General features: G+C 39.0%; 3 protein-coding genes across 3 annotated transcripts in view; 2 read left to right on the top strand and 1 right to left on the bottom strand.

Annotated features, from left to right (window-relative positions):
• The window catches only part of GOPC (golgi associated PDZ and coiled-coil motif containing), a 26,329-nt gene extending 1,750 nt beyond the window's left edge, over nucleotides 1-24,579 (bottom strand). The window contains exons 1-9 of the mRNA XM_053973477.1: nucleotides 24,301-24,579; nucleotides 11,530-11,694; nucleotides 9,244-9,267; nucleotides 5,758-5,933; nucleotides 5,321-5,486; nucleotides 3,971-4,066; nucleotides 3,033-3,197; nucleotides 2,184-2,364; nucleotides 1-1,658 (exon numbers count right to left, since the gene is read on the bottom strand). The exon at nucleotides 1-1,658 is cut by the window's left edge and continues 1,750 nt beyond it. Of these exons, the coding sequence (XP_053829452.1) occupies nucleotides 1,540-1,658; nucleotides 2,184-2,364; nucleotides 3,033-3,197; nucleotides 3,971-4,066; nucleotides 5,321-5,486; nucleotides 5,758-5,933; nucleotides 9,244-9,267; nucleotides 11,530-11,694; nucleotides 24,301-24,579 (1,371 nt within the window). The 3' untranslated portion in view covers nucleotides 1-1,539. The remainder of the gene's footprint in view (nucleotides 1,659-2,183; nucleotides 2,365-3,032; nucleotides 3,198-3,970; nucleotides 4,067-5,320; nucleotides 5,487-5,757; nucleotides 5,934-9,243; nucleotides 9,268-11,529; nucleotides 11,695-24,300) is intronic.
• Nucleotides 24,580-34,780: 10,201 nt separating this feature from the next.
• LOC128805127 (nephrocan-like) lies at nucleotides 34,781-44,648 on the top strand. Its single transcript, XM_053973629.1, has 3 exons — nucleotides 34,781-34,966; nucleotides 39,852-40,753; nucleotides 43,873-44,648. The coding sequence occupies exons 1-3, from the start codon at nucleotides 34,781-34,783 to the stop codon at nucleotides 44,318-44,320; spliced, it is 1,536 nt and encodes a 511-aa protein (XP_053829604.1). The 3' UTR covers nucleotides 44,321-44,648.
• Nucleotides 44,649-47,439: 2,791 nt separating this feature from the next.
• NUS1 (NUS1 dehydrodolichyl diphosphate synthase subunit) lies at nucleotides 47,440-64,024 on the top strand. The gene is made up of 5 exons (XM_053973675.1): nucleotides 47,440-47,959; nucleotides 56,480-56,602; nucleotides 58,739-58,891; nucleotides 62,990-63,089; nucleotides 63,791-64,024. The coding sequence occupies exons 1-5, from the start codon at nucleotides 47,578-47,580 to the stop codon at nucleotides 63,879-63,881; spliced, it is 849 nt and encodes a 282-aa protein (XP_053829650.1). The 5' UTR covers nucleotides 47,440-47,577; the 3' UTR covers nucleotides 63,882-64,024.
• Nucleotides 64,025-72,089: the final 8,065 nt, after the last annotated feature.

Raw genomic sequence — 72,089 nt, 5'->3', positions numbered from 1 at the left:
TAAATATATATAGTGCTCCTAGGAGAGACAAGGTAACTGTGTTCTACATCACAACTTAGAACATAAGATTAATTGATGTTACTCTAAAGGCCTTTGATGTTTTCTTCTTATATATTTATACCCTACACAGTTAACACTTGCAAAGATATCTTTTCACATTAGTTCCTCTTTCAATGTACAAAACCATTTTACGTTACAGTTCAACAGCCTGCAGAGCAGTGAAAAGGAAAGATGGCACTGCATGCTGAAATAGTAAGTGCAAAGACAATGTAGAGCTTGTCTGTGGAGTGTGCTGCACTTCAGCAAGAGAGCTACAAATGGAGCATGAGAAACTGCTCAAGACACCATTCTCAACCTCCCCACCTGCAGACACACCAGGGGCCTTTAGATGCACACCAATAAAAAACTAGTTTAAGATACACTGCTCTCACAAAGGGAGTAACATTTGCTTCAACAGTAAGACAATTATAGGTTAATAGGACTGCCATAACATAACATAGATAGGGCCAGGCACTGTATGACTCTGAGAACATCCTGTAAAGTACTGTGCACTCAACTTCTACTTCTTTAAGAATTATTTTAATGTGAAATGAGTATGTTCAGTACCCATCAAAAGCACTCATTATTTCATAAGGTAAAGCTAACGATGACCAATTCAAACAACTCTGCTTTAGCAGTAACCATATCCATTAAAAAACAAATGCTAAATTGATGATGCTCAGAAAAAAATACCAAAGGGCTCACATTAATTGTGAGTAATTTTTCAATTAATTTCACTTTTAAAACCCCATACTATTCTGTTTAACTACTTTTGGAGCAAGTTTCAAATGGAACAAATGGTGGTGAATTTAAACAAAACCAAGAAATCCAAAAACCTCACTCATGAAATTACCATGGGCTGAACAATCATGATTAGCAAGCACTCCACTGCTTACATGGGTTTTGATAGTCTTTGCTCAAATAAAAGCTCTCATCTCTACCATTCTGAGGAAAAAAAAAAAGTGTTTTTTAAACTTACAGTTCAAAAATCCTAAATACAAAATACATGGATGTAATGGAACAAGTGTCCCCCGCATCTGTCCAGGGTTAAAGCATGTTTCACACCAAACTGAACATCAGTTGCCCCTTTAAAACATCCGAGGGTCAAAATTAGGCTAGTCACACATTATTCTTCTTCCTTAGGGACATCTATGAGATTAAAAGTGGAATGTACTGAGGTTATCCACTTTAAAAATCCCACCCTTTGGTGGGACTACTCTTTTTTATTAAAAGAAATTCATTTCACATGCTGTGTGTTCAATAACTACTGTGTGTCACGCAAAAGACAGTTTTCCACATTTAGAATTGCTCACAATGAAGCCCTGAGGTAACCGCCTTTTTTTTCCAGGCAACAGTAATACAGTTCCTTTTGACATTTAATCTTCCATTTACAACCTATACTAGTATATGCAACTTTAAGCAGTCAATATGATTATCAATTGTTCCCAAAGATGGGATCAGTCCAGGTTTTGCTTTTTTTTTTTTTTTTTTTGATAGTTTTTAGGATAAAGATTCAGCAGAACGGGCTAATTTGGGTGCAGTGTCTTCTAATGAAGCTTCAACTGAATTCCCCAGGTCTCCATTTTCATGTCCATCAATACTTGGCTTCTTATCAAACACTGCAAGTTAAAAAGAAAATTGATTTAAGGAAAGAAGCGATCTTGGGAAGGACAGATCAGTGATCCTTGTTTCAAAAGCTGGAATGTTTGCTGAAATGACTACTAAAATTAAAGCTGACAGGTTTTTAGCAGAACAGAGCATGGCATGAAAACAGGAACTGTTTATTTGCTTTTGTCATTTAAAAAATGTATCTGAAGAAGCCACCAACACGAAGTGTTAAGAGGAATCTTAACTGTTAGCTCTGACTCCTAGTCAGAGGTAGGAAAAGATAAGAATAAATTTTAATTTCAACCTTTGGGAAAAGATGGCCAAGAAAAAAGTTCATAAGTTAATTCAGTTGTATCTAAGTAAACCAGGCCAAACAGTGAGGGACCAACCAGATGAACTGACAGTCTATTAGTAGGTTAATTGAATTGACAGCAGATTAATTTTACAATGAATATAAAAAAAAAATTTTCCAGAAATTGGTTTGCATATTGAGACTTCAGAATGAAACTGCACGTAACACATATCAGAAGGTTTACCTTGTGAGGGTTTGACATCCACATTTGCATCTTTCCTATTAGAACTTGAATTCGCACCTTCTTCCAATTCATCAAGATATAAACGGTAACGGTGTCCACTCTCATCCTCATATTCCACATTTTCATCATCCGAATCAACTTCTGGAGCAACGTACACTACTTCAAATTCAATTTCACCTCTCTAAAATGTAGCCAAAAATACAAATTAACTTCCTACTGCACAGCTACCCAGCAGGATTACCAAGACAAGCTAGGTTACTAAAACAAATACGTTTTACTGTTGTAAACACATTTGCAGTAGTGTTGAATATTTTGGATAGGTATCTAAGTTTTTACTGTCTAAAGTAGAACAGCTCTATAGCTAAGCTTTACCAAAACTACCCATATTTCTTATATGCCAGTACATTTCAAACAGTGATTTCTAATGAGGAACTTTTCTGATAAATTAAGCACACCTGTTAATTGTCAGAAAATGGGAAGCAAACCAGGAAGATTCTAGACCACAAAACATATGAAAAACATTGTTTGGCCAGAGCTGTTCAGTCGTAAGAGTAAAGCATCTGTCACTAAATAGTTATTTCCGTGGGGCAATGTAATAAATTGATTTTCATCAGCCTTACTGAATAATGATTAGCCAATACATGTTTAACAGAACCACTACTGACCCAGAATTTTTCTCCTTAAATTGCAAAACATAAGAGGATTAAGTGTAACGTGATAGAGCCTCAAGAATCACTGTAGCTTAGCATTACACTGTACTTAACAGGAAACATTAAAATTCAAGGTAATTCAACAGGAATTACGCAGGAAGCACCTAAATGTGCCTATGGATAACAGATCCAAACTGACCTGTTGGGAAAGAATAGTTACAGCTTCTTTATGCTTGGCGTCTCTTAGATTAACTCCATTTACTGCCAAAATAGCATCACCAACATGCAGTCCTCCACATCGATCAGCAGGCTGCCCAGGATGGATTTCAGAGATCAGTATTGGAACACCATGCTCCTTCCCACCCTATTAAAAAAAAAGGGCAAATGTTAATTAACTGAAATGTCTTTTAGTGTAAAATTGACATTCAGATAGTAGCTCCTAAAGTGCTTATTTCAACTTCTATTTTAGAAAATTAGAAATCATTCTTCAAGCAAAGAATGTTTAAGAATGTGTGAGCTGCTTCCCTTAATTTTTCTCCCCACAGAATGGAAAATTTTGAATATGCACTCAAAGTCAAAGCACGCAATTCTGAATACTAATAAAACTATAAAATCATATACAAACTAATGAAAAGCAGAAAACCTCACTTAAAAAGCATATCAGGCACCATACTGACTTGCAAGAAACAGTATTCATATTTAGAATAAAAGCCTAATAGTCAGAATTTTCCAAATTTGTTGTAAAAAGTTTACACAGCTTTTGTTAGGCGAGAGATGCCAATACAGATACTTTTTAAAAAGTTATAATCACAACAGCTAAGCCTTGGAAGTCAGGTCTCAGATTGTCTCTGCTCTTCTAAATACTTACACCTGGAATCACCACTGGCTAATCTGCTTAAGTATCTATACCCTACACATAAAACGAAATCCTAAATTTAACACAAAGTAGCAATTATCTATTTCCTAATCTATCAAAATGTTCTAATCTATCAAATGAAGTTCTATAACCATAGTTATGGTGTATGCTTTTTTCATTTGTTCTAACCACACATTTACTGATCCATGCATTTTACAGAAGTAGGAATACAAACTTGAATTGCTGCTTCTGCGTCATAGAAAATAAATGCAAATATTTACTGTGATTGAAATTCCTAGTCCTTCATGGTCTTCTTTAACTAGCAAAACTTTTCTGATTGGACCAACACCTTGACTCTTCTTTAAGGCATCAGGATCCTGGTTTGATAAGAAACAAACATAGCACAAACATAAATGTGTGAACCAAAAACTGATGCATTTCAGCATTTTGGGTTTTTGTAATTATATAGTGGCAGTGTTATAAGCAACAGAGTTTCAGACTAGCTTCAGGCAGGATAAACTTACAGTGCCCCTTTACAGAAAGGGAGTGAAATCAGAAAAGATTCCTCATTATGCATCCCTGATAAGAATAGTTGTTTAAATTACTTCACTGCTGATTAGTGCACAACACAGAACTTAACTTCAAAAGAAGGAAATCAGCCACATATTAAAAACACTAAGGGACTACATGAAGATTTGCTGATCACTGCTGAAATGTTATATGATGTAAACTCATCTTAAAAATAACCAAATGACAGAAGATGATGTAATATACTCCCAAGGAAGAGGTTGCTTACTCAAGTTTATTTTTATTGTAATAAAAATAAACCACATCAAAAGCCATTGAACACAAGTCTAAAAGAGAGACTAAATAAATCAAGGTTTTCTTTTTCCTTTTGTTAAGTCACTGATGCCATTATGCATACCTTTAAAATCACAAATACATGTATTTATCCATCAACGTTTTACATGCAATTAGCAACATAAGCAGTAAGATCCATCTGACCAACTAAGGTATTTAGAACAGATCAAAAAAGCACTTAGCTGAAAATGTCTAGTTTTCTGTACTGAACACTGGGGTGATTAACAGGACATGTGCCTTGCTGGGTGAGTTTTACCAAAGATACCCATAGTGACATGCTGTTTAAAGGCTTTGTTTCAGAAAGTATCTTTAGGAGGGAAAAAAAACAACCCACAAATAATTCTTTTACAGAGTGTCAATTTATCTGGCATTTTAAGAAAAGAAATCAAAATCAATTTCAGTTTAATCTAATGCTAAAAATTTTATTCCTGGTTTTTGTAAATAAGTTAGATCCACATTTTGAAATCTAGGTTACAAAATTCTGCTGTTAAAGTTGTATTTATACACATAAATATATATATTTATATCAGAGGCTCAGTTTTCAGTAGGACTGAGCGTTCCTAGGTAAGTCAAAGGAATTGTATCATCTTCCATGGTCATTTATAGGGATATGTTATTCAACACGGAACTGTGCTTCAGCATACAAAAGGAAAACATATTTACAGGTAACATTTGAAAAAAACACAACACTGAAGTGAAAACAATCACAAGGATGAAGAGGTAACTCATGTCTGGAAATCAAGGAGGAATGGCTCATCTTTTCAACATACATGTCCTGGTGGTGCTTGCATTGGTCGTTTGAGATCATTCCGACCTCGACAAGCTCTAATGACAGTTTTGTGGCGGTGAAGGTGTATTTCTGCTTCCAGCTGGTTCCACAGCTTGTCATGAGCAGGTCCTTTCATATCCCGACCCAGTAACTGAATCTGCTGGACCCTACACAGTGACAAAGAGAGTAAAACAATGCTGCATTACAACTGGAAAAGCAATGCACAGTAGGACTCATACACCTCATCTGGCTGCAGCACATGATCATGCTGCAACTGGTGCAAGAACCCTGGGGATTTTTGCTCTTCCTTTTGTTAATTAACTGGAAACGTGAGGCTTTTCCTCCTTACTCTTAACCTTGAACCTGCCTCTGGGGATGCAAAGGAAGGAAACAACAACAAACATCTTATGCTAGGGGACATGGATTGACTTCACATACCTTCCAGCTAGTTCCTTATCTAAATACTTGGCTGCCAATCTTGCTCCATAAACCTCAGCCTGAAGCACAGCTATGTGTCTACGGAGGGCTTCATTCTCCTTCCTCAGCAACTTCACCTCAGCTTCCAGTTGAGCTTCTTTGACTTTTTCCTTCTTGTTAGCTTCAAGTTCTCTCTCCTTTACAATGACCAAAAAAAAAAAAAAACCCCACAAAAAATAAACAAGAAAAGAATGTTAAAAAGCTTTTATCCAAGTTAATAAAGAAAGAACACTTACTATTTCTGCATACACAATCTGAAATTATTTTCCTGTGTACAAGACATGCATGCAGGAAAAGAAATTAAAAAAAAAAAAAAAAAGAAAGCAGGGACTCTTGACAATACAGCTTGTGGTTTGCATACTATCCTACAAAAAGGTGGCAAAATTTAAACAACCTGAATATCATCCTTTCAGTTTCTTGTCTTGCAAATAGGAGATTGAAAGTTAAGCAATACTATTTTCAAAATTAAAGAGTAACCATGAAGCTACTAAATATCTCAATTTAACTAAATTCTTTAACTATTATGATGATGACATGGAAACATAAGTCCATATGTCCTTAAAATAACAATTATTTTCTTGCAAACAACCAAGAAATGTCCAGCCAGAGACATTTCCAGATTAGAGTCTGGAGACAACATAAATAAAGCCAAGGATTCTACACATGAAGATGCCTATCCTGACAAAACTAGAAGAAAATTAGTGCAAAATAGCTCTGTTAAAAAAAAATCCCAAACAAAACAAAAACAAAACCCACATTAAAACCACACTTTGAGCAAGCTATCGCGTTGTGCTTCACCCCCTGAAAAACGAATTATGGAAATATAAATTAGTCCTACACTGCTCCATCCCAAATGTACACAAATTGCACAGTCACTACTTTTTCTAATACCCAGCGTACTGGTGCAAAAGGAATTAGATTGCTAATCTACAAAATCTACTTTAAGGAGAGCATGCTTGATAACTTGTATCTTTTATATCTTGCTCTGCATCCCTTTTACAAAGTGGAGGAAAACCTCCACCACAAACCAAGAAAATAGTGAAGACACAGGTCTAAATACTGTTTTTCCTTTCAAAAATGGCTGTAAATTGAAACAGCAATAAAAACTAAGTTCATCATAATGCATTTTTGAAGACACCTGGAGTACCCAAAAACCCCATCCTCTGTACCTGTACCAATTACATTGTTAAACAAATAAAACCAGGAAGTGCTACTAAAGAAGCAACAGGACAGATACAAAATTTTACAGAACTGGCAAGACAAATCTGTTATCAAACTGTGCATATGCTATTTACTATTCCAAGCCTGGATATAAAACCATTAGTATGGTCGATATCACCACATTTGAGAAACTACACAAAGTTGGTCCTTCCAAATGGAATTATTTCACAACAGATATATGGAAGCATTTATTGACTTTGCCAGAAAGTTACCTCTGAATTTGGTAAGACTCTACTGCCTTCCTCATCTGTTAAATACTTTTATCAGTTTAGAAGAACAGAGTACACACCTATGTACATGTTGGTCAAGAATTGCCCAGCACAGTGCTCAGGAGAAGCAGCTCAAAGAGTCCTTGAAATCACTGGCATTTCACTTCCTGCAATTCCCATGATGACCTACCTTCAGATCAAGTTTGGCTCCATAGGGCATATTAGAAAAGATGCCACACAAAGCCACTTCTGGTCTCTGGCTTTTAGGTTGGGGTTGTTTTGTGTGAATGACCCTGCAGCAAATCTCTTTCTGAACTGCAGGATCACACCTAAGCCAAGAATTTTGACTAATCTACATTTCAAACCAGGAGTTTCTAAGATTACACCAGTCTATTTCTATTATTATTTTGGTCTTGGACTATTTTCATTACAAGAATTCAAGAGTGCCACCATGCTGTGTCATCTCTGCCAAACACCTGAGGAATAAGAAGGGTCACAGTTCAGACTTAACACCTGTTTTACAGTAGCTACAAAATCCATATATAAAAACAGTGTTCCTGTTTAGCTCTGTTCCTATTGTCAATATTGCATTAAGGTGATCTAAATAGTAGTATAGGCTCCCTGTTTGTCCACTTTTAGAACATCTATTATTTGACAAATACAGAAAGACAAAGACTAGAATTTAAGATAGGCATATTCCAACCTCCCTCAGAAAAGTGAATTGCTGAAGGAATCAAATATTCTTGATTACACCAGCGAATTTCATGCAGCACATTTTACAGTATTTATACAGAGTAGCCAGCCTAAACACCCTCATCCAGACTCAGATTTTCCATTGATTTTCTCTGAATTTGGTCTGTCATTTAAATTAAACAGGAAGCCAAACATTACAATTCTGTGTAGAATCACTTTTAGTCATGCATTTTAAATGTTACACCTAAAATATAAGGCAAATGCAATCCCATAGAAGTGTTCTCTTCCTATTTTCTCCATTATTATGACTACTGTTTTGTGACAGAGGTGCAAAATTACACCCAGAAGCCAATCTTCTATGGACTGTCTCCAACTGATCACCACATGAAATAAAAAAAAAAAGACAAATTAAAAGGTTTGCAATACAGAATCTCTGAAGATGTCCTAAAAGAGCATGTCCTGTTTTGAGTGACTGTTAAAAGATTTGACAAAAGACTCAAAAGTTTAAAGAAATCAAGGAAGTTAAGTTACAGAATATAACAGATATTCTGTAATATAACAAATACATTTGTTTCATGCTTTCTAGTGTACATAGTATGGCATAGGTTCTGATAAAAGAAAATGTATTTTCTGTTGGTAATATAAAAAAATAAATGTTACAGCAAGGTTGAAGACTAAAGCTTACAGTTACCAATTATTATGCAGTTTTTCAAAAAACCAAACACTGAGTAATGATAATGAAGCATGTAACATAATAAAAGTAGAAAAGCTGTTTAAAAAACTTTCAAGTCTAAGTGAAAAGATAAAAGTCAAGTTTGCCTCACTTTTAATTTATATCTATGTATTATTGACTGCATACACTTTTGGCTGTTACATCAGCCGGTAAACCATATTAAATCATACCCATGACAAAAATAAGGGGAAAAAAGGAGAATTGGCAGGAATTTTTAAAATACAACATGCAGAATACTTCATATTACACTCATAGATGTGTACAGTGTTTATGCTTTAGCAATGGTATAACACCTTAACTTTTTTGAGATACTGCCAGAACAATCCTTCAGAATGTCAAGTTGCCAGATATCACCCCAAACTAGCTGTAGCAATAATAAACAGAATGCATGCAGAATTAGGAAAGAGGGCACCACGTCTAGAGAAGAAAAATTAAAATGCAAAGGAAATTCTTTACACAGCACCTTGCCAACTGTTGGGAAGAAGGAACAAGCCAGATCTGTTTTGCCAGTTTCTGAGGCCAACATATATATAAGTTGCACAAAACAAAAGCACTGCTTAAACATAAAAAAATGGCAATCAGCATACTTACCATTTCATCCACAGAAAGGACAGACTTAAGACAGAAGAAAAGAGTTCCATAATTAGAGAAACAGGCAATAGGAACTTCAAGAAAATGCAACAACATAAATTACTTAGTCCAAAAGGACTTCACCAGCAGACTATGTATTTCATTAGATGGTGTAAAGAACAAGCACACTGCTACAATTCTATTTAGCAATAATTCTGGTATTTTACAGTGAAATTTATTAAAAACCTTACTAAAAACTTTAGTATAGTATTGAAAACAATACCTTCTCCTAAAACACCAAGAATCTCTGTAAATAGCAAAATAATACAATATACATGAAAAAATCACAGAAAATCCATTCTGTAATATAACGTTATACAGGTAATAGATTTTTTTTTTCCTTTCAGAAAGAACAACATGAGTTACAAGAGGAACATAAAGGACAGGTAGAAGTATCAGAAAAGGCATCAAGTGCAAAAACAAAAAATATTCAACTAGCTATCTTCCTACTCTCACAAAGAGTTATTATGATTGCACTAAGAAAATTCCTAAAAAATGGACTTGGCCTAAACTACACAATTATCAATTGCTTAGCAATCTAAACATTTTAAAATGTCCTAGTTCACCACTGTGTACAGTTTTACAGATTACAGAGTATACATTTATGCTAAGAGTCTAAAGAGTCTAAATACAAAATAAGAGTGTCTGTCCCTCAAGAAAGCAGGAAGTCAATTAATAGAGCTTTATTTCCCTATTGCACATTCTGTTGACACAGTTCTTCTTTGCCCTTGGAGACCTTCTGACTGCCAGAGGTCAACACAACAGTTTCATTTACCCAAACATCAGAGGTCCCATTTTATTGTCATTTAGGCAGCCTCAGTTTTGCTTGTTCTAGCGTTGCAAACTTTCATAGCTTTCCTTATCTAGAAGAGTTTAAAGTAGAGCTTCTGTCCATTAAAGCTATGAATTCCCTAAAGGCAAAGTAAAACAAACACAAAACACTAGTCCTCGTATTTATAAAAAGGAAAAACTAAAGGAAAATAAGCAGAGAATATCAGTCTAAGCTGAAGTTCAATTAATAAAGTTCAACTTCAACATAGATAAAACTGAACCAATGTATGTAAAATGTATTTATTGCCACCTGTGGGAAGAAGACTGTAGTCAATAGCATGGATATTTAATGTATCTTTAGGAATCATTTACAAGGTTAACAAGGTAACAAGAAACAAAAAGGTTTAAAGTACTAGTCTGTGAATTAGTCAGAAGTTAAGACGAACTAAGAAAATTTGGGGATCAAAACCATTCACAGTGATGTGTTAACTTAAATTTTCTACATGTAAACCTGCAGTCTAACACTTTAAAAATGCTGGTTATATTTTAAAAATGCTTATTTAAAAGCCATGAGAATTATTTAGAGCTCTAAATAAACTTCACTATACTGTAGCCATAATTTAGTACAGAATAAATTATGTGTGGACAATCCAGAAAATGTTGCTTTTATACTGCATGTACAACTATATAGCCCTAGGATGACAGCTCTAATCAATTACCGCTTTTGAAACTGAAACACAAAGAATTTGTTACTCCTGTTGTTCAGTGATTACCCTACACACCCTTTAAAACTTATAGTCTACTACTGTGTTTTATTGTACATAAATTAACAGCACAAAATAGCTAAATAGTTCCACATATATTGGGAGTAGGTATTTGCAACCAAACTGTGAAGCAATTTTAGAAAGTCAGAGATAGACTTTGATTCATACCAACAGTTAGAAACCACATGTATACAGCATAACTCTACTGTATTTTTTAATTTACAAAGTCATAGTATTAGAGCCTGAATTTGTGGAGTGGCTAGTAACAAGGCAGTCTATGCCCAGGCGATCAGTCAGTGCTAACTAACTGCACAGATTAATTGTTGTTAACTTTTGGTGGGCTTTGTAAAGGTCTGAGTTTTAAAAAAACATGCAGCCTACTGAGTGCTTCTATTACAGCCTTCTTCTATTATCTTTTGCAACTTCAGTCTTCAGAAAAGCTTAACATTTTCTTTTTTTTTTTATTTTCAAAAACCACTAAAAATGGTTTATTTACAAAAAACTTCTTAAATCCTTACTCTTTATTCTGACATTATTCAACTTATTTTTAATGGTTGCTAACAACCAACTATAAACGTTATTAAAAGCAAAAAAGCTAATATTTTTAACATGAGAATTTGTAATCAGCTTATTCACACCTTCTAAGGAAGAACTTCAGCCAAAAGAGGAAGAAGAATTATATATAACCTCACATTCAAGTTGCCATACTCACCAGTTTTGCCTTAATAGCCCCAGAGTCAACATTCTGACCAGTCTTGGCATGTAGTTGAAGCTGAACAGCGTGGAGCTGCAAAAGCTGATCGTGCACTTCCTTTTCCAATACTGCTTTCTCTGCCTGTGTTTCTGTCAGTTCAGACTTCAGATCAACCAACTGTGCCTGTGAAGATACAATCCATCATAGTAATGAGAGCAAGGATTAAATGGGGTCACCAGAACTGTGACACCTAACAGCATTTGCTGGTACATGGATGCTGTACCTGCTGGAATACAGGTTAAGAATACCTGCTATCACACATTCCTCTGTAGCCCAGCTTTAACACTGGATCATTTTCTCCACAGCTTGCCACCAAATTCATGCAGCCACAGAGCCAGCATCAAATGACTATATTGCCAAGAGTAACAACAGCTGAGCTTTCCTTCATGCAGACAATGGCATGTGATGCTGATGTTCACTCCAAAAAAAGGCAATGACATTAAACCTATTTTAGAATAGGTTTACACTAGAATTTACACTTGTAGCAATGTAAACACAATTTTAAATTGTAAAATTATTAAATCTTACTGAAAAAAAATTGCTCAAAGTAAAATGACAGTTATTTATCTAATGCTGAAGTCAAATAATCCTATTCACAGATGTTCTATTTTCAACAGTTTAACTGAAACACCAAATTAGTTGGGTAAACCAGAAGTCATGAAATGCCCCTAAAATGCATATGTAGAAAACAAGAAATAGTTATTAACTCTTGGAAAAAAAGTGGTTTTGAAACATTTTAAGAACAGTTTTCAGGTAGAGTTTATGTTACAAAGCAGAAATCTGTAATGGAAAAAATAGTGACATGTTTACAAAGTTACTTTTTATCTAAGTTCAAGTAGGATTTTATAAGATAAGTTACATTTAGATAAGCTTTAGAGTTACTATTTGCAAAAAAAAACACATACTATGATTTCAGGAGATTTTTAGGTAAATTCCCAAAGTATGTTTTTCATCCAAAATAACTAAAGACCAAAATGAAAAAGTGACTCAAAAATGCCTTCTCATATTAAAGCAGGGTGTTTTGGGTATTTTAACAACAACATTATACTAACATTCAAATTAACAGCGAAACTCAAGTTGCAAGGCAACTTGGTACAAAACGTCTGTATCTGATAATGAAAAAAAAGCAGGAAGGATTTGACTATCAGTGGGGAAGATTTACTGCGTCTAACTTCAGGCAAATAGTTTAGATGGATAGCCTCCTCAAGCTTCCAGAGTAATTCAGAGACAAGGAGGCACTTCCAGAGGTGATTCAGAGCACCCAGAGTGCAACTGATGAGACGGATCAAACCAACCTCCAAGTGTGCAGTTGCCAAGAACACTCTCCCTTCCTGCCTCTTGGCTATGCCCTTTAGCCCCACATCTCTGGGACTGAACAGAGCAGAACTACCTCCCCCTGTCCCTTGAGGCAGAGCCTCAGCAGATCAGGCCAGCACTTATTTTTTGCCAAGAAAATGGAGCTGCATGCATTTTCACTTTCAAACTGCCAGAAAAGCAGAAATAACTTGAAAAATTTGCAAACCCTTGCAAGAACTCTATAGCAGGAATTGCCTTTTATAGTAAGATGATATTTAAAATACTACAAAGCCAAACAATTTCAGAGAAATTAGTTACTTACAAAGCTGCATTGCTGTCCCAGTGACCAGCCACAATTAAAGTCTCTCTGCTGTGGTTTACCCATCGTCTAACAAAAGCAGACACACACCTGAACTAACACAGCAAATGAAAATATCACCAGCATAAAAGCTGATGATACAGTACAGAGCAGATAACAAAGACCTTAATAATGAAGACACAGTCACAATTTCACATAATAATAATATTTTGTTATTATTACATACTATATATATTAAGCCTACTTTAAAGAAAATAAGACCACTTCTGTCTTACTCCTTTATAACAGCTAATATGCTGACTTTCATTGCTTTTTTATCCACACACACATGGTCTCTCATCTACTCTAATTCAAAAGACCTGTAGAATGGCGAAGTGGCAGACTAGCTAAATTAGACCAATTTAATATTGTCTTCACCTAATAGAAAATGGCAATTGGAGTTCTGGTGGGGAAAAAAACCCCAAATTTATTTCCCTGTGCAAATAACAAAGCAGCAAGAATGATGGCCATTTGCAGGGTGAATGATGCCCCAAACGTATCAAAAAAAGACTGTCAAACGTGTAATAAAAATTAAAAATAGTACTCGTCATATAACCTGACATTTAAATTCATACCCTGCTGTTTTAATCATAGAATGGCCTGGGTTAAGAGGGACCTTAAAGACCTGGTTCCAATCCCCCTGCTATGGACAGGGACACCTTGCACTAGACCAGGTTGCTCAGAGCTCCATCCAACATGGCCTTGAACACTTCCAGGAATGGGGCACTCCAGACAACCTATTCCAGTGCATCACTGCCCTCACAATAAAGAATTTTTTTCTATTATCTAATCTAAAGGTACTCTCAGTTTGAAACCACTCCCCCTCGCTCTGTCACTACATGCTCTTGTAAAAAGTCCCTCTCCTATCTTTCTTGTCACCTCCCTCCAGTTACCATAAGGCCTGAATAAATAAAGAGCACAAAATAGGAAAAAAAAAAAAGCAAAATGAGAAATGGCAAGAGCATATATAATGGAATTAATCTGTTTACATATTATGAAAAGTCATAAATCTATCCCCAGGAACCGATGCAGGCACAAGAGTCACATCAAAATGCAAACACAACAAGCTACTTTCATATCTACTTCTATGAAGGCTGACAAATCTTTACATTACCTCACAGAAGTCCTGCCATCCTCAGCTTGGCCAGCTCACTTAATTTTCTTTTATGTTACTCTTAGTAGCATCACTTTTTTATCCAAATTCCCTCAATTAGTTATAAAGCAAACATATGAAAAGACTGTTGGAAATTCAACCTCTCTATCTTCAATTTTGGAAGCTGCTCAGTAAAAACCAGGGATGGGGCAGAGACAGCAGATGAAATCATGAGCACAAACAAGGACTATTAGTAAAGCCATTCCTTCCCAGAGCATCATTCACTGCATCAGGCAAGGGCTCTGTAGTAAAAGATGGTGCCAGATAATATTATATTTCAATTTCTATAAACATAATAGGACAAACACAAGGATAAACTAATGCTGCACAAGGAACTGTATTAATTCTTTAATTTGAATGCACTCTCCAACAAGACCGTCAAAGAGCAATGCCATGTATTTTGGTGGTCACCTGCAACTACCATAGAAAATTTGCAGAGAAGTCAGCTGGAGGCTGAAGTTACAAACATCCAGCCACAGGAGACCATTGAGCTTCATGGTTAGGTGAGTTCAGGAAGAGCCACCAAACAACAAAAACAGAACAGAAACTTTGAACAGGGAACAATGAGGGGCAGAGGTTGAAGAGAAGGTATTGTACTCACTTTCATAACCTCCTCTTAACTGTAACTTGCTGACTCAGGCAAAAAAGGAACCCTTCTGGGCAGAAAACAACTGTGCAGATCAGCAATGACCACTCATCAGCAAGCACAACACTGCAAGGTTACACCTTAGTTTCTCTCTGCTCCCTTCTTTGTGTCTCTGCTCCAGACAACACACAGCGAACAGCACCACCAGGCTGTGGTCATGGAAGTAGGATTTAATCATGAAAACCTACATCTACACAAATCAAGCAGGCAAGACATGAAATTACAGCTTCAGATTACAACCACAGGCTATTTCTAAATTCTAAATAAAAGTCTACAATTCAAGTAAACAGGAGATCTTGGACAAATTCATCAAATAGCAAAACTCAGCATTTATCTTCCATACAATCTAACATCCAGATGATACCAAAAAATAGTTTTAAAAGGCTAACTAAACATTTAGTCAATTTTGAGACATATTTTGCCATTTACTAGGTGTTTTGTATTTCTAAAAGGTCTTACAGCTATGAAAATTAAATGCCAATTTCAATGGAAATAACTCAAGAATTTATAAACTACTCTTTTTATTCCCACAGGAGATAAAAGAAATTGTGGCATTAAGCAATTAATATTTCTTCCACAGAACATGTAAAAAAAAATCTCTAGGCAAAAGAACCCATACCATGTCCTATTTTTAATCAACAATTTTTATTTCCTGTTCAAGGAGTTACAAATTATCAAAAAACTGAGTTTGTTACATTATCTTACACTGAATATGTATTTTAAGCTGGAAATAAAATAAATGCCATCTTAAATGCTGGAGTTAATTGCATTTATAGTAATAAGAGTTCTTAAAGTCTTAACTAGTGTTTTTCATCAGGAGTGTCAGAACAAAATATTAGCATTTAAACCTCTTCCAATCAATTTATATAATATTTTTCATATGATGGTCTGAACTCTCATCGATACATTTTTCACAGAAAAGTGACCATTAGTTATTCTAACAGAATAGTTAGAATATATATTATAAAATAGAATATACATTGTAAAAAACAAGAACATAGATCTTTCCCTGAACAGCTTACAATGTAAATACATCAAGGAAAGGATGAATAAATGTAACAGAGAAGTACAATTACAGAGGTATTTTTGTATAGAAGTGCCCAACAGGAAGCAGACAGATGCTAAAACCACAAGTTCTGTATGAGTGCTCAGAAGCATCACTGCTTGAGTGAGGCACTAGGAGATGACAATATTGCAACCTCTGAAGATCTAAAGCATGAGGAGGAACACACAGAAACTGAGAAAAATTCACAAAGTGGGATGATGGTGATTTATACACCATGCTAACAGGAAACCTCCACTACTGATAGTGAAAGCAGCTGCAGGGGGGTGAGGGGCAAACTGAGAGATGGCATCATTAGATAAAGTAACAACAACGGGTTTAGCTTTGGGAAAAGCTTTTTCATTTTCTGATCTATCACTGCAGCAACTTCTGCAATATGGACAAGAGTTGCATTTGAGCAAACAGATACAAAATATCTATGACTTACACATTGCCCAAAGTGGAGCCTAGCTGAATTGGCAAGCTGGGTCATAGGCCTGCATACTACTAGGGCAAGACAGTGGCATTATTCAACACAGCAAATAAAAATAAGAGGAAGACCTGAATCAACTCAAACTGTAATGACTGCACATCTTGGTATATGAATTTCTAGCTCAAAAAAAGTCTAGGCATAATTCAAACATAGTAGAAAACTCAGATTTTTTCAGCCAAGGGAAGGTAGATACATACAAAAGGATCTATTAGCAGCCTTAAGTGACTAGAAGTCATAGGCCAAGCATTCATCAAATGCCTTTAGTTTTTGTTTAATTTCAGGCCTTTAGTGTACACCTTATTCATTCTTATGCCAGGCCTTTAAAATTCATAAAGGTCTGAAAACTGTCTGTCTAAAGATTTTTTTTCCACCATATAATCTCTGATTGCCAGAAGATAGGAGTTAATTTCAGAATTTTTTAGTTACCTAAATAAGGCCATCTAGTGCCATCTTTTTATCTGTATGTCTACATTTCTCCCTATTTCACCCTCCTTCCCTGTTGATTGAACTGAATTAATTTTCAAAATACAAATGAATCTATTAAAGGGGTACAGGTGTGTATGATTTTAGTTCCTACAACATACAACTTTTACACTAAACAGCTGCTAGTAGGAAAGAGTAACAAATTAGTGCCCTTTCAGAGGGAGATGTGGGAAGAGTCAGATCTTTAGCTAATTTGTTTAATCCACACAGAGACAGAAGCTGACAGCCTGGTGTACAGGCAGCACATCAGCTCTGCAGTTCTGAGCTAAAGACTGAGCTGCTGCCTCATGTCCAGCCAACTAACCATAAAATGTAGGGATGAAAAGGCAAAGGAAAGGATGCTGTGATGTGGAAACTCCTAGATCATGCAAGAGAACAGGAAATGCCTGAATCAGAAGGCCTTAACGACTTGAAAAAGTGCTCAATACTTCCATTCCCCACAAATCATGACATTTCCAAGCTCTATTGATTCTGTTACTAATAAAACACCTCTGGTGTACATATATATACTTAACAGGTAATTTTAAAGGACAGGTCCTTATGTATCTTGCTATGGGATCAAACCAAAATTCACAGACAGATCAAGTTTATGAGGTGCTTTTATTTCCTCGACACCATGTCCTTATGTAATTTATACTAGACTCCATAAAGTTTACCAACATATGCATCTATGTATTTCAACATTCACTCCTGATCAGGTCTATTAACCTTCTGATTTAAAGGCTGCAGGACCCAGGATCATGAAACACAACAGAGCACACTACAATGCTGCAATTACTCTGTGGCTCCTGTCCCAGCATATGCACAAAAAAGCAGTATACATATCAAGATATGACGCTAGCATATTTGTTTATAATTTCATTCTGGTGGCTTTTTTTTTTAAAGACAGAAACATCATTTATAGGCAAATGCAGGTAAAAAAATAAAAATTTTTAATTATGCTTTACATACAATGAAATCATTCCTCAGTGTTGCCATAACATTGCACAAGTGCAGGACAGAAAACAGTTTTTCAGAACACAACAGCTGCAGCTCCTACAGCCTGCAGATACACACTCAGACCCCAGACACGCAACAACAACAGAGCCTGGCCTGCACAGTCCACACACTGCCACATTTCCATGGGGTCCCCTTGCATCAGCCCCTTGATGTGAAGTAGCCAGAGCTCTTAATTATTACATTTCTCTAATTCCTTGAGTAAAGGATTGTCTCACCAGTATCACTTCCACCATTTTGCCTACAGCTCTCCAAAAGACAAGAACGCTCTACTCTTCCTCAGTCTTGACTATTCACATCTTCCTGCCTACTGAGCAGCATTTGCTGCAATTTGTCACACAACCCTATTAAGTTTAATGGACTGCTTTGAATGAGAAACCATGGAACAGACCAGAGCCCTGTTTAATCTCATGGTGCTCCCTGCAAAGCTAAACATTGTGACAGCACTGCACAAAATGAGTTCCTAAATAGATGATACACTTGGAAACCGTATTTTTTATGATAACTCCCCCCAGTTTCACCACAGTGCTTACCACTGTGGAGTGGTAAGAGGAAAATGTTTCAAAATACTATTGGAAAAGACTGTACTGACAAATTATTAGATTATATTAAAAGCCTTATTTCATTATTATTGTGACCTCAAAAAGGACCTTTGTGACTTCAATTTTTAGCTAATGCTAAATTTAACAAAACACTCTTTATCGTCTGGCTAATAAGAACATGAACAACAAAATTTATGACTAATGACTCCCTAAATAAACAGTATTGTAGTGTAGCTATGTAAGTAGTCTTGGTAAAAATGCAGTGTATGATACTGAAGACACAAATGAATCATAAATTAATGTAATCCGTTTTTATTATATCCCATACAGAAGATAGAGGACATAAGACAAATCAGTTGCTCCATTTCTCAGGTTCTATTCTAGTCCTGACAAAACATTCAGGGTCAGCAAATTAAAAGGATGCAAAGCAACACTCCTACTTTTTATCTTCGCTGCTGAAGACCATTCTGGACATATAATTATCTGCACACTTTTCCTCCCAATAATCAAAGGAAAAATAATAATACCACATCTTAAATAAAGCACCTTAAAAATTTGGTTTCCATTTACATAAATGGATACATCCACCAACATTTTTACACCTGTGACTGATCTTTTTCACCTCTATCATTAAAATACTGGCTACTGTTTTACTTTGTGCTTGACTGTTTCATTCTTTTTATTCTGTTTGCATTTACTTACAGAAGAACAAATCACTTTTTTTTTTTTTTAATCACTTTGCTGATAGGGACAAATTTCTGACTGCCTCACAATGACTATTTTTGTCAGGTTGCTCACGCTTCTAGTTGCTCATCAGGAAGACACAAATCTGCTCTTCGAAGTTATATTGATAGTTTTATTATTGTCATTATTTTGAAATCCATACTACCTATGCAACATAAATCAGTAAAAAATCGTAAGAAATATAAACTAATACACTGGTTTCCTCTCACTTTCTCTTTGGTAGCTCCCAACAAATGAGACAGAAAAGGAAAACACTTTACCACATACAGACTGAAAACGAATTAGCCTAGTTAAATTCGTATAGAAGTATATAGGCTTCTGACAGAGGAAAATATTAATGAAGTATAGGCATAATTGTAATTAGAAAGGGCATAATGATTCTGATAGAAGTTATATGTATCACACTAATGACAACTTAGTATATAAGCTGACTGGAAAAAAGGATGTAAATCTATATTTCCTGAATATGTGAAAAATGCTCACATTTTAGGATATCAAATTAGCTGGACTAAATCTCACTCCACCAATATTTCATAAAAACTATGTTAATGACATTTGAAAAAAGTAAATAACCTATTGCAAGTATTCTATATGTATGTACAAACATACCTCACATGGACAAAAAAAAATATCTTGGTCTTCAACAAGTGCATTTCTCACTACAAAATAAAGGAGGAAAAAAAAAAAAAATCCAGACAGACCTTCCTAAGAAGATGTATGGTCCTACCTCAATTAAAGTAGTGCCAAACAACAGAGCAAGACTGTACCTCTGCAGTGTGTTCCATAAGATGGACTTGCATGCTTATGGAAAGTCACCATACACATAAAGCCACCTACATTTAGCTTTTCCAGTTTGCAGTTGGGGTTTTTTATACATACATCTTCATATTACCCACATCATTCTGTATGTGCTTTAACTGAATAGGTTACAAGTTACTTACAGAAGAATTCAGCTTATAGAAACATGTTCCTCTAAACATGCTGATCCAACTGAATCACTGACATAAAACTACATTTAACTTCTTAGACATACATGGTTTCCTCAGCTTTAGCATATACACAGGCTTAATACATCTGCCAAGATACAGGGTGTGCTCCACCAAACATTCCTTTCTAGCTTGTTCATTTAAAATTGCAGAATCAGATTGGCAGTCAAAGTGCCAGAGTTAAAGTCAAGCTCAGTTTTCACTGGCACATTGACCTACTTCTTTTATTTCTACAAAACTGCAGATACACAGAACTTTTATTTTTTGAAATGGACATTTAGACCATGTCATAGTCAAGTGACAGTCAAACAGGGAAAAAAAAAAAACCAACTATGAACTGCTTCTCAGTTAAACATTCTCTAAAATCTCACACACTGATCACCAGCATGCATCTGCTGATTTATATGGCTTTCCAACAAAGAATCACAAAAAATCTCCTTCAAAATGTCTGTCACCAGCTCTAAAAGACCCAGGTCCTTGCTATCCTACTAACAAGATACACTTCTCCATTTGTTCACAATGAAATGAGGCTGATCTCAGAAAAGACAGTGGCTTGTATTGCCAAACACCTTTTTTTCTCCTCTTTGACAAGCTACTTAATTTAAATCTATCCTACTGTGACCAGCAGGAAAATTATGAAAACTAATCCTCCCCCCAACATATCATTAGTTTAATTTAAGACTAAAAATATTGTTAGCACAGTATATTTATAAACTTTCACCATCCTAAGCACAAGTAAATCTATTTGCATACATCCCCTGTGCATCTGAAATACCTTCAGGCTCATTCTAAAAAGAAACTGGCCCAGAATTGCCCACATACAGCTGCCTCTTGGGAAACTACTGTGTTCCTGGAACACTTCTTTCACTATCCAGAAACATCCTCCATATAATATTTTACCTAGACTCTCTCTCTAGCAATAGATATGCAGCAAGATGGCAACAATTTTTTTGGGAAGTCCTACAGCAGGAGCTTCCATCCACCAGACCTCAAGCTGTGCCTCTTAAAAGCAACTGTACCAATCAGAGAACGCGTATTAAGCTGATAAAGAAGATAAATCAAAGTCTGAACTGCATTTCTTTATTCTTACCTGCAATTTTATTATAAGACTCAACAATTTTGGTCAAGGAAATGGTATCCACAAACGACAGAATGATAATAATAACCTTTTGTTGTTTTTCTTTATGAAATAATATCACTTATTCAGTAAGACAGGTCCAGTCAAATGCAGCTGCAAGAGTAAGCTTAGACAAACTTAGATTCAGTCCAAGTATTATTTTAATCCAAATAACAGATTTATTTGTATTTTTTAGTATTTCTCAAGATGGATCTAATTTATTGGCTTGTGTACCTAAGTAAACTATTACAGTGGACATTTTTGTGACTGCCACAAAAGCTTTGTATTAAAATGTACAAACAGTATAAAGTTATAATGGTGAGTTATTAAGAAATACTTGCAATCTTAAAAGTTACATGAAGTACATTAACTCACATTATAAAAAAGAAGTAAAACCACCAATCATATCCTAAATGCCAGTATTGATGTTAGTGATTTCTTTCAAAATATGTAATTGTACTCTTCATATTGGTCATGGGGGCTTCTGACTAGAAATCTGTGCACACAAGAAGATAAGACATTCATTTTCAACAGAGCAGCTCCATCTTTTGGAGATTGTAAATGGCAGCTTTCATTTCAAGTTTATAACTCAAATAAACATGAGGTCCTAAAATTAATAACCTTCAAGTCAATATGACTAAAGTCTTCTAAAGGTCTATTTGAAAGATAAAAACTCCTCTATATGTATGAGGCCTAATACTACTCACAGTAATAAAAATACTTTACAAATTAACACTTTTTATTCACTTCCAAAGCAGTCACTCTAGATTATCAGTATCATTTTTATCAAACAATTACCTCAAGCATACACAAAAATAATGCTAATTATTAACAACTGCTAACTGGGCTCCTTTGCTCTTCAATTCGTAAGAGATTCAGGCACAGATCTTCAGTGTTTTAGGTGCTCCTGATGATTTTAATTAGATACAGAAAACCTTTCAGGATCTGAGTTATATAACTTCCTTTCAAAATATTTAAGCTTGAAACAACTTTTCAAATAAATCCACTCTCTTAAAATAACCTGAAAACTCACTTGGTTTACAGGCCTGCACACAGCAACCCACCATGCCTGTGCAATATGCAAAAAATTCTGATTATCTACCGTAAACTCATAAATCTCATTTTACTGTACCTATACTTCACAAAGCCTACTTTATAGGTTGGAACTGTATATGTGTGTGCATATACATACATACATACATACATATATATATATATATATATATATATATCTATCTCACCCCAATAATGAAACATATAAAACAGCATATCAACATAAACACATAGAGGAACAAAAACATCACTACAGTAAGCATTCTGGTGAAAAAAAAAAATAGATGAAAGAAATTCCTAGTTTAATGAGATCTTTGTTCTACTCTGAAAAATCCTGCTCCTCTGTAAAATTCCACAGGTTCTTTTGCTTAACAATGTCTTCATACCAGGAAGAAACCTGATTAAAACCAAAGACAATCTACTTACATCCTACTGAAAGACACACCTTCAGAAGAGCAGGTTACTGCTTGAAAACTCTAAGATTCTTTTATTATAATAAGCGTAACACAAAGGACTGAAAGAAGAGAATTCTGTCTACTGAAGCTCTTACAAAGCCCATATTTTCACGGTGTCTCAGAATTTCCCCTCTTACTGCTATACCCTTACACGTTAAAAGAACAAGCAATAGAAGTCTAAAAAGTATGGCCTACAAGACACAATGAAGAAAATGGAAGGCTTTAGTCCAGGGAAAAGCGAAGTGAGGAAGAAACATCAAAAGCCTTCTAATTGTAATTAAAAGACAAGAGGGCAGGCTCACATTCACACCTGCTGAGGACACCACAAATAATACCTACTAAACCAAAGACACTCGGGTTGGATAGATATAAAATGACCATGAAGTTCCTCAGAATCTCCTTCCAGAGCACTCCAGTTCTTTCACAGGCCAAAGGACCTGCAGCCCTGCCTCTCAGCAGCATCAGGACCAGATAACTTGGCTCTGGCTTCTTTTATCCCAGCCTGACTGAAACTCTGTATCAGGCATGAAGAAAACCTTCCAACAGGAAGGCCAGTTATTCTTCTCGTCACAGAATGTGTGACCCCTACTATTATTTTCAGTTACTAAGCTTGGCAGAGAGCTATTTGATCTGCTTTGAAGTGTGAAGGAACAAGAGGACCTGTCAAAGTCCATTCCCAATCCACTTTTCAGTTTTCTTTACTCGTAAGGAGGAACAATGTCCTCATTTTGACTACTGACTTTAAGCTTTAAGCACCTCGATCTTGCCTTTGTCCCTTTTTTTACAAGTTTTTCCAAATTCACAGAATCTAGGAATAAATTAGGCTGGAAAAGAACTCCGGGATTATCAAGCCCAACCCGTGACCAATCACCATCATGGTAACCAGACTAAGTCCTTCCTTAAACACCTCCAGGGACGGTGACTCCATCACCACCCTCGACAGCACATTTCAATGTCTAACCAGCCTTTCCGTGAAGAACTTCTTCCTAATGTCCAACCTAATCCTCCCCTGGCGCTGCTTAAGACTCTGTCCTCTCGTCCTGACTCACTGCAAAGAAGACCAGTCAGCAGCATCTGTTGCCCAAGATTCCTGCTTTCAACATCACAGAGAACTCCTCTGGCACGCACCGCTCCATGCCAGAGCTGGAATTATCAAACCCAGAGGAAGGATGGTCGCGGCCAGGCCCGAATCCTAAAACGCGGGGCCTGGTGAACCTTCCTCAGCTGCTTCGTGCAGGGGACGAGCAGGAGGAAAGCCGGGGCAGCTCCCGCTGCCCCCGGGGCAGGGCCCGGCCACCCCGGCATGTCCGGGGATGCGCCCCCGGCCCGGCCCGGCCCCGCCCGGCGCCACGGCAGCCCCCTCACCTCCAGCTTGTGGTTGATCTGGGACACGGTCTGAGCCTTGTGGCAGAGCTGCGCGAAGCACGAGCTCAGGCTCGTCATCTTCTGCCGGCCCTCGTACGTGATGTCGGCCTGGTCGGGGTCGATCTCGCCCAGCAGCAGGTCCACGTCCACGAACGCCTTGTCGAACTCCTTCTCCAGCACCTCCAGCCAGCGGAACATGGACACGCCGCCGCCCGCCGCCGCCGCCGAGGCCGGGCCGGCCGCGCCCGGACCGCAGGGACCACCGCCCGCCGCCGACATGCTGCCGCCCGCTCCCCTCCCAGCGCACTGCCCGCGCCGCCGCCGCCGCCGCCGCCGCCGCCCCGCAGGACAGGACGCGCCCCCGGCCCCGCTCTCGGGGCAGCCACGCAGGGAGCGCGGGGACGCGCGTGCGCGGCGGCCGCGGGGCCGCCTGCTGGTGTGGCAGGCAGCGCCGGCCGAGCGCCGAGCCACCGAGCGCCCCGCCCGCGCCGGCAGGGGGCGCTGCGGGCCGGCCCGAGCTGGGCGTGAGGGGAGCGGGGGCTCGTCCTGGCCGGGGCTGTCGGGACTGTCCCCGTGTCCTTCCCGAGTCCCCGTCCTGGGCACTGGGAGCGTCCTCGGGCATAATATTGTAATTTTGGCCAGCTTTATGTTGACATACAGTCCATACAGAGCTATGCTCCGTTGGTACATAGTAAAGAATAAGAATATGTACATAGTGAAGAAAGAGAATGCGGACCTCGCCCTGAACAACGTACATTTACAACGTAAATACACCAAGGAAAGGATGAATAAACGTAACAGAGAAGTACAATTACAGAGGTATTTTTGTATAGAAGTGCCCAACAGGAAGCAGACAGAAGCCATGCGGAAGCCGCAACTCTGCTCAGAAGCATCACTGCTTGAGTGAGGCACTAGGAGATGACAATATTGCAACCTCTGAAGATCTAAAGCATGAGGAGGAACACACAGAAACTGAGAAAAATTCACAAAGTGGGATGATGGTGATTTATACACCATGCTAACAGGAAACCTCCACTACTGATAGTGAAAGCAGCTGCAGGGGGGTGAGGGGCAAACTGAGAGATGGCATCATTAGATAAAGTAACAACAACGGGTTTAGCTTTGGGAAAAGCTTTTTCATCGTCTGAGCTATCATTGCAGCAACTTCTGCAATATGGACAAGAGTTGCATTTGAGCAAACAGATACAAAAGATCTATGACTTACACATTGCCCACACATGAGGACTTAAAGTGGAGCCATGCCGAATTGGCAAGGTGGGTCATTTTGGAGTATGTATGGTCATTTTTATGTATAAGGGAGGGTGAGAGGAAAGAGGAGTCTGCACTACCATATTCACCGAGTGCTGAGCATGTGCAAACCACACAGCAGGATTTGCAGTGATACATCCATTGTTTGTGCTCAGAAAAGATGCAAGTTTGCAAGTATTGTATGAAACCATGGAACCATAGACCATGAAGGGTTGGAAGGGACTTTAAATATCATCTAGCGCCAGCAGGGACAGCTCCCACTAAAACAGGTTGCTCAAGCTCTCATCCAGCATGGCCTTGAACACTGCCAGGGATGGGACATCCACACCTTCTCTGGGCAACCTGTCCGAGTATCTCACCAACCACAGAGTGAAGAATTCCTTTTTAATATCTAACCTAGTCCCAAATGGACTGCTGCCAGCACCGTTGCATCTTTAGAAGCACCAATGAATTGCAGAATTAACCATATAAAATGTATTTGCTTTTTTTAAGCTCATCCTGGTTCTGAAAATGAAAACAAATTTTAGGGAATAAGCACATGGGTGCTTTCTCCAAGGCACTCTCCTTGGTTACAGCTCATGTCCTTTGAAATGCTGCAACTCTGAGGTTGATTTCAGTGGGAACTTTATTACATTTATTTCTCTTGTGGAGAACACATGCAGGTTGTTTTTATTGCACTGAAGTTGTAATTCCACCTCAAAAGAGAAAGCTGATCACTTCAACCCAGACTGGGACCCTAATCCTGCCTACAGAAACTACTCTGCCAGCACCAGAGAGGGGAGCCCAGGGACCCTCCAGTCAGTGAGGGTCCCTAAATAATGGTGAGGGCACCAGCACCCCTCACATACAGCCCTGGGACTGAAGGGCATCCTGGGGTGAGCTTCTTTCCTTTCTCCTCTTTGCATAAATAACTGATTGGAACACACATTGACAGAAAGACACCACTTTACAGCTCAGTGCTTAGACCAGTCACCTGGAATGCAAAGAGATATGTCAGAGCAGGAAGGAATTGTACTTCCATCAATCTGTGCTTTCAGAAGAGCTTGATAAAAGCAAACTTCACCACTACCAGTAGGTATCACATTTCCTCTGGGACCTGCTATTGTAGGCTTGACAAGGAGCTGACAGAGTGTTGTTACAAACCTGTTCACTTGCCCTTTACCATTTTTAGTGGTTTCACCACAGCCCCATGCAGCCACTTGCTCACTGCCCCACCAGAAGGACTGGGGACAGAATCAGGAGGGTAAAAGGTAGAGAGCTCATGGGTTGAGACCATGACAGTTTAATAGGGAAAACAAAAGCTGAGTAAGCAAACAGAAAGTTAATTAACTGTTTCCCATGGGCAGGCATGTTTTAAACCATCTCCAGAGGATCTGGGCCCCATCATGTATAATGGTTACTTGGGAAGGCAAACACCATCACTCCACATCTCCCCCACTTTCTCCTTCTTCCTCCCACTTTATATACTGAGCATGATGTCATATGGTTGGAAATATCCCTTTAATCAGTTGGGGTCAGCTGTCCTGGTTGTGTCTCCTCCCAACTTCCCATGTACTCCCAACTTTCCTTGCCAGCATGGCAGTACAAAAAACAGAGAAGGCCTTGGCTATGTGTAAGCCCTGCTTAGCAATAACAAAACCATCTCTACATTATCAACTCTGTTTCCAGCACAAATCCAAAATACAGCCCCACGCTGTGAAGAAAATTACCCCAGGCGAAACCAGCACACCACTCAAATTGTCTGCATTGCAATTGAAGGCAGGTAGTAACAAAATGGGTGACTAAGGGGGGATTCTTTTACTGTTAAACCCATCCATGGTGGAAACAAAAGCTACAGACACCTTTACATACGTACAGAAAACATTTGGGCTTTGTAAATCAGTGTGTTCACAACAGGAGCTGAGAAAAGGCTGTAAGTGCTTTGGAGGGAGCCCAGCTGCACAGAGCATCTGCCTGACCTTCATCCTGATTTTCATTCTTCACAGCTGTATCAACTGTCTTTTTTTGCACAAGAGCATGCAACAGAAAATCAAAGTATTTGCTGGATCAAAAGCCAAACTACTTTTATTGTTTAAATTAGTTCAGCCACACAAGAGAATTAATTATTTCGGACTATCCATTTTTATGTTAGCTTTGACTTTGAGTCTGGTACTGCACTGGAGAAGTACCTAAAGAATTCTGTTACATTCTTTGCCTTTTTTTTATTGGAACAGTAATGTATCACTTAGCCAAAAATTGGCAGTTTCTGCTCATGTATCTCTATCATTCATTTGAACAGTATCTCCTTATCTTGACAGAGAAGTTTCCCATAGTTACTGTGTAACATATCTATAGCAAATACTGACTTCAAAAACTTAGACATGTAATTTATGTATGACTACTTCTTTTTAAAGAATCACTTATTCTTAGGTTTTTAGTGTCCTTTTCCTTTTAGCTTAGGGGTTAGTCCCATTCTATCTTTAATTGTCTTTATCTACAGTGTTATCAGAGTTCTGCAGTCATTACTTTTAATTCTTTCATCCCTTATCAGTGCTACCTTTGCCTTGCATGTCCTTACATTTCACCACTCAAACAAGGTTTTGTCTCTACTTCACTCAAAGATTAGCTTCTCAAATACAATCCTTTTAAAAGCTTACATGCAGCATAGTATCTGTCTAATACATGTTGGCTTACGGATAAATGAGAAGAAATATTTATATTAAAAAAAATCAGTAAATGTAGCTATCATTAGCTACTAATTATATTCCTCACCAGAAATACTGTGTACAAGAGGGGTTGAAAGTAAAAGCAAGTATCACTTGCTTCTAAGGGTAAACACACAAATAATTAAATAATTTAGTTATCTCAAAACTATGCTTGCAGATCCCCTAGAAAATTCTGATCAGTTCCAGTTACTCTTGAAATGCCTCCCAAAATCCCCTAGAGCAACTGTAGCTCTGTTCTGTAGGGAAGCTGTGCAGTAATTATGGAATTGAACCTAAGAAAGGTTAGTAGTTTTGGCCTTCAATTAGATTAAATCAGTTTAGAGTAAGCTGTAGCATACTACATCCTGATAACATCAACCAAGTAATCAAAGAACATTTAAAGAACAGTAGTAGTCTGAGTCAGCTGGTCCAGCAGTAAGAATCCTTTCTACAAGGAATATTTCTAACAATCATACAGCTGAAGCAAGTTATATGTCAAGAAGAATTTGGATTTGCTGCATTTAATGTCAGAGATTTCACTGAAAGCTTTGTGATCTGCTCCTTTGACCTTATCTATGGAGTGATATAGCTGATGAAGCTAATCATCAGTTAATTCCTCCACACATAATTTATGTACATAATTTCAGTTACTTTAGACAAGGTATAGAGAACATGAGATCTTCTTATTGCACTGCTATTGAGTACATTTAAGTACAAACAGTCCTTCATAAATTTAAACCTGCATACTTTGATTACTGGAGTACCTAATTAATCATCTGAAAACTTGCTTCAAGCTTAAAGAATAAATGACCTTAAGCATGAGGAGGATATATTTTCAGACCAAAAAAGAAAAAAAAAAATCCAAAGTAATACCTGAATCAAAATTTAAAAACAAATTACTTGGATCAACATCTCCAATGCTGTAGATTTGGTATCTAGTGTCCCTGCCTAGACTGGGAAAGTGTTGTGTGAGATACAATGCAAACCTTTGGTTAGCCCCAGCCTCTGCACAAAGAATTTACAATATAAACATGTGTGTTTGCACATAAGGGTCAGTTCACCCTCTGTATTTGCAGCTGCCCAGCTGTGCGTGCCAGGCTGCAGCGCCTGCACATGTCAAGGCCACCTTCTGTGTGGTTTGTGCTGAAGCATCTTGCATGGTGGTTGTGCAGTCACAAGTGGGGGCACCAAAGGGGAAATGGAGAGAAAACATGTAATATCTAACAGTATCAGAGTATGGGAGAAAATCAGAGATGGTAAAGCAAGAAAAGGAGGAGTTAGAGAAGATGATTACAATGTGCCTGTCTAAAGCACACTCCCTTCTGAAAGAGAGGAGGGAGTTGTCCATTTGCACTGATACTTGAATGGCCATACATTTTCAGTTGTCATTACAGAAAATTTCTGCTAACAAAATCCAGAGATTTTGGTTTATATATTTTAGGTGATTCCTGCCTTGCAGGCCTAGCTAGTTCATAGTTGGCTGCATTTTACAGTCCATGGGTGAGTCCATGGGAGCAACAGTTTACTGACAACTATTCTAAATATCCACTCTGTATTGGTCTCACAATTCACTTCTCAGACCAGCTTTTCTTTTTTAGAGTGCTACTGTGATCTTAGTCTCATGCTTATTTCTATGTATACACTTATGCTTCGCTGTTTTCATTCTGAATTTTTGTTCTGTTTTAACAAATAAATAAAAGACATGCCAAAAATGTTCAGCTTTACAGCATGCAAGAATGAAACCCTCTTTCTATTCACAAAGTGTGTTTAATTTAGAAAACTGCTGTTTCAGAGTCCTGTGCCTCGCAGTTTGAGCAGCAGAAAATTTTTACGGTTTAAGCTCCATTCTGATTATGTTGGATGCTCAGTTATGAGCAGGCTGCTTTAAAGCTAAAGATATTCACAGGAAATGGAAGGGCCAGAACTAACTTGCTTCCTACAGGACTAGCAAAGTTCCATTGATTTTCTGGTTCCCTTATTGACTGGATAATCCTACCCTGCCACTTTACTTTTAGGTGGTACTGCACAAGACACGATCTCACATACATTGATTACAGATCTTATACAACTGTTCACATACAAAAGACCATCAGATCTACCCTCTTTACTTCTCCCATTTTCATTCCTTTTTGAGAATTACTTGAATGTCATTAATAGGAAACTGTCATTATACCATACCCTAATCTCTCGTTTCATGGGCAGAGCTCTCTGTGGCTCAATTGATGAAAAACATTCTTCCAACAAGTGGATGCCATTGCCTACAATACTTTGAAGGCCAGTTACAGCATCATTAGTGGCATATGTTTATGATATTATGTAAATTGACCTCCTCTAGGTGGGTTGTTTTTTGTGGGGTGCCTGCTCTAGATGCATCTGATCTGGGCTAAAATCCCTTAGCACTCATAAAACTGACAATAAGTAAAACTCCTCAATATGTGAATTTCCATTTAACAAAATTTCATTTCTTTCAATCTGTTTCACCGTGCTAGTTCTTCTGGAATGTAAATGTGCCCTGGACAAGCGAAATGCGAGAAATTCCTAAGGGGTTATCACTTGCATCTCTTCTATATTGCCGGCATGGAGGAAGAAAAGGAAACCTACCTTTTCTGCGTGGAAGAAAAATCTGCTTTAACTTATCCAGCAGCTGTTTCCAGTGTATGAAGATGACCTTGCCTGGAGTCAGAACACACCTTCTCCGTATACTATGAAAATGGATGAAAATAGTTCCACAAAATTCTTGGCTTAAGAAAATCAGGATACTTTTTTTTTTTTTTCCAGACAGGTCTCTGATTGCTTTTGTGAATCTCTGCTTTGTAGGATTAAAACACAAAATATTTTTTTATAAATTTATAACATGTATATTAATTAGGTCTTAATAATTGGCCTAGAATCCATTTGCTGACTTTCTTGATTCAATGTAACCCCTTGAAGCTCTTTGTTTAGGAAACATTTCTGTAAAGCATTTCAGGATATTTCAACAGATGATTAAGAGACACATAACATTTTGAAAAACCATGTTATGATTGTTTCCCTTAGCAGCCTGATTCACTCTGAAGAGAATTCCTTGATTGGAGGTAACCTTTGCAGCAGACAAATGCCATTTGCTGTCCCTATGAAAAACTGGTCCAAATCCAAATTAAAAAACTCCAGCAAAAAATAATTATAAATTCACATGTACTCAGTGGCAGGCACTTGATAGCATATGGCACCTAAATATGCCAAGGATTCTTTAGAGCATACGCCATCACTTAGCAGTTCCTACTTGCCAAACTGCTTCTGCTTGTGACATCCCTCAGGGATCAAGCTCCTATCTGTGCCCTGTGCAAGCCCTGAGCTGGTCTTTTGCTCTAATTTTTCCTTTCTATGGGCAAGGGACACCCCAACTGCAAGAGCTCAGCTTCTCCATGTCTTTTGTGATAAGACAGCATCTTCCTTTGCATGGTGTGTGCCATCAGGTACATTACAAGGGATCCACCTGCAGGTTTATGGGCTTTCTTCAGACATTTCTAAACACGCCATAATAAGAGTTTTGCAGGTTCATTCTTCCCATTTTAGTGTCATCTTACTTTTATGTACTTTTCTAAATCTTAGGTTAAAAACTTCTGTCTTGACCTAAATATGCGTGCTTTTGTCAAACCTGTGACTTTGATGAAGAAAGAAAAAGCCCATACACTAGTACTGTTGAAATATTGTGTGAGGCAAGGCTTGTACAAAAATAGCATGTTTTTCTTTGGCTAACTGATATATTTGGAAAAAGCCCACCAAACTTTACAGTCCTTTATGAGCCCTATTTCAGATTTGAAATAAAAGCAACAATCCTGAAAGATCTAATTTCCAGCAAATCGAGCTTGTGCTTTATCCAAATTTGTCCAATATATTTAATCAATGTCCTTATTAGCTACCAACAAGACAATATCTGAGACAGACTTGGGATTTTGCAGGTTTGGATCTGGAGTGTTTACCTTTGGTTAAAGCACACACAGTGTAGGATGTCCCTGGGACTTCTCACATGGGCAGGTTTGGATGCTATTGCTCATTCTTTCTGACACAGAAGTGATGGAGTGCTACATCACACCTTTAGTCCTGCACAGGAATCCCCATCAAAAGCTGGGGAGAGTTTGCATTAAAATTGCTGGCAGGAAATGGCCACAATGATTCATCTTTCTAATAGTGTGCTGTGAGGTTGTGCAACTCATGGGCCAGCAGCGCTACATCCAGTACAGAGATTCTGGAATGTTTATAAATCTTTTTTGGGGGGTGTTCACTTTGGTTTGGTTTTTTTGTTTGTTTGTTTTAGGTTTTTGTTTGGGTTTTTGTTTGTTTTGTTTGCTTGTTTTTTAATTATTGCATAGCCCACATCTTCCTTCTAAGCTTATGCTCATATAGTCCTTTGTCTGTTCTGTTGCCATCAGGTCTCCTAAAGTGAATAAAATGCCCACAAGTCATAATTTTATGCAAAAGCAAAGTCATCAGCTCTGGTGTGAGAATTTGTATAGAACAGGTTTAATAGGGCATCATCTTTTATAGCTGTTGCTTTAAATTACCTAGCTGCCAAAAGCAGACATATATGAGAAATTAATGGATAGATAACATAATTCTCGATTAAATCATTGATGTAAATATAATGGAAATGAACTATTAAACCAATAATGTTTCATTTCATTATTTTGAAAAGACCAAGGATATAGACATTACACAAAAATGCCAAGAACCAAGAATATTGCACCTAACTATGGTGCAATTACCTTGTAACAACAGCTGGGAATTCTGACATCAGCTGACTGACCTAAAATTTACAAAATAGGGAAGGATACAATCTATGATTCTTACAGGGATTTGCAGTACTGACTGCAGTACTGTAGAGCTCTCAAAACCAAACCATAGGGCTGGATCTTCATTTCTTTTGACCCTCCAGGGGCAGAAAACAGTTGTTTTTGATGACATTTTTAAGCAAGAGAATTTCCTACATAGGATGCTGAGCATTACTGTCTTAGTTGCATCAGAATGTAAGTCCAAATCAGTGGAAAGATGGAATAAAAGAAATATACCACAAGTAGCTGTCAGTATGCAGAAAGGATTTACACTTTTGTCTGAATACTTTGACTCTTGTAGGGGAAAAAAAGAAAGTCAAAGCCACAAGCCAAGTATCAAACCCTAGACTGAGATACATTAAAACACTTCTTTTAATGCACAGCTGCCAAAGCTGCCCACTCACTCATTTTTGCTCAAGTGATCACTATGCCATAAGTCAGGCAGTATTTTTCTGCATAGCTTGTTAAACACGCCAATTTCACAGGCTGCTTTTGGAAAAGGTTTCTGCTCTTGTTGCTTGGTTTGGCAGATGCTGGCTTGCAGTTCTGCACTCATAGAATAGAGGATTAAGGAGACAGAAGGATCTTCAGGAAGGAATATGGCAATTGTCCAACGTAAGCCCAGCTGCATCCAATAGGCATTCCCATCAAGGACTGTTATCCATTTGTCAAATCAACTTGACATTATCTTCTGCTTGGAAAAATAACTAGCCTAGTCTGCATTTAAGGAATAGGATTACCTGCTTCTCAAGGTATGATGGAGAGGATGGAGGCAAGCAGGTAAAGTGCGATAGTGCAAAGCAGATAAATGTGATAAGGTGCAAAGGTTTCAGAAGCACACTGCTTTGTATGTTATAAACTGCTTGAGTGCAAAGGAAAATGATCACAACCAAAACCGTATGCCCTTCAAAACTTTACATCTCCAGCTGGCACAGCTAACAGATATGCCAGAGAAGCACTAATAAGCAGAGAGAAAACTCTAGGGGAAATCTTTCTGTTCTCCATCTGTCATGGAGTAAATAGGCCTTATTGATTATCTACCACTTGATTTATACTAAATGCTTTCAAGCATTTCCCATTTATAATTTTCAAATATAAGAATAATTAAATTTTGATTTATGGGAATTACACAAGAAGAGGTGATTTTTTTGTCCAATCAGCAGCACTCAGCTGTACCACAGGTATTAAGAAAACTAATAGAATGTTTTAGCTCTAAAATAGTAGCAGCCTGAGTTTTGAGGTTTTGGGTGGTGGTCTGAATAACGCAAGAGGAAGAGTGAAAAAGCTTCAGTGATGGCTGCAGTTGTGTTTTTACTGTTTCTAATACCAGGTCACAGAAGATACAAAGGTTTTACAGCCCCACTATAAAACAGCTCTTTATCTTTTCTCCACTAATTCCATGGTGTCACATTTAACAAAACTAGGAAACTGAAGATAATATGGATGTTTGCAGATTAGCTGTCAGGTAATAAATAACACTAATTTCACATACCTACAAATGTAAAGGAACCTTATCACTGTTTAAGTTTCTCACTCTTTGTAATGCCTGCCAACATTTTAACCCAGGCAAATTACAGTATTGTTTTTGCTGTTTTTTCACTGGATAAAATACACAGTCATAATATCCTTTTATCAGATTTCATGGTATAAAAGGCCCTTGGTGCTTAATTCAAGCTGTATGTTGCTGAGGCAATTGCAGAGTTCCTGTTTTGGAAGATGTATTTGTCTTACCTTTTAGTTGCCTTGTCTTTTCAGAGTGCTCTAAGTACCACTTGCCCGAGAAGATGCAGCTGCGACCCTGCCCAGTCAGTGCAATGCTACAGGGCTATAGAGATCCCCAGAGAAATTCCTTTTACCACCAGGAGACTCTACATCAGCCACAGCAAAATTAAGCAACTCCAGGTAAGAAAACCCAGAAAAAGTACTTTTTGTAGTGCACTGTAATTGAAAGTTGGACTTGCCAGATGGTGGTGGCATCTAGTGAGGAGAGAATCTTATTCCATGCTCTAAAAACTGACAAACTGCTGCCAGATCTGGTTTTATTTTTACTTACTCTTTAAGGATATGTAAATATATTCCTGTAGTGTTTTCATGTTCCTGCAGTCTCCAAGCACTAGTTCATGCTCAAAAAAAATGGTATTTTACAACTAGCAGCCATAACTTGACTTGTTTTATATATGGTCAAATAACCATTGACTTTCAGAGTAATTTTTTACCTGTTAAAAGCTTTTTCTATTTTTCATACAATATAATACATTTTCACAGTAAAATGAAAGGGTTTATGTCATTAGAATAATTTGCGTAATGAATGAAATTGAAGCTCTTTTTCTCCTCTTGAGCTGCATCAGGTACAACTGCTATTAGAAATGACAGAGGAAGTAAGTTTGAATCTAAGATACAGCATGAGATGTTTCTAAAAGCAAGCCCAGGCCTATCTAATAACTCACATAAAGGAGAGCAGCTTCTAACCAAAGCTGCCAGCTATTTGTGCTATTGAAAAAGTTTATTCTGGGTTTCTTGAGGCACCACTGGTTCACTTTATTAAAGGCAGCCGCTTATGCTCACCTTGCACTGCACTCTGGAATAGTGCTTCCTTGTTTCCTATCCTGGAATAAATATCTTTATTTAATAAATTCACCTTGTATAGACAGACACAAGGGAAATATAACCACCTGTATTACACATGCTTGCTGTGTATCAATTTACTACAAATAATAAGAAATTTGCAATTCAAATGAGATACATTTTCTCTTACAAAGAATTTAACTGCTCTGAAATGCATCTTTGATTTCGCTCTCAGGACTAAATGAAGTAGGCTGGAAGGCAGCTCAGAGCAGCATCTAGAATGCCTGTTGCCCACTGACAAATAGTGATTGTACAGTTTTCCTCTAAGAAAGTTTACTCTTTTAGCTGCTACTAATATCTCTGGTTTTCTTGTTTTATCTCACTCACCCACAAGAGTCAAACATTGGTGTGATTTAGCTGTACTTGGGGTAAACAAAAGGTTTGTCAAATGAATTCTGTATTAGCAAATACATTTTCTGTGCAAACTCTTCCCTCCTCCTCTCCATTATTTTCTTTCCAAGATAAATAAGATGAGCCATTTTCCGTTTCTTAGGCTAGGTGTCTATACCTGTCAGTAACTCCTCAGTTACAAGTGGCCTTAGGTTCTGACTAGAGTATAAGACAGGTGCCATAAAACATTAAAATGTTGGATATAAGTGAATGAAGTAGTGGGATAAATGTTTTATGACCCATCAAAACAAATTGTGTGTGAAACCATTTAAGAAGAGAGTTTTTCACTTTGTACATTAATTCCACTGGCTATGAGTCTGCCTTACTGCTACTACTGACTTTGCACTGAAAGGAAATAAGCCCTTTCACACTATGTCCTAATGTAGGCTGTTTCCTTGAGATGATACTGGGTCTTTGGACATATTTTTTACTTTTTTTCCCCATGCAACAAATTATACTCCTGAGGTTGGTTTTGACATCATAAATACCTACACTTAATTTTATACAGCTGAGCAATTCCACTGGCACATATTATAGTGCTTAGGGAAACATCTCTGCTTTAAAGTACATGTCTGCAAGCACTGAAATAACTTTATAGGATTTTAGGGTTTTGGTGTAGGATTTTTATTCATTTGGCTGATTTGATTTGGGTGTTTTTATTTGTTTGGTTTTTAAAATTCCTTTATTTACCTACTCATAGATTAAATAACATACTTTCCTAAAGAAGTTGAATGGAAGTCCAGAATTCCCACAGCTGACCTCCAAGAGACTTTTATATGTAAGCATTCACAAATATTATAGTTTGGCAATTAGGTGTCTCAGAAGAACAAAAAAATATTGTTTCAATTATTTCTGCACCTTAATTTGCATTATTATTAAAATAGTGAAGAAATAATATTTTAAAAAGAATATATATTTATATGCTAAATCCTATATGTTAAAAAAAAAACCCAAGAAAAATAGTAGATCCTTTTTTTCTTTTACCCTGGTCAATTTTGTGTTTGTTCTGACAGGGCTGATCAGCATTAAAAACAGTGGCTGGCACTTTTGCTTTTGGTAATTTTACAACCTGGGGTTTGTTATAAAAAGGCTTTATAATAACAAAACTAGATTACTTTTAGCATCTTTTTTTCAGTATTTTCTGCTTCCTCCTTGACTTGAAGATCAACTATAACCTTTTTACTCTTAATTTAAAATTTAGTTTATATCTAACTATACTATTAAGTGGGGTTTTACGTGCTAAAAGAAAATCATCTACCTTGCCTCCAGCATAGGGAACTGTTTTTAAAAAACTGCTTGTAACATATCCTAAGTCACAACAACTCAAAAACCAAAAAATAAAAGTAATTAAAACATCAAATTCCTTAAAATGTTTGTATTAAATAACAGCATATTAGATCCACTTTTAGGAGATCAATGTTTTAAAATATAAAGTTATTATAGTATCATTTTACAGGCAATCCAGTTAGAGAATGTTAGAGAATAAAACACTGCTTCCTAGCAAAAAAAGACCTGGTGGGGTTTCAAATATGTTTTGATTTGTATTAGAAAGACTAGGTGGTTTATAAAAGCATGGATAAATATTTAAGTCTCAAACCAGCATGGTCACAATGCTGTATCTTAGCAATTCATACCAAAGAGGTGGAAAACAGAAATTATAAAAATATGCATTAAGAAGCCTAACATCATTACAGAGCAAATGCCTGTATATTGACCTTCACGTAGCTCTCTGTCACTTAATAAGATGAAAATTAAGCCTCTCAGATACATAAAGAAATCAACTGCGGAAAAGCAGAAAACATTACTTTTGTATTTTATAGGAGAAAATGTGTTGAATTGTAAAGATTTGTAATTGTTTGAATTTCCATTAAATGGTTTTATAATTACATGGGATTATGTTTTTGTGCTTTTGACCAATGCAGCTCATTCCTATGTACAAGATCACCTACCTAATCATGACCAAAACTGGACATCAGCAGTTCTGATATTGCTATATAGCTATATATACACAAAACACTGCATTATAGAAAAATAAAATTACATAATTTGGACAACTTTGTTGTTTACTGTTGAAAATATAAGGTTTTTAATAGAGGAAGATTCCCTCATTGAATTTAAATATAATTGATGGAGAAACCTGCTTCAATAGAGGTTCCATATCTATACTTTCTCAGTAATTGCATCAAAATTTGCAATTCAGAAATTGCTTTGCAATACAGAATAAAGTTAATCAGAAAGAAAAGCTAAGGATACCACAGCAAAATGAAATCTGTCTTGTCTTTCACAGCTGTGCTGGCTTTAATTTTAACAGAAGTTAAAATGCAGAGTCTGTAGCTGAGATGAAGAGATACAGCCCAAAAATATGCAAGAGTTGGACAAATGAAGCTGTAAGACGTCTTTTAACAGTCACCTTTATGATCTGATTTCACTTACACAAGTGTGATAGTCAAATGTATCTAACCAGGATTATGGAACAAAATTACTACCTAGTACCTGTACTGCAAAAGGACTTGTACTGCCCTCGATGCAGATTCCTGACTGGGATGAGGGGTTGTGCTGTAGAACAGGCTGTATAGCTTCCCCCACTGAGGGTAAAATATGCTGGGAGCTACTAAGCCCTGGGGGAAATAGCAAAAAGAATCTACTGTTATCACTAACTGGTGTGGTATGCCTGAGACCTGTAGTGAGATGTTTTTGGACATGGGAAGAGAAAACAAATAAGAACATTCCTTCCCACCACTCCTGTGCAGAACACCTGCTCATGTTGCATTTCTGGGGGGATTCCCATATAAATGATCTTTTAAGACTCAGTCAATGAGGTCAATGGGAAGCATATCTGGCAATTTCAGAAAACCAATGTTTTAGCAACTGGTGTGCTTGGAGAACTCCCTGGTTCACCCTCATTGCATACTTCCTCCTAGCTCAGCTTAGAGAAAGCTGCCAGATTCACTTAGGTTTGCTGCTTAACTTGAGACACAAGATGGCAAGCTTTGTAAACAAGCACCTTCCAACAGAGCAGAAAAATAATGAAATAATTGTGTGCCTCTCTATATAATAGTCATAGTCAACATCTAAGTACTATTTAGCGCTGCAAAGCATCTGTTTATTACCAACTAATAAAAACTAAGTTTCTGTGAAAACACTCTATTCCACAGATGTGATTTTTCAGGCCAGGCTGATCTGTCACTTTTGGTTTGATCATATTAATATGTGAGGTTTTTATTTTAAAAGAAAGTAGTGGGAGAGAGAAAAGTGTAGAATTTTAGTTTTCTGCCAAAACAGTAGCAAGAGGTAAAGATATCCATGGGTACTCCCTCTGGGGAATGCATGCTGCAGTGACAGTACTGTTGATACATGGAAATGGCTGTATTATGAACTCAAAAGGGCTCTAGCAAGCACCATTGAACACAATGCACATTAACAACCATCCACTCTCTGCAAAGATTTCTGCCACTGGTGTTGTTAGCTTTCCATTTTATATAGGCTATCCACCAGGAGGAAATAAAATGAATATTCCTTCTTCAAATGTATGTGTTTGCTCAAAACCTAATACAGCATAGACTTAAACCACAAAATTCTGGAAATGTAAATAAATACTGGCAAATCACAGGTACCTATAGTAATACCTCTACTGTTAGCACTTATTTTAGTTTATCATTCTAAATATATTGTTTTTCAGCATATTCTAGCAATTGTCCAAGCATCCAGAAGTAGTAAGCAGTGAGGATATCTATAAATGTACTATCATATTAATTTTTTTTTCCTCTTTAAGTTTACTGACTTCAGGAGAATGTCAGTCCTCGAAGAGCTGGTCCTATCATGCAGTGGCATAGAATCAATAGAAAACAACACTTTTAAAGCTCTGAGCACCTTGAAGTCCCTGGAACTCTGCAAAAATCAGCTAAAGAAAATACCCACCTTTCTCCCATCTGGCCTTGAAATTTTAAGACTCGCTGATAACTCCATCAATGCTCTGCATGCATCTGATTTTGCAGGTTTGATGAAACTAAGGGTGCTTGATCTTCGGAACAACTTGATTGCAACTCTGCCTCCGAGTGCATTTTCTTCCCTTTACAATTTACAGACTCTGATCCTGGATGGCAATAACATGGAATCTGTGTCTGCACCACTTAGGCTTCCTAGGCTGAAGTACCTGAGCATGGCTGATAATAAACTGAATTTCTTCCCAACCAACTTCTTTGCATCTTTCCAAAGTCTACATTTTCTCAGCTTAAGTTGTAACTTTCTGACAAAAGTGCCTCTTGACCTACCTAAATCCCTGCTGTCACTAAAATTAGAGAAAAACCAACTTAAAATGGTGAGACTTCGAGATGTGAAACACCTAGAAAATCTGTCTGAGTTCCTTCTCTCAGAAAATCAGCTGACATCAATAGATGGTGCCCAGCTTCTTCCTAACTTAACAACACTGGAGCTCTCTAAGAACAAGCTCCACACTGTGCCCTTCAGGCTGCCCGGCAGGCTGCAGAAACTCGACTGCAGCAATAACCTGATCCAAAGGGTGACAGCACAGGATTTTCAAGGACTCCAAGACCTGAAGCACTTGTTTCTCGACAACAATGCTGTCAGCACGTTCGAAGCGGGAGCTCTCCAGCAGTGCGTGCAGCTTTCCAATCTGGCACTGGAACAGAATCTCCTCAGTTCTATTCCGCTGAGGCAAGTGAATCTCAGGACAGCTGGTTCCAAAGTGTCATCTCTCCTTCCTTGCATTATGAGAATGAGAGCCAAAAATTGGTATTCAGACCCAGTCACAGTAGAAGTCTGTCCATACCATAAACCCATTGCCATAACTAGCACTAATTAGCACTCCTGTTAGCAGTCTCAGAGTAGAGCTGCTTTCATTACATCTGTGGCCCCCAATGAATCTGCTCATTTTGCATCTCTCCCTGCCAGTGAGACCACTTTATTTAATTAGCACACCAATAAGAAAAACCTGCTAGGAGAATGCAACAGACTTACTACCAAGGTTATACTGCTACTTAGATTTACCTTCCCCCACAAAAGAAAAATAATTGAGCATTTGATATAAAGGATAGATAGCAATTTTAAAGCTGATGTTTCTACCAAACCACACCAAGTTTATTATTATTAAAATATTAAGATTTCGGAAGCTGAATCTGATCAAAAATAATGCACTTTTTCAGTGATATTGGCATTCCCAGCTTCATTAAATTCACACATTACAAGGTATTCAGAATGCATATAAAGTCTCCAGCTTCAGGCTATAAGAAAAATTCCAGTCAACAGAGCACAGAAGAAACATCCCTTGGGCACACTGTGTTCATTAATGCTCTGCTTAGAGGATCTCTTACATTCATCTCAGTGTTGGAACTGGCCATTATCAGAGATGGTATATTAAGCCAAATGGAGGCTGTTCTGATATAAAGTGGTGATTTTATTATTACAAAATGCTGTGCAGTAAGATGGCATAAAAATAGTTAAGTAATTCCATTAACATCAACTTCTTTAACAAAACTGGACTGTTAAACTTTATTTTTATGGCTTGTAGACAGGTTTAACTAGCCTAAATAAATAACGCAGTAAAATTTAAATTAATTTAGTATCATGTCCTTTAGCATTTGAATCTATTTGGCAACAGCTTTATAATCAGAAACTGATTTAGTGGTGTATAAATATTTGATTTTAGTCTAGCTTGACAGGAATGTTTAATGCTTTGTAGTTACTTTAGTATTGTCTAATCCATCTTATTTTACAACCTTTGTAGTCAAGAGAATGAACAGGAAGGAGTTCTCTACTAGTCTTTAAACAGTACGACTCTTAAAGAGATATTGGAGACCTTTCATTCCAACAGTAAATACAGATTTCCAGGGAGGGCTGTAAATATAAAAGAGGTGAAAAAAATGACAAGAAATAAAACTTATGTACTTAATTTAATTGTCTGGTGATGAACAGGTATGCATGGATATACAGAAAAATAACTACTTTTGACTTCTATCTGAGAACTCTGTCAGGTGTAAAAGTTAAAAGATATGACTGATGTGCTAAAGTGAATGGTCTTAGCAGGTTTTTTGCAGAAATGAGGAGAAAGAAAGCTCCTTTCCCTTCTTTTCTGAAAATAAAATAATCCACAAGTCCAAGTATTTTCAGGACTTTTAGAGAAGACCTGTACTTCATAAAATCCTACAGGGCGTGGTGAAGAATCTGATGATATTCCTTAGAGTGGCAGTATCACAGTGTGGCTGCCATGGTCAGCTCCCAGGTGACCATAGCTCCTCTTCCGGCTGCAGGGCACTCCATCATGTACTCAGTGGCATTATTTTATCTAGATCAACACAGCCTGAAGTCAAACAATATAGCCATAAAGTTTAAGTCTAACTTTAGTACAATAAGACTCTTCACAGGTTTAATGACATGCTGGTCAGACTTTGGACTGTAATCAGTCTGGATAAACCTCTTGGGTGACTTCCCACTGCCTTTGACATCAGTGGCACTAGGGTTTTACCCCAGAGTACCCTTCTGGCATTACAGTGTCATATTTGGCATTTGTCTGCAGTTGTTTCAAAACCGATTTATTGCAGCCATAAGCATTTGGTAAGGTCAGATTTTGTGAAGTGAATCACCATACCAATACGTGAAGTTCTCATCTCCCCAGGAAAAACAGCACAATACAGAACTGCCCTAGTCTTGAAATAGTAACATTGAACTTGTCAGGTTTTCACAAATCTGGAAACCATCTTTCAGCTTAAGAGGTTCAAACTCGGCTTCACAAAAAACAGTGAATGAGGGTCACTGACTATCCCATAACTTTACCAGTTGTAGTATACTGCTGTTCTAGTCTAAATAGATCTTGGTAATATGATTATCATTTCCCTGAGAGGTTCAGTCAAGTTTCCTTAAAATCTGTAACCCTGACTCTTAATTTCATCACCTTGCATACTACCACGGTAAGGTGATTTTAAGTTACTTTCAAATTAATCTTATTAAAGATATTCCATGCCTATGCTTTTCTGTTAAGCACTTGTCATAGACCATATCAGAGAGAAATGAAAAGATCATAAATGAGCAAGACTTTTGAAATTAAGATATTTTTATATATATTTGTAATGTATGTCAAAATAAGAAATTATACTGACCTGTCCAGTATCATATCCAGAGAGTATGACCTTTTTCTCTTCTAAATGTAACCAGTTCTAAGTCTCAAAAGTACTGTTTTAAAAGCATTTATATTTTCCCTGTTGCTGATTTCTTAACACCTTATCATCAGATGGATTACTGCTGTGATGATTAATGTTTGAGTCTTATGGGAGCAGGAGAAAATGAAAAAATGGAAAAAGTCTAATTCTTTATCAACTAAAAATGTTTTTAAACAAATCATATATAAAAGTAGTTGAAGGAACAGTGCTGCCACAATTGTCTAAACTTTTGATCCTTCATGGTGCTATAGTTTGGTCACTGGCATTGAAGAGTACAAAAAGCATTTTTAAACTTGACAATCAATTAAACAGCTGATTTCCTTCATAATACAGAACAAGACCGCTGTTCAGTTCAGTCGCATGAACAGTCAGTACAGGTCAGAAATGCAGTAATTTGGGAAAACATTTCAAGGGTGTACACACAGTACAGCTATAACATAAAAACAAAAAACAAACAAACAAACCCAATATGAACATCTGTTTTTGCAGAAGATTGCATTTTTTAGTGATAGCTTTATTTTACTACATTAAATGAGCCTGGACAAATACCCACCACCAAATATCACTTACAGAAACAATATGATGAACATAACACCTTTCTATTGTTTTATTTTTGTTCAGACTTCCAGACACCCTTGCTAGATTGGATCTAAAAGGAAATGACATAGAGGATGTTGGAGAACAAGAGCTGAAGGACTTGAAACAGCTTCAGGTTTTAAATTTACGGAATAACAAAATATCTCTCTTGGATCGCAAAGTCTTGGAGTATTTACCTCGTCTTCGTCATCTGTATTTAGATGGAAACCCTTGGAACTGCACCTGTGACCTCCTCAGAACCAGAAGAGCTCTGGTGGCCAAAGGGACAGATGTCTGGGGAGGGCAGTGTGCAGCGCCAGCACAAAGCCGAGGAGAAAGTTGGATGTCTTCCAAAAAGATTCTGCAGCAGTGTGAAGACAATCTGTCTTCTATGGAAAGGGGCAAAGAGGACAGAAAGAAAATGAAACCCAATGAGGCCTCCAGCATTGGAGTGAACACAGATGATGATTACTACGATTATGAATTAGATTAATGTCACAGTTTATCTTTAGTGAACCTTAAAGTTGTCTAGAGCTGCCCACTGCTACCAGTGTCTCTACTGACAAGCAGTCTTCTCACCTGTCATTAACTTTTCCTGCTCTATTTCTACTACAAGAAATAATAGCCAGTGACAGAAGGGCTACAGAAGGCTGTCATTGTGAACTAAATATTGTGAAAAAAAAATTTTGTTTTTCTATACCATTCATACTATGTAGTTTGAGGGAAGCAAGAATACAATTACTATCTGTTAGAAAAGCAATCTGTAACTCTGTATGAACCTTTTTATAGTAGAACATTTCTTATAGTTGCATAAAACCCCCACAAATAAAATTTTGCAATACCACAGGACACTATTACTAGGAGTCTGGCATTCAACACATTTAAACTCATGGATCTGCAGGCTGACATGGAGAGTTACACTGATGTGAGCAATTTTTTGAGATTGTTCAGAAATTCTTGCTTTTGAGAAATTCATTTCAGTTTTCCTGAAACTTTCCCCTTTTTTGTTTATTTTAAACTATTTTAAATGATGTTAGACTAAATTAGCTGAGCTGCAGGCAAAACACAGAAGGCTTATCTTCATCACAGCAAGTGAAATAAACAGAAGAATGAGTGTCCTATTAATGAGATTTAATAGTAGTCCTGAAGTTAATAGTGAGGAATGAAAACACTGGGGTCAAGTTGATCTGATTCTGTTGTAAACAAAAGAAGGCAGATTCTCAGGAAATAGATCCTGGCAAATATTAGGATAAGATGAAGTGAGGTGAAGGTTTTGTAAGAGTTTATTTTGGTATCTGAATAGCTAATTTGCTATAATATAGCTCAAGATACCATGTGTATACTTTTAAGTTAGGTATACTTAATGTGCAAGTACAGACTGCAAGTTTCCCCCTTCACTAGCCAGAACTTTCCAGACTTGTGCACATACACACAAAAAATGACTAAATGCTATATAATTAATGCATTAACTCTGTTATATGTACAAATTTTATCAAGCAGTTCCCAAAGAGCTTGAAAACTAAACAAAACTGGATTAGTGAGACCACTAAAACCAGTGACTTGCAAACAATCACTTGTTAGTTTGTGATCTCAGGTGATAACTGATGAGTAATTACATCAGCAAATTACTTTTCAAGGCAAAGTTTCTATTATTTTTTATATCCCATTAGCATTCAGTAACTGAGTAATCACTCATCTTCACGGAGGCTGATTTGTCAGGTGTCAGAGTGCAGCTATTTGGTTATATGTCTCTTATGCAAGTGTGATTGATACATGCGTTTCTTAGGTCCCCCAACACATTAAGCTATGCAATTGGAATAGAGACACCAGAACTCATTTTTCTTTATGTTTCCTTATCATCAGACTCTGCAGAGGGGTCTGCACAGGTTGGATCAATGGGCTAAGGCCAGCTGTGTGAGATTGAACAAGGCCAAGTGGCATGCCCTGCCCTGGGGTCACAACAACCCCCCAGCATTACAGGCTGGGGCAGAGGGGCTGGAAACATGCCAAGCAGAAAAGGAGCTGGAGTTTCTGGTCAACAGCTGACTGGGTATGAGCCAGTGTGTGCCCAGGTGGCCAAGAAGGCCGATGGCATCTGGTCTGTGTCAGTAATGGTGTGGCCAGCAGGACCAGGGCAGTGAGTGCCTCTGTACTCAGCACTGGTGAGGCCACACTTTGAACGCTGTGCTCACTTTTGGGCCCCTCACTACAAGAAAGACATTGAGGTGCTGGAGCCTGCCCAGAGAAGGGAAATGGAGCTGGTGAAGGGCCTAAAGGCTATGAGGAACAGCTGAGAGAGCTGTGGTTCTTTAGCGTGTAGGAGGCTCCAGGGGGACCTGATCACTCTCACAACTCCCTGAAAGGAGGTAGTAGCAAGATTGGGGTCAGTCTCAGGAAACAAGTGAAAGGACCAGAGCAGATGGCCTCAAGCTGCAACAGGGAGGTTTAAATTAGTTATTATGAGAATTTTTTTTCACGGAAAGCCTTGTCAAGCATTGGCACAGACTTCCCAGGGAAGTGGTGGAATCACCACCTTGGATGTGTTCAAAAGATGTGGATATGGCACTTAACAAAATGGTTAAGAAGAGGACTTGGCAGTACTGGGTTAACAGTGGGAGATGATCTTTCAGGTCTTTTCCAGCCTTAATGATTCTATGGTCAGTCACACAAATTCTTGGTACCTAAAAATTTAGATATTTCTGAAACAGCACAAGCCTTCCTTGCAGTTTGACTGTGTTATTTTTGCTGGCTAATGCTGGTCTGTATTAGAAGCCAGGAAAGTAGTTATCACCTGAGTAAGAGAAATATTTTTGCAATACAAAATTCTTCATTCCGTTTTATATTGGCAGATTCTTTTAACAGACTGCTTTAAATATCTCCGTGCCGTCTCTGTCCTCCGATCTGTCTGACAGCATCGGGCTGGCACTAGCTCTCACTTCATCTTTCACCTGCAACGGTGTTTCCAGCTTCGGCCCCGTAGGCCCTTATAAGCCAAGGCAGCAAAAGCCTGCGAGCCGCGGCTTTTGCGGGAGAGTGCAGAGCGGGGTGCGCAGCCCGAGGCCGCGCAGTCTCGGCGCGGGTCGGGGGCTGCGCTACCCCCGACTCCCGAGCTCGCTCTGCGGAACCGCCCGGTGAGCGTTCGCAGCGCGCTCTGAGGGTGAAACCTGCATTTCAGGAAAGACACCCCCGAGGCCCGGCTGCTTCTGTGGCGTTCAGATGCTTCCTCCCCCCACTTCTGCTTCACACACCAGCGTGAACGAGGCGCTGCGGGCGCCAGGGATAGCAAGGCTGGGAAGGGCAGACGGAGGGTACGCAGACAGGTCCCTAAAACAGCGGGGAGGTTGGGCAGAGTGCGGCTGGAGCCAGCTCCCGCCCCGGCCCCGCCCCCGGCACCGCAGGGCCATCGCCATCAGCGGCCGCCAGGGGGCGCGGCCCCGCCCCTCCCGCGGGGCGCTCCCGCCCCGAGCCGTTCCCAGCCCCGCCTCCTGCCCCGGCCCCGCCCTCCCCTTATCTCGCGGCCACGTCATTCGCGCTCCGCGGGCGGAAGCGACGTCATCCCTCCCGGCGGCCAACGGGCTGCTCGCGTTTGGCGGGTTGAGAGGTGAAAGATCAGGCGGGGCGGCGGGAAGATGGCGGCGCTGGCGGTTGCCGGGCGGGGGACGCGGGCTCCGTGAGGGGATGGCGCGGCGGGCGGCGCGCAGCGGCTGAGGCACCCCCGCCGCTCCCCACGCGCTCCTGTCGGTCGGTCCCATGAGCGGGGCGGGCGGTCTGGCGTGGCGCGCGCTGCACGCGCTGGTGCGCGCCTTGCTCTGCCTGCAGCGCGCGCTGCTCGCGTGCCTGCGCGGCCGCGCGGCCGCCGCCGCCGCCACCTCTTGCGCGCTCCTGGCGCCCGCCGCCCGCGCGCTCGGCTTCCGAGAGGCGCGCGCGGCCTGGCGGCGGCGCGGACCCGCGCGCGGCGGGGCGGCGCGCGCACGGCAGCGGTGGCGCGCGGACGGGCGCGCCCTGCGGAAGCTGCCGGTGCACGTGGGGCTGGTGGTGACCGAGGAGGAGCCGAGCTACGCGGACATGGCCAGCCTGGTCGTGTGGTGCATGGCCGTGGGCATCTCCTACGTCAGCGTCTACGACCATAACGGTGAGCGGCGGCCGGCGTGCCCCAGTCCCTGGTGGTGCCCGCCCTGGGAGCGCCTCCTGGCGTGGAGAGGCGCTGTTCTGGGGTCTTCCCAAGTCCGGTCCAGTCTCTCTGCTGGCAGCTCCTTTCCTGTCCGCTGGAGCTGCTTGGCCGCCGCAGAGCTCCTGGCCCCGGGGAGCCTGGGGAGTGGTCCAGTTGCCCTTCTGGTCCTGTGTCGGGAAGACCCGGTCCTGCCTGCTTTCTAGAGCCTTGACCACAGCCTCGGGCTGACAGGAACTGCTGACATCTGAAAGTGTAGGGCAGAGACTATTAGTAGGGAAGAGCTTTAGGCTGCCTGCTCTTATGAGTGCTGTTTATGAGCTGGGGCTGAACCTCCAGAAGCGAATCAATGAAAGTAGCCGTCTATTTTCAGGTACTCCTATGTGAAGAAACAGGATGGACAAGTAGTTAAACATAAGCGTGGATGTCCTTTGTGCTGTCTGTATTGTGAAATTAAATAACCTGATCTGCATTTGGTCCTGCTTGGCATTTGAGTTAACTCTGAGCCAGTGCTTATGGAAGCTCTGGTGTTTTTTCATATCTGCTGTGTGATTTTATTTATTACTGAGTCTCAAATGTAAAACCACTGAACTCTGGCTCTTGCAGGTATGTTGATTCCACGTCACTTACTATCATAAAGATAAGATCAGAGTTTGGATTTCACATACTGTGAGGAAATCATGGAACAAATCTGACTTCCTCATACCTGTCCTTTCCTAGTGGGGAGCTAAAACCAGGCATATTCAAGATACTCTTAGTTGAAGCTTTCTGTCCAGCTGTTGAGAGATAATCTCTAACCTGTACTGGACAAGCTGTTAACTCAGAAGGAGTAACAATACATGACACGGACAGTGTCCTGTTTCTGTCCTGCAGAGGAAAACTTCATCCTGAAGATCCCTGTGCTCTTGCTGTCAGGGGTGAGACTATGGGAGACAAGGGTTTAACTTGTTTTGAGCCACTTCCAATGGCTCTTTAGCAGTGTCATGCAGTTTAGGTGAACTGTGTAGATTTCTGCCAGGTTAGAGGTACAGTTGTCTTCTAGTGCTCTTTCAGGAAATGTCCAGCAGTGCATCCCACGTAACTAGGGGAAATCTTTTGTTATCAAGTGTGCAGAAGCATCTGAGGTATGTAGGCCTTTCCTTGAGCATAGGCGTTTGTGATTTTTTTAAAAATTTTTTACTTTGTTTTAAACCATCACCGTTTATAGTTCTGTTTCATGGTTGATCCTTCCAATGTGATAAAAGACTTGGAAGACTTGACTTTCACTAAATTACTCTAGGATCATTATGAGAAACTGGGCTTAATAGCAGTCACCTAGCAGTTTAAACTGGCCATCTGTGCAGGGCTGTTGAGGAACTTGGCTGTGTTGTATTTCAGAGAGAGAACTCTCCCTCATTTGGAAATCAAAGAATGATATAAAATATTTGCATAACATCTCAAGCACACAGAGAACAGCACCTTTTGAAAAGTCATTTATATGTTGACAGTTTTTACTCCCAACTTGCAAAACATTCAACCAGGTGTAATGCTGCAGAGCAAACAGTACCAAGGAAGAGAGTTTCCCTCATAGCTTGAGGAGAGATGTTTTTATTGTAAAGGATCTTTAACTTCAAACCTCAAATAAGCTATGGGCAGTATTGCCTAATATATTATGGATGTGCTTAGTTACTTTTTAGATTCCAGCACTGTGCTCCACAAATTATACGTATGAGAACTGAACAGAGGAACAGATCAAGCTGAGAATCGTGTTTCTTGGTCGTCTTGGTTTTCATCTTGCTTTTACTGTGCAACACTGAGGAGGGAGAAGGCACCAGCCAATGCTTGGGTAGCCACTGTTGCTGAGCTCCTGTCTCACAATAAGGAGCCAGAGCTGTAGCAGTGTCTGAAACATTATTTTTTGAGAACCTACTACTGCTTCTCCAGCATGGGTTGAACTTCAGTCAGATCAAAGATTGATTGTTAGAAGATTAAATATGATGACCAGAAATTAAAAGTTTTGTCGCCTGAAGAGCTGAAATAACCTTGCAGAACAATTGTTATTGCTAGCAGTTCAGAGAAACTAAAATCTTGGGTTATTTACCTCTGTATCCATGTATTGTTTCATTCAGTCAAAAGTTACTATGTCAATTGTTCACTTTTGTTCTGTGTTGTAATGTTATTTTTTGTTCTGGTGTTGGGAATTCTTTATTTTGTTTAGTTTGGTTCTTTTTGTTCTAGGTGCAGGTTATGTGATGAGTGTGGATTTTAATTTTTCATTCTAAAGTTACATGTTAAGAGGTTTTGCTGTTACCTCTGAGATCTGAAAATAGGGCTATTATCTCATTATTTCAGTATCGAAACATATTTTTCAGTATTTTCAATATTATTCTTCTGTTGGTCCTCTGATACTAGAATATACTACTTTAATTGCTAGCTTGATTTCCAGTTTGTTGGCGCAAAATCAAAGAAGGCGGAGCAACGAAAAAGTTTTAAAGCTGTGTCTTTTGCCAAACTTCTAGGGTTGATGAGAATAGCCTGCCATTACATATCATGTTCCATGCAGGTGTTCAGTGGGTTGTCCAGGATAGCAGCCACAACTGCTTTGTGCACAGCAGAGCTTTTTAGGCTGACTTCAGCTTCAGAGAGCGAGCACGTAGTCATTCATACAGCTCTAGTGCATGCTTACTGCTGGTAATAGCACATATGCTGCCTTTCTTGTGGTGCTAAGCTCCTTAGGGTGCCTTGATTGAGCATACAGCATTTCCAGATAGACTTGTCATTAAGTAGGATGTTGCAGCTGTTGCTAAATCCGGTGCTCAGTGGTGGTGGAGTCTGGAACCCTCAGCACTAACACTGATAATAGTGAAGGTGAATAAAGTCAGGTACAAAATGCTCTTGTCAGTAGCAGAGGGTGACCCTTAATTACAGTGTGCACTTGTTTCCATCGACTCAGATGGTGAGTAGTGCTTTTGGACTGCTGAGCTGCTTTTGGGGGTTTGTGTTCATACAAGTGTACCAGCTGTTGATTTGTCAGAGTCCCCACTGGTGCTGGCTGTGGTGGAGAAGGAAAAATAATGAGTGCTCTGGATCAGTGTTAGCCTTGGTGAGGGATACATTAATTTGTTTCTTTTCCTTCACTGCATATCTGTAGTACTGAGATTCTTTTGATTGCAATAGGAAACCTTGTTTACAAGCTTGGTCTTCCATGGTTGCCTTCTCTGCAAGAAATTTAATCCTGCAGAAGGATTAAATTCAAAATATGTCCTTAACTGCCTCTTCTATAGGAGGAAAGGGAAGCATGAAGTTCTTTACAGAAGAAGTGCTAGATAAGCTGTTTATTTGCTTATAGTAATGAATTTCTGTATTTTTTACAAAATTGCTAAATAGAAGGTTCATGTATTCTTCACTGTCAAAATAAGTAGCTGCATTCCAGCTCACACTGTTTTGTTACAGCAACTGCACCAGTAACTGTAAAGACAACTTGGCTGGAGTTGTGCAGGGCTCAGAACTGAGACTCTCTGTTGCCTCAGCATGTTTGGAGGCCAAAGGTGGTCTGGCTTTACTGCCCCTGATGTATGGAAGCCCTTTCTCTCAATTTTCATTGTTGTGCAGCATGACAAAGCCATAATAAACTTAATGCTACTCTACATACCTGAGTTAAATAATGCAAACTAAAGTTTCAGGCTTTTGATGAAGAATTTTTCTGTTGACTTCTGTATTGCCAGTTGTTTCTTGGTACAAATCCAGCCATTCTTGTCAAGACCTTATCTGAGGAAATACTGCAGCCTTGTTGCAGTCAGAAGGCATTGATAATACTTTCATGTAATAGCACTTAAAATACCTTTTGGGGAGCAGAAGCCTTTTACTAGTGCTATATACTTTAACTTTCTTTTCGTAGTTGTTTTGCCATTTGGGAGAGCTTGATTGGGTGTTACTTCTGTGAAGCTTTCCTGCTATAGTTTGGGACAAGTCTACAGTGCATTTTGGGAGCTTGCTGAATCTTGGCATTTGGGTACTTTGGACTCCTAGATAGATGCTTCACGCTGAAGTTTTGTTAAAGCCCATAGTGTGACTGTATTGAAAATTTGGAGTTATTCATCCTGGGTTTAGCTTTCTAGAGAACTGCTTTGCTTCTGACCACTTTTCTCTCTTAAAAATGCTTCGGAAGGATAGAGTATGCAAAAAAAAAATATTTAATTAGCCCCAAAGTAGGCTTCTAGTCTCTTCTAGATTACTTGGTAGTTTAGCTAATTTGTTTAATCCATAAAATCTTCTGGGTGTGCAGTGAGTTAATTTTGCTGGGCAGGATAAATATGTTGTGGTTTTATGTCGCTGGAGCACTTGTGAGATACCAGTATCACATGGCATCTGCTGTGGGCCTTCACCCATGTGAAATTTCACGTTCAACAGTTGTGCTTTGGTGTCGAGTTGAGAGGAGTTCTCAGACCACATTTATTAAAAGGGATAACACTAATCTGTATAAGGTGATCTCCTTTAAGGAATAGGAAATATGAAAGAAGTATCTTTTCTCCGAATTGCTGATGAGCCCCTGTTCTCTTAGTGCAGAATGTCCCTCCAAGAAGAAATGTGGGAGGAATGGTCACCTATGAAGTTCTTAGTTCTAAATCAAATTTTTTGATTGGTTAATGCTGTCTTAAGTGGCTTTAATCTGAGTGAAATTTAAGTGACTTTAGCTACATTCAGCTTGGATTACTTTTATTCCTAGACTCTTGGAATAAAGGAGATATTGGTAGCTTTCCATATCCTGTGAGGTCCAGTGTAATGGCCACGCTTTCCTCCATTATCAACCAGTGTGATCCAACAGGATGTAGGCAAAAGTTGTTCATGTATTAAAACGGTTTCTTGCATATACATTCTTTGAAGTGGTTTATTATTTGATGTTCTCAGAATGTTAATACCTGATAACAATTACAACTTTTGATTACTCTTTCCTTGTCAGCACTGGAAAGAAGTTGAGAAAGCAAATAACTGAAATGTTGTGGAGATATGTTCTTTACTAGACTCCGCTTTGGTAAGGTGTTCCCTTGCAAGGAAGAGCTAACTCAATACTGTGTTTTACCAGATTCTGCTGCTTTAAAAAGCAGGGAAATTAAAAATGTTGAACTTTGAGATGCCTTTAAGGCATTAACAAGTGGCTGTGGTAGTCTAGTCAGACAAACAAATCTTGTTGACATCACTTGGTGTTTCTTTGTGCCAGTTTTTCATTTCCAGTTCAAGATTCTTGTAACTTCTACACCTGATGAATTTGCAGCCTCTTAATTACAAACTTCATTTGTCAATATCTAACCCTAAAATATTGCAATACTATGGTTGCAAGCAAAGGGGCATGGCTTGTAGCTGCTGTAAATCTGAGCAAAAGGTGTGTGCCCTGGAAAAGACCTGTGTAATGAAGGACTACTGCAGGAAGCTAAAACACTTCTAGTTTGCTTCAGATGTAATAGCATGCTTGCAGCTTGTGTTGTAAAAACAAATATTATCCTTGAAAACAGCTCACAAGTTCTCAGTTGTTAAAAGAAACAAACCAGGACAGAGTTTGACACTCTTTTGCATTGGGAATTTTAGTGCTTAAATACATGTAATTCTTAGAACACTTCATTTGCAGGAATACACACATTTGTGCCAGCTTGCAAAGGTTCCAGAGTTCTGACCAAAGAAGTGTTTCTGCTTTTCAAAACCAGAAGATCTTCTGATGAAAAATAATAGTGACAATTTCATGTTTGTGTTCCATATTAGAAACATGAGTAGTGCCGCATTTTTTTTCGTTTATCAGCAAACAGCTGTTGTATTGCCAAAACTTATTAGACCTTTGTCAAACCAAAATTTTTTATAATGTTAAAATTACATTATGGACTAGCTTTAACTTTTCGTGAATGAAATTGCAGGGTAGCAGTAAATCAAGAGTTAAGTTTCATTGCCTAGAGACACATAATTCTGCTACTGAGTTGGCCTACTCATGCACTTATTTGCTATATTTGTCATGTTTAAATTAAGCAACAGCATCTCCCAGAACTAACTTGGGTGCATTTACAAAGTTTTAAAAAAATGAGCCTTGTAGATAAATGGGGTTTTGATACACTGTAAGGGAAAGGAGAATATAGCTGAGTCATGACCATGTAAAATTCTTGAATATGAATTTGGCCTGTGAATATAGTGTTTGGCAGGACTGTGTTTGCAGTGATGTGCATTCATAAGTCTCTTGTGCACTGACTGAGAGACAAATGTTGAAGGAGTATTCCCAAATGTTGTTGATTTTTAATTAAGATCTGAGTTAGTCTGAATTTTTACTACCTTCTGTTGTGCTTCAGGATCTTCTCTTCAGGAAAATTGTGTATGTGTCAAGGTTGATGGATCAGTGAGAATTTAGGTGTGGAGGCCTTTCCAAGGAAGGCATACTGCATCTCCATGGTACAACTACAGTAGCTTCCTGTTTGTTAAACTGCTATTCCAAGAGCTATGCAACTCCCAAGTTTGAACAACTGAGGGGGTGGGTGAGCTAAACGGACAGAATAGAAGGGTGATACTCAGATAAATCTTAAGAACACATTTAGCAAATCTTCTGTGTTGTGTGTGTTAAGGACCTTCACTTTGGAGCTGGACCAATTCCATTATCTGATGTCTCTTTTTACTGAGAAGCAATCACCTTTGTCAGTTCTTCTACCATTGTCCTCAATGTCGTAATTTACTTTAGAGCTGGAGTGTGAAGTTTAAAATTAGTTCTTCCAGTCTTTGGCAGAAATAGGCGAAAACCTTTCACAAGAAAGGATTTGGTACCGTTAGTGTTGGGTGGGAAAGGGGAAGAAGAGCAGCAGCTTATTTCCCAGATTGGGAGCCTTTCCCTAATTATGTCACATGTTTGTCTGGATATCGAACACAGTTTTATTTCTCATATCTAAAAGTGTATGGAAGTCAAGTGACTCCTAAAGGTGAGGCACGTGCAGCCTTGTACAGATCTCCCTTGAAGAGGGTGCAGGATTAGCAACTGCAGTGGCTGCACTGCTGCTGACCTTGGGAATAAGGAAGACAATTTGTGCTAACCCCCAGCATGAAGCAGACTGAGCCAAGCAGAATTGTATCAAACAGTTTTATTTAAAGCAGCATTCTCAATTTCTATTATGTATAAGTATACGCTAGAAAGCAGGAGCCCAAAAAGCAACAATTTGAGTTTAAATTTAGCAGAAGTATTCTAGCACACTTTTTGCTGTAGAGGTTTGTGCCTTAGTACAACTTGCTTTTCTGTAAACATGCGAAATCAATTATAAGCATCACTAACACTTCTGTAATGAAATCTTTTTTTTTTACAAGAGGTATCCAGACTGCATGAACTCCTTTTTTTTTTACAGGAGGTATCCAGGATGAGAGGAAAAACAGATATTTTGCTACCTATTAAAACCTCTAATGAAGCCTGTAGAAAAGTTCTAATTCATTAGATCTAAAGGCTAGCATATTAAATAAATACATTGTATTGCCTCATATTGCAAACTAACTCCTAGTGTATTATGATCTTAATAAGTGCTTATGTACTGTTTGACCAATGTGGGAACTGTTGTAGCAGTTCCAGATCCTATAGTCAGGTTGTGGTGCTGAATCCTAAGCTTGATCATAAAATTGCATGTCTTTCGTTCTTTTGCACTGTCTACATTGTAAGATTAGTGTGTGGGCATTTTTAGGTTGGTCAACAGAAGTGTTTGACATAAGGTTTCTGAACAAAGCTCAGTAAAAACCTCTGAATACCCTGTGATATAATGATAAAAGCATTATCCAGTTCCTGAGTGAATATGCCAGCCAGGATTGTAAATATTTAAGCTGTAACATTTAGTTTTGCTGTGGCGTTTAATTAGAAATAATTGAGTTATATTTCTCAAAAGCTAGAATTTATTTTAGTACAGGAACCCAAGTATGTTTGAAGCAGGCTTTTGTGATTTCCTGCATTCAAAATGTGTCTGCCTTAAATATGTAAGTATAAAAAGGCCTTGGAGACTGCATGAACTCCTTGAAACATACAGCTTGTGAAATTCTCTTATTAGGAAATCCATGCTATTAAGAGTGGACAGTTACTGAGACCCGAAATGCTGATTTAGTGGTGACTTGCTTTGTTAGCCTGCAGCCTTAGGGATGTGGCAATAAGTGGTAGCAGACTTAAGCAGTGTGGGCTTTAAAGAAATTTGGTGTTAATCTGACTTGGTTGTTCTTTGCTGATTATTGCTTTCTCTATTTCTAGCATACTAAGGACAATGAAATAAGTCTTAAGCTATCCCTTACGCAGTTGCAACTTGCTGGGTGAAAGAAGAACAAAAGCACATGAGTTGTCTTTCCAAGGTCACTCAAATCAGTCATCTGCAGTAGTGTTTGCTTTGAATTCTTACCCGCACTTGTGAACTCCAGTCTGAAACCAGTTCTGACTAATTTTTTCTTCTTGCTTAGAGTCAGATTTATTTTGTAACACCCTTTATAGGAGTTGGCTGATATGCAACTTTTTTTTTAAAGGTATTTTCAAGAGGAATAATTCAAGATTGATGGATGAAATTTTAAAACAGCAGCAAGAACTCTTGGGACTAGATTGTTCCAAGTACTCCGTGGAATTTGCAAATCACGACAAAACTGGTCAAGGTAAGATCAACTACAAGTGGGGCTTGGTATGCCTCTAAATAGCTGTATATTAATCATAAATCTGCTTTTACTTAAACACATTTCTATGAACAGTGACCTCTTTCTTCATGTGTTTGCTTCCATCTTTCCAAACATACACCTCAAAGTGGGGAGGAGAAAGGGAAAGAGCAAGACTGCTGGTTGTCATGGCGAGGTATAATGCCATCAGGAAGGTAAAGGGCACAAGTTAAAAAAAAGAAATTTGGTAATAATAGCTTTTGCATGTAGTTAGATGTGGAAAGTAGGAGTAGGTTTCAAGGCTGATGTTCCTTATACAGCAGTATCTGCTATAAGAACTCATTTACTCATCTGCTGCCTAAGACAAATGCTAGAAGTCTGTTCAAAATATAATGAATCACACGCATGTACTTGAATTGGGCCTTTGTCTTAAAGAGATGGGCTGATACAGCTCTCCTAACTACAGCTCATAATATTTAAGTGGGTCTTGTAAAAAAATACCTAACAACCTTTATGCTTTAAGATCATCATAGTTCAAAGACTTACGAAAAATCTGCACAAGTTGTGGTACATTTAGCTGCGTTGAAAATGCTGCTTGCAAGGTTCGCCTCCCCCATGAGTGGAGGAGCAAAATCCGTGGCACAACAAAATCCGTTGTGCCAGTTTTCCAGTGTAAAGTATAGTATTGTAACTTGAACTTGTCTTATGAACAGCTTAGCCTAAGATACTAGCATTTACGTGGAAGAACTCAAATTTCATGCTATTTTTTTTTTCTTCCTGTGAAGGTTGAAATAACCAGCAGAAAATGGGGTAGACAGGTTATTAATGTCTTAATCTCCAGCATACTTAGCTACACTTACCTAAGTTGGGATATTTATGTTCACACCAAACAAACTACTGAAAGACTTCTCAGACTTGCTGACAAGAAGAGTGTGTTCAAATCTCAGAAAACTTTTGTGCTGGAAACTGTGAAAAGCAGAGGTGTTTTCTGTTCTTTTTAAATTCTTCATTCTTTTTTAGGAAGCTTCACAGTCAGATCAGATGCTTCATGTTTTCAACTGAACAAACTGATATTTATGCAGTTTATTATCTGCAGTTTTTCACTTCTGAATAACAAAATTGCATGTATTACATTTAGGGGTACTTTTAAATATTTTTTAATGTAGGACATTTGATGCAAATTTGCATCAATCATGCAGTATTAAGGAACAATTATTTTCATTGCGGTGCTTTTGGATAGATGAGCTGAGGGGCTTTTAGGTGTTCTTATGAATCTTGACTGTGCTGTGTGGTCCTTTACAGTCAGGTTTAAGAAACATTATTTTTAATTATCTGGTTATAATAATCCTAAGTTTGGTATCAGCCTAAAATGTTGACACTTTGGTGTTTAACCCACATAACTTCAAGCCAGTACAGTGTACTATCTGTGGCCTTCAGCTTCCTTGGCAAGTTTACTGTTTAGGTACCTTACCAGTACTGACAATGATGCAAGTCACGTAGTATGAAAAGACTCTTGCCTCTCAGAAGTGTAGGATTAAGATAATTATTGTTGTGAAATGTCCTCTTAAGTCACAGACATAATTACAGATGAATGGATGAATTCTGGACTATTATCTTGTTCCAAACTTCAATGTAGCAATCTTACATCCTTACTGTAACTCTTGCATCAAGATGCTGTGATCAGATTGAGAGAAGCCCCCAAGCTTAATCATTATGTCACATGAAAGTACACAGCAGCTGTTAAAAACACCTTCCTCTTCTAGGGTAGAAATTAGTTTGTTGGGTTTTTTTTTTAATTTCCCTGAATACCTTAAGTTACTATCCAGTCACCTTTCTTCTCAGTGCTTTGCCTGACAGCGTAAGAACCATCCAAATTTCCTGGAAAACTACATTTGAAGACTGAATTAAACCCCTTCTCACAAGACTTCTCAAAGTAGTTGTCTTAAGCTTGTGTTTTAGTAATACAGCAAATCCAGAAAACTTTTACCCACTTCTCTAAGAGATAGATAAGGTATATCGTGACTAGTTGAAATACAGGAATTAAACTACAAGTTACTTTCAACTGTATCTGTAACTATCTAAAGCATATGCAAAACAATTATATTTCTGTTGCTTTTAAACTATGTTTTGTACTTTCAGTTTTAAATTGCCAATCTGCATTGAAGGTGCTGTCTCCAGAAGATGGAAAAGCAGATATAGTCAAAGCTGCTCAGAACTTCTGTCAGTTGGTAGCACAGCAGCAAAGAACACATTCAGACCTGGATGTGAATATGTTAGACAACTTATTAAGTAGTAAGTATAATATGGAGGGGAAAGAGTACTCAATTTATAACAATTTGGTTTTCTAGTGTATTCATTGCTTGGAATGTATGCATCTTGATGCTTAGTCTATTAAGTTATGATTATTGCTTTTAGGCTTCTGTTAAAAATTTCTTACTAATTGATTGCCTTTTGAGCTGTTTTGTTAAGTAGAAAAATTCTTTAGCAGAAATATTAAGCTAAATTGCTGAGTTTTGGCTTTTCAGAGTTTACAGCATCTGTGGTATGTTCTGCAATGAGCTTTCTGAAAAAAAGTACTTTTGGAATTACCTAAAATTAGACTATTCTAATTTAGGTTAACTTCCTGCAAGTTGCAAGCTGCAAACATGGATGGGCAGTCTTTTCCAGATCTGGTTACAGCAATTAAAACTGTTCTTGCTGCCTGACTACTACCCTGAGTGCAAATGATAGAGCACTTGCTGTTCTCTTGCTGCTCTATAACCCACACTAACTTAGTTGTCTTCATTACTAATTCATGCAGATTACTGACTCTGCACTGAGATGTGTGGCTACATGCAATAGCTATGAAAAGGGCAGGACTGCTCTAATACCACACCTGGGAGAAGAAGTTTAGAATTAGCATCCACTTTTCCTATGGAGTTATAATGAGTTGCTCAGCTTGCCTAGGTGATCCGTGTATGTTAATTGCAGCTGTAATTGGCTCGGCAGGGTTCAGGTTTCAGATTGCACACTTGAACTTGGATGCCTTTGGGCATGTTGTTGTAGTGTGGTTCCCAATAATTGGACTTTAGAGAGTAATTTCTTCTTTTTCATGTGGGTGATCAGCTGAATTGTTCTGCGGACGGACTTCCATGGCAGTTTGGCCATTTAACTTCAAACTGAATTCCATACCTCTTGTAAGCATCCTCCTATACTGGAACTATTAAATGTATTTAATAAGGCACCTGGAGAAAAACTTAAGACATCTCTTCTGTTATACCCCAAAGGCAATTAAAGGAAATTAACAATCACTCCTTCAGAACAGTTACTAATTTAATGGAGAACCAGTGACAGCTGTTACCTGTTGCATGTATTTTGGCCAGTGATACTTAACTGGAGCTTTTCAGACTTGTTGGTGAACTTCTGTCTGGATATATTAAAAGTATTAGGTCTAATCTTAAAATGAGTGGATTTATTTTTGAAGTATTGCATGCTAGCTGAGCACCAAAAGAGAAATCTAATCTGTCAAAACTATGAACTTTGAAACACGCTGCTTCATGTATGTGGCTAATAATTAAGGATAATATCTGTAACTGATCCTTATTAATTTGTTTATTTAATGTTTGGGACATTGTTGGAGGTGAAGTATTCTTTCATTACTTATTTAGCAGCAGCTTTTTAAACTTTGTTTTACTTGTAGGTAAATTTAGTTTGTGTGCATTTTTAATGGAATAGTATTGAAAGTAAGCATCTGTGCATTACTGATTTGAGAGCATGTTCTGGAAAGCAATACTTGAGTCGTTACATTCTTAGAGTTTGCATTAATGGTGTATTCTGTAAATCTTTGGGGTTTTACATTTTGATTTAAATACCTATTAATGTAGTTTTTAAACTTTTTGTTTATGTTTAGGGTGCAGTTATAGAAGCCTAGTCCTAAAATGGTATGATTCTAGCTTGTCATGTGGCTTTTCTTATTCTTAATTCAGTCATGCACTTAATTCTTACAGCTTGAGTTTTCTGCAGTGTAAGAGTACTTTCTTCTGAGCAATGCCTCAGCTAACTGGCTTGTTTTCAGAAAAGTAGGTGCTAGCTGCATTTTAATATTGTCTCTGCTTGCTGTCTGTTTGCCTTCCAGCAAAGAACATGACTATCAATTAAGGCTACTCAAGTTGCCTGTGAGATCTGTGTGGAGAAGGGTAGAGTTATCAGCTCTAAAATTCCTTCATGTTTCCCTTGCAGAACTCCTGACCTAGAAGGGATGTTGCCAGATTGCCATCCTTTGAATGTGCAAGTCTTTTGGCCTCTTCTGTTTTTTAAAGTTTGCTCCCAAATCCTTGTATCATGTGTGTGCTAAACTTGACTGCTGTAACTCTAGCAGCTCTGAGGGAGCTTCCACATGTAAATTATCTGTAGCACTGCTATGTTTATGTAGAGAAATGGATGCAGACTTTAAAGCGCAGTACTGTATGTTTTAGTAGGCTGTTGTGACAGTAATACTACAGTGTGCATTTTCATTTTCCTTCAGATAGAAACCAGAAGGAAATGTTAGTATTAACTGTGCTCTCTGAAGGTCTTTTCCTGTTTGAAAAACATTGCAATGTTGAAAATCCTGCTGCTGTACCAGCTGATGAGTACTCAGCTACTGAATCAGCTAATGAGTAAAGTTGTCCACTTCCTCCAGAGTCCCCACTTCTAAGTATTCACTGCTTCCCTGCAAAGCTCTTTCATACTAACGTGCTAGCTTCTGGACACCGAAGTGGCTTTTGCTTTGCAATTTTTTTCTTAACTTTGCAATAAGATTTGGACTGTGGCACAAGACATTCCTGTCTAAAAACTTCATCCTTCCTTAGAAATGCACATGCTTGGGGAAGATAGCTTCTTTACTTCTGATAAAAGGTATCATCATTATTGTGGTGATTCAGTGGGGAGGGAGGATGTGAACTTTTTGAAAAATCTCCAGCTTCAGTTTCAAAACCTGGGTGGAGCAAAATCTGGCCTTAGTTTCCTTTTCTGTTATTCCTGAAGTTAAGTTCCTCTACAACTAATCTGAAAACTGTTAAAGGCTCTTGACTGCTTTTGTGTAGTGGGGTTTTTTTGTGGTTTTTTTTTTTTTTTTTTTTTAGGCAAATGAGGAAAGAATTGAGAAATAATATCGGAAGTTTGGAGCAAGTAGGCTGTATTAAACTTTATCTGCTAAAGATAGTCATTACCCAGTATAAGCACTCTTGCACTTAACTGATAGTGGTGCATAGTGGAAGGGGTGACAACAAATTACCTGCATTAATCATAACTAATTGCAGCATTATAGCAAAATAGGGTTATGACTGCTGGAATGCTTTTCAGATGAGCTAGGCAGGTACAAGAGGAGCAGTTTAGCTTCTTGGGTCCCCTTGGGGTGCTCTTCTGGTTTTCACGTGTTGCTCTAATCAACTTACTAGAATTAGCAGGAAAAGCTGGACTCAGACTGCTCATTCTAAGCCTATTTCCTGTCTGTCAGTTTTAGCCTGGAGTAGCTTAGGCACTGCAGAAGTATATGGAAGGGAGACAGAGGCAGTGGTGTTTAGTCAGTAATTGTCTTTAGCCTCAGAAGATCAGTAGGATGCTCTCACAAAGGAGGGACTGGCTGGGTTTTTAAGGTGTGGGTAGTGAGAGTGTGGGCACTTAGTGGAATTCATCAATATTACCTTGCTCTGCCCTAGAATGGGTCAGGTTGTCCACATAATAACAGAAAAAGACACACTGCCCTGTTCTTGCTCACTCATCTAACCAGAAAGATGCCAACTGCAGCAGTGTCTTCAAAATTTTATAGTAAGTTGGTTTTAAAATTTCTGTCTGGTCTCATACTGAGAAAGAGACAAGTCATCTAACAAGTTGGGTTTGTGGTTTTATTTTTTTTTTTCTTGATGGTCTGTAGTACCAAGGTGTTCTTCAGTGAAACTTCCTTAAGCTTTTTTTTTATGTCCTTTTACTCTACGTGATTGCAGCTCTGTATAGTTAAGTAAGGATTATAGTAGGTAGAGTCAGGGTACAGCATGTTCTGTGCTACTAAAATCGAGTTTGCCAAGACAAAACTAGAACAAGTCAGATGAAACAGCATTGTTAGGGTTTGCTGTTATTCAAAACAATGTAACTGTTCCTGTAATTTCCATAGAAAGTCTTTGAAAACTACCTGACATAAAAATAACAGTCCAGCTGGGCCTGCAGTGGCTGCCTAAGCTTTTGCTCAGTTGGTCGTTTAGGTGTTGCAAGACCAGTCTGTCCTCTTGGGCTTTTAATTGTTAACTTGTCCTTGGGACCTTCATTAAAAAAAAAAAAAAAGGCATTTCATGAAAAAGCAGATGCCTTAGGGTTTAGAACTAAAACAAATCCTATGATGAATTTAATAAAACCTAGTGTAACTTGTTATTACAGGTACAAATGGATTTCCTGATCCTGATTTAGTCTTGAAGTTTGGTCCTGTGGACAGCACATTAGGATTCCTTCCGTGGCACATCAGACTGACAGAAATCATGTGAGTTGCTTATAAACGTTGTGAAACACACTGGAATGAAAAATATCTAGCTAAACAAGTCTTTGTGACGTAACTTATGGAACTGGCCAAAAGACGAGATCCAGCTAAATAAGTGTGTGGAGATTGATTTGAGGATATTTTAAAATTATTAAATGAAACCTGTCAAACATTCATTGTTGGATTTTTAGTCCTGACTAGGCAACAGCAGGCTTCATGCCTCAGGTTTAAGAAACAACTTCTGTCACCACCTAGTGTGTTGTACAGTCCCATTTGACAGTGTTCCTTATATCAGTGTTGATTTTCTGTGGCTTATAAGTTTCTAAGAGGGAAACTAAGGATGCAAGGGAAATGAAATAATACAAGAAGATCGCACCTATGGATTGCTTTTCAGTTGTAGTAGTAATTGGACTGACTGGATTTGCTGAACTTCTTAAGTCCAAGCTCATTTATAGCACACTGAAACGTATGGGCACACTGTGCTGCTCCAGCTTTTCACTGATTCGAAGGACCCTGTATACTCTAATGGGAGGCTTTGGTTTAGAGGTTGACTGGTTTAGAGTTGACTGACAATAACCATGTTGAGAACAACTTCACAAGGTTACTCAGACTGTAGCTTGCTTTTAGTGATATTCCTGAGTGGCTGTATGAATAGTGTGGTGTTTATAAAAGCTTATTTTAATGTTTCTAACTTGCTTTCTCAGTTCTTTGCCTTCCCACCTAAACATCAGCTATGAAGACTTTTTCTCTGCTCTCCATCACTATGCAGCCTGTGAGCAACGCTGGGGAAAGTGACTTCGGGCTGAGTGCATGGAGTCAAGCTTTCTGTGGGAAGGAACTGATGTCTGTTTACAAGCACCTGTGACCCATAAGTCTGGTTCATAGTCCTTTCTTAATTTATCAAAAAAATTCAATAAAGTGTCTTACCTTTCTAGAGAGTCTGTGTGAATGCGTGAGAATCTATGGGGAGGGGAATTCACAGATTTCCTGTTTGAAAAAGACAGTTACTAAAAGCAAAGCTGAATTGCCCTCACTTTGACATTCAAGTGTCAGAATGAACATGCAAGAATTGAGCGTTGTGAAATCTACAAGACAATGTAAATAGGAGTCCATGCTAACCAAGAAGGAACTCCCATCGTTTTTTCTTAATTCTTCATGGTCAGGCATTTCAGAGCTAATGGTTTGTCTTCAGATATATTTACTATGTAATATGTGAATTCTAGAGAAGCTGGTTTTGTTAACTGAAAATAGAGACTGCAGCTTGGCTGAGATGACTAAGCCACCTGTAGGTGTTAAATTCTAGAAATACTGAGAAGATTCCATAAAAAGGGGTGGATGCTTCTATGGTAAGTGGATTAAGCAGTCTATGTTGCAGTATCTAGCTTTTTTTTTTTTTTTTTTTTTTTTAGTGGTAGAATGAAAGTATTCCTACAGCCCTGAGTGAATGCAACAGCTCAGCATGAGGTCAGTTTTCTATTGGGAATAAGCATAAACAGTACTATGTATTGTTTGTATACCTTTTCTCCCCGTAACATGCTCATTCAAGGTAACAAGCAGAAAAAGGCTCTGGCATCATTTGCCAAAAGATACGAAAAAGGTCTGAGTCGACTTCCATAGCTAAATGTGATTTGCTGCTTGTACTTGTGTGCCCAGCAAGGGAGTCTGCTTAAGCCTTTTGTTATTTTTATTTGTTCTGAACTGAGCATTAGAAGTTTGAAAGCGGACAAAGAAGGAAGATGAAGTGAAGCTGCCCTACAGTATTTCAGCACTGAGATAGAACTAAGTAGAGATATTGGCTAAATGGTCTTCATCATGGAATGGCCTGTTGGAGTTACATTCCTGTTTTGGAAGTAGTTTAAAATTACAAGTTTATGGCTGCATTTGGACAAAGCAATATCTTTAGATCTGTATTACTGAAGTTCTGCCCTGCAGGCTGTGGAACTGTGGAATGCTTCATTCTGGAAGTGTTTCCTGTTTCCCCCTCCCCCCACTCTCCGAACTGAGCCTGGCTTTATCTCCTTTGGGATAGCCATGTCACTAGAAGGGAAAACAACTGTTTTTAAAAGGGAATTGCCAGATTTCAAACGAATGTCTGCCTCATTGTGAAATGGTGTATTTTAACTTGTTGCTTGATGTAATGTTACAAAGCAGATTGCATAAACTCTTAGCTGCGTTTTTTTGTCATCCTAAGGTTAGATTGCAGTTACAGAAAGAGACCTGTGGTCTATTTTATCTCAGAAAAGAGCAAGGGACATTCAACAAATGAACTAAGGGTTTTGACATAAAATAGTTTTCCATAGGAGCTGGAATACTTACAAATACACTTTGTCATCTGGTCTCTTTTGTGTGCCAGGTCCTGTATTGCAGAGAAGGTGAACAGTTGTGCAATGCTTCCTGGGCCCTGTCATTGACATGGGCAAATTTTCTCATTGAGTGTTAAGTCCAACTTTTGTGGGGAGTGGGTAGCCTGTTGAAGGGTATCTGGAGTATTGATGTTCATCTGTAGTATGAATTTTGTTTCATTAAAATGCAAGATTGTGTTTACGTTCCAGTATGTGTTACTGTGTCACTGAAACAGTTCTGGTGCTGGCAGTAATGAAAAAGCTTAGTTTAGCCCTCAAAAATAATGTATTTTTTATATTTGTATCCAACTGCCAAAGAATACTTCTCATACCTGAGTTCCCTCGGTCCTCAAACTTCTGCCTATCTCAGCTAAAAAGATGTATTTAATATTGGAGACAGATCTCAAGGCCTAGAATTTGTCTACAGAGGGTTGCTTAATAAAACTAAAATGATTAGTTCAGCTGCATTTGATTCAACTTAAATCTCTTCTGATGGCCAGTTTAATTGTGAATTAAGTGTTCCTCCTGGAATTAATGTAGTTGAACTAATCCACAGTATCACTTAGTTGGAATTATTTTACTGTCCCTGTGTGGGCAGTCTTCAGTGAGGTGTGCCAAAAGCACTGTGCATATCCACGACTTGATCTCTGAATGTACGACCTTGCCCTTAGCGCCTCTCCCCAGCTTGTTCTATGTGAAGGTCTGTGCTATCGCTGTGACATGTTTGGGTACCTGTACATAATGTGTAAAATGAGTTTTTATGATTAGGGAATTGATTTATTGAACTTTATTATTGAAAGCTGAATCTGTAAAACAATAAATCAATAAAAGACTATAATCTTTCTACAGGCTATGGTGATACGTGAATACTTTTGGAAGTTCAGCTGGGGTGCTTTAGCTCAATTCATGTTACTGCATGACTCTGGGGAAGTAGAGAACTTCAAATGTATTCTTTTGTGCTCTTTAATTCCTTTCTGTAGTGTAAAATCTGGGCAAATTTTTCATCTGCCACTTCCAACTTCTTGGATGCTTTTATGAAAGCTTTCATAGTAAAGCATTTACTGTAAAAATATGTCTTTCATAGTCCTAGGAACTTGCTAAACTTGTTCCTGGCTACTGAAAAGCTTGCTTCCTCTCCCTGCTGCTGAGTCAGTCATGGGCCATGGGCTGTGCTGGGCCTCCTGCCAGCCCTGTTGCGGAGCAGGGTGAAGTGAGTGTGGTGTGGAAGAAGCCTCTGCAATCTGAGTGATGCCTGCATGCTGACCAGGAAAAGGGAAGCTTGTGTTAAGGTGAGTTTTGAAAATGCAGTGGGAATCATGGTGCCAAGCTGACCTTGAGCCAGCCTACAACAAAGGCCAGCAGTCTCCCAGGTTGTATTAGGAACTGTGTTCCTGGCACATCAGGGATGGTGATCCTTTCCTCAGATCTGCAGCGGTGTTCTGACCTGGGTTTCCTCGGTACAAGAGAGACAGATTTAATGAACCTAGGTCATCAAAAGGCTGTGATGATAGGAAGTGGAGCATCTGTTCTACAAGGAGGTTAAGAGTTGGAACTGCTCTACTTGGAGGATGCTGAGGAAGGACCTTCCCAACACAAATGCATGACAGAAGGGGGACTAAACCCAGCCAGGCTCTTCTTAATGCTGCTTAGTGGCAGGTTGAGAGGCAATGGGCATAAATTGAAATACAGGAGAATGTTGAAACATCAGAAAAACCTTTTCCTATAAGGGTGGTCAGACAGTGGAACAGGTTACCCCTAGAGGCCGTGGAGTCTTCTTCAAAACCAGTATGTGTGCATGGGGATGACTGTAGGACTAGATCACCTCCAGAAGATGCCTTCTAGCCTCAGCTGGAGCTGGCTGTAGGGCAGTGTTAGGTGTGGTGCTGCTGGGCTCTCCTACCTCAGCTGGCTTTTTAATAGTCAGCAATTGCTGCAGTTAATTTGCCATTTCAATAGCAAAGAATATTAGAACTTTCGGTGTGGTGGAAAATTCTTCAATTGCACCAGAGCTGCCCTTCACAGTAACTGCTTCTCATTAACAAATTATTCATGTTTCTGTATATTTCCTTTTTTTTTCCTCTTTCAGTGGTGCCTGGTAGTGGATCTGGTAAAGGAGCTAGATGAGATTCTGAAATGGTCGCATTACAGCAGGGAATTTGTGATTATGGACAATAATCCAGCTGTTACAGAAAATAGGTCTACAAAGCAGTTCTTGAAATTATAGTGCTTTTTAGGACTTCTTGTATGAACATGCTGCATGAACAAGCTGTATGAACAAGCCACTGTACAGCATAGCATGCTGCACTGAGCTGAAGAATGGTGAGTAGAAGGTAAAGGTCATTCTTTATAGAAGAGAGTATGCTCTTAAATGCTTCCTAAAGTATTTCACAAAAATGACAAGAAAATAGAACCTGCTGGTTTGATTTCCTGTGTATTTCATGAATTCAACTTTTATGTGAAATCGTAACTGCCCTGAATAGTCCCATATGTTTAAGACCATGACATCTTTTTGTCTTTACTGTTGAAATAATGTTTCACTATTATTCGCGCTTATTCACTGGTTCTGGGGGACAGGTATACCTATAAAATCAGAGGGTAGGTGCAGACAGTTTTGGTCTTTGCTGATCCCAAGGTATCAGCTGCCTTGCAGGTAGGCTTTGTCCTGCATTGCTGGACTGTGCTGCCCAGCCAGTGCTTGTGCAGGAGGAACTCAGGGGGCACAGGGACCGGTGCTCTGCTTCATGCTGGTTTCCATGCTGTCATCTTCCCTGAGGGCTCAGCCCCCGCTCAGTCATCTGCTTCTTGGAAAGATGTTCTCTTTGCTGCTCCCAAGCACTTAATGCAACAACAGCAGCTTCAGCTCAGGGGTGAGGAAGGGACTGGAGAATAAGGCTGAGTTGTTGCCCATCGTCTGCAAAGCCTTCTAACCAGTGTTGCTGTGAAGGTTACTATTTGCCCATTTTTCAGCACACCATGGATGAGTGTAAACAACTCCTAACTGTCTTCTATGAGCTAAGCTACTTTGATAAGCTTGAAATGTTCAAGCAAATGAATCAAAGGCCATGCTTTAAAGCCCACAACTTTTTTTCCCTCAGATCTGCCAAATTAAAAGGGAGAGAGACATGCAAGCCCTTCCTCTGCTGTATGTTTGTCGGTGTTAAATGATGTGAGGCCTCCTTGAATTCCATTGAATCACTGCTGAGAGCTGTAGGATTATTCCCTAATTGCATCCTAAACAACTTTTTTAGATGATAAATAATATCATGTATTATACAGAAGCATGCCTCAACCTAAACTTTGAAGTGCTTCACAAATTAATGTTTAATGAAACTGTTCGCCTGGAGGTTTTTGCTGTACTATGTAACTGGCTGAATACACACAAGCCAGGGCTCTTTTCATCTCCCTGACAAGCCTTACTGCTTTAATATAGCATATTTTCTCCAACTGTGTGCAGTCAGTTAGTTCTCAGTTTTCTACACATCTGCCTGGCCTGCAAAAAGAATGCCTTGTCCCTCCAAAAAGCCCCCACATAGCAGGAGACCCTAATGGATGGATCATATAGAAAACACACTTTGGGGGAATGTTTAATGGAACAAAACATGATTCATAAATGGTTTTGTAATACATTCATTGTGCTGAGCTATGCTATGTTGTTGTATAGTGGGGGTGATGTTTGACAGCTGGCTAAACATGAACCAGCAGTGTGCACAGGTGGCCAAGAAGGGCAGTGGCTTCCTGGCTTGTATGAAAATTAGTCTGACCAGCAAGACCAGAGGAGTGAGTGATTGTCACCCTGTACTCAGCGCCTCAAATCCTGTGTCCAATTCTGGACCCCTCACTACAAGAAGGACACTGAGGTGCTGGAGTGAGTCCAGAGAAGGGAAACAGAACTGCTGAAGGTCTGAAGCACAAGTCCTGTGCGGAGAAGCAGGCGGAGCTGGGGTGGTTTAGCCCAGAGAAAAGGAGGCTCCAGAGGCACCTTATTGATCCCTTCCTGAAAGGAGGTTGTAGCTAGATTGGGGTTGGTCTCTTCTCCCAGGTAATTGTGACAGGACAAGAGGGCATAGTCTCAAGCTGTGCCAGTGGAGATTCAGACTGGACATCAGAAGAAATTTCCTCACAGAAATGGTGGTTAAGCATTGGAATGGGCTGCCCAGTGAGGTGATGGAGTCACCATCCCAGGAGGTGTTCAAGAAATGATTGAATGTAGCCCTTAATGCTGTGGTCTAGTTGATAAGGTAGTGATCAGTCAAAGGTTGAACTTGATCTCAGAGGTCATTTCCAACTTCAGTGATTCTGGGAACATTAGAAGCCCAGTAGCTACAAACAAAAACAAGACATTTGTCTTATGACTTTGTTGCAGGCGTTTGTTGTGATTTTAATGGAAAATTTCTCTCGGAGTCAGCTATCAAAGTTAAAAGCTTCCCATTAGGCTTTATATTATGTAATTCTGCAAAAGTTGCCACTTTGTTGGTAGGGTGCCTAGTATGTTTTTGCAAGCACAAAGGTGTCTGAAAATGGAATTTCTAAGGAGCTCTCTCTCTAAATCTGGCAGTGCAAGGATGTTTTTGTTAAATTGATATCATGAGTCATTCTGCAATTTGCAATATTTTAAGTTGACATCTAAATAAAATCTCTTTTTAGTACAACAGAGGAGTCACGCTGTTGGAATTGGAACCCTAGGAGAAGATATTGGCATTATGAAAATAACAATGCCTTACAGAATTAAGTGCTGTGATGCTCCTGATTCTTGGTAGTACAGTGACACTGAAAGAAAGCAGAGTAAGATGGTGATGAGAATTACAGAACAGCAGGAAAATTTTGCTCAGGAGGAAGGTGGCTGGAGATCACCTAGTCCAACTTGGGTTTCAGTTTTTTATGGTCCTTTTCCAGCACTTCATCCCTGCTAAGTCCCTTGCAGAGCTGGGCTGCTGAACTGGCAGCTTTAAGGTGTGAAGGAAAACTTGGGAAGGTTTCAGAAATGAGTCCAAGTGTTTTGCCTTAGACACTGTCTGATTACATGCTTCAGGGCTGGAGAGGAAACATCAGGGTCTGGGAAGCTGCCCTGGAGAATGCCCTGGCAGTCTCATTCCAACAGAAGCAGCTCCTGGTCATTTCTATCTTTTAGAGCAGAAGCTTGGATTTTCACAGATTCAACTTGCAAATTTTATGGGTGGCTTATATATTTTAAAGTACTTTTAACTGATCAAAACATCTGTAATCTCTTTCATGCAGTAACTGAGAGCCCTTGCAGCCTGTCTCAGGAGCTCCCTGGCAAACCCTGTGTCAGCTCCGTGGTGGGTTTAGCTCACTGCCCATCCCATTAATTCAACACGAGGGGTAGTGGTACCAGACTTGCAGGCATGGCAATGTCCAGCAACAGGAAGACCATTTCCAAGCCCTTGGCTTTGTTACTGAAGCCCTGCTCAGTCTGATGAGCCTCTCTGTGCAAGTATATTCAGGAGACATTAACCAGCATGTCTAATGATGATCACTATCTTGCAATTATCCCCGTGTAGCTGCTTCTGACCACACTTTATTTAGCTGGATGCCTACAACAATCTCTGCTCTGCAAGCCTGCAGCCTCCTCCAGCTCAGAGCAATTCCTCTGAATGTTTGTTGGCTCAGTGCTCTGACTTGTGCCCAGGAGGGAGCTGGGCAGAGACTGCCTGTTATACCTCAGGGGGAAGGAAGGTAGAGGTGAGGGCAGTGCCTGCCAGTGCATCAGCAAGGAGCCCTTCATGGCAGTGCTTTGTGGCTCAGCCACAGCTCCTTTCCCCAAAGCCACCTGTCATCTTTTGCCCACCTCTGCAAAACCCCACTTTTCCTGTGTGGGCAGAAAGCCTCCACTGGTCCTACATGTCCCTTCTGCTCTCACATGACTCAAATCTGCTTGACAAGACAACATGCTGAAGACCAGCCTCTTTCCTTAGAGGGACCCCCTCATCCTGCAGGATCCCCTCGTGCAGGCACAGACACAGGAGGAAGCTCCTCTCCACGCAACGTGTTCCCTCTCAGTAGCAGCCTCTCTTACTGCAGCTGCAGCTCTTGCAAGTAAGGCTTTCAAGTTCTCCCAATTAAGAAGTCTACCCTCATTAAGAAGCTTCTTTTTGTTTTTTCAAAAGAAATTAAAAGTTGACTTACTTTGAATGTGTGTGTTTTTATTCATAGTGAATCTTTAAAATATGTGAACTGTGTGGGAGGTGACAGCAATGCTGGAAGATGAGTTTTGGGGGATGTCTTTCTTTTCAATAGAAAAAGGAAAGAAAATTAAATTTCAATTTATGCATCATCTTCAGTATGAATTTAAAAGTGCATAGGAATGGGAGTAAAAAGATAAAACTTATTATACTGACACCAGATCAGCTGCATTGCACTCATTGTCTATGTGCAAAATGAGCTCATTAATACCACAACAGTTGTGCAATATAATGAGTTTAATACTGCTGAGTTTTATTGCTTCCTGCTCTCCCTCATTTTACTGCTAGTGGCATTTAAATCCTGATGCACTGAGATTGTGTTTACCCAATTTATCCTGTGTTTTTATTGTGACCAGGTCAAATTAATCCATTTTTCTTGCAATAGAAGCAAGACCTGTGATTGTTACTGCGGTTGAGACTGCTTACAGGGTGTTTTGCCTTCTCAAGATATACAGAGATGG

The sequence above is a fragment of the Vidua macroura genome, chromosome 3, assembly GCF_024509145.1.
Source record: "Vidua macroura isolate BioBank_ID:100142 chromosome 3, ASM2450914v1, whole genome shotgun sequence".
NCBI lineage: Eukaryota > Metazoa > Chordata > Aves > Passeriformes > Viduidae > Vidua > Vidua macroura.
This window is presented reverse-complemented; position numbering and strand designations above follow the sequence as displayed.

Bases quoted from the DNA above. Each gene is read 5' to 3' on its own strand.
- NUS1 (XM_053973675.1), top strand. From the start codon at position 47,578: ATGAGCGGGGCGGGCGGTCTGGCGTGGCGCGCGCTGCACGCGCTGGTG. The intron at 47,960-56,479 runs GTGAGCGGCGGC...TTTTTTTTAAAG, and splicing joins CAGCGTCTACGACCATAACG to GTATTTTCAAGAGGAATAAT. The intron at 56,603-58,738 runs GTAAGATCAACT...TTGTACTTTCAG, and splicing joins TCACGACAAAACTGGTCAAG to TTTTAAATTGCCAATCTGCA.
- LOC128805127 (XM_053973629.1), top strand. From the start codon at position 34,781: ATGTATTTGTCTTACCTTTTAGTTGCCTTGTCTTTTCAGAGTGCTCTA. The intron at 34,967-39,851 runs GTAAGAAAACCC...TTCCTCTTTAAG, and splicing joins GCAAAATTAAGCAACTCCAG to TTTACTGACTTCAGGAGAAT. The intron at 40,754-43,872 runs GCAAGTGAATCT...ATTTTTGTTCAG, and splicing joins CTCAGTTCTATTCCGCTGAG to ACTTCCAGACACCCTTGCTA.